Source organism: Manis pentadactyla, chromosome 14, assembly GCF_030020395.1.
Source record: "Manis pentadactyla isolate mManPen7 chromosome 14, mManPen7.hap1, whole genome shotgun sequence".
In the NCBI taxonomy this organism is placed as follows: domain Eukaryota; kingdom Metazoa; phylum Chordata; class Mammalia; order Pholidota; family Manidae; genus Manis; species Manis pentadactyla.
In genome coordinates this window covers 68516686-68588774 of record NC_080032.1, presented here as the reverse complement: position 1 = coordinate 68588774, position 72089 = coordinate 68516686, and the positions used below count along the sequence as shown (strand labels likewise).

Genomic DNA, 72089 nt, shown 5'->3' with positions numbered 1-72089 from the left:
CTTTTTATAGACCAACTACTGGATTACACCATCCTTTATTTTGAAATCATTTGCTTCACATGGATGTTTTTTCTTTTGTATCTTTAAACTGATTTGAGCCTTTTCTTAAATAAGGAACTAGTACTCCATTGAATTACATAAAATATTTTTACCTCAAATAAATTTTCATCTTTAAAGTATATGTGGTTAGTATTCTGCATGTATGTAGCTATCATTTTAATATATTTTCCATTAAATGTTTAAATAATAACTACTGTGATATTAAAATAATTTATTGGGAGACTTTGACTATGTTAATGTCATTAATCTCCTGATATGAATTATTATAGATTAGCAGGGACTTCTCTTCCACAACAGAACAGCATATGACATTCAACAAAGCATAATAGAAAAGTTGGAGAGAAATCTAACATTATACATGGATATGTATAAAAATATCTCAAGCAAGTGCATTACTTCCATAAATGTGTTAGGAAACACATTAAAAATGTTGAACAACTTTACCTCAAAATACTGCGAAGACTTAAAAAAGCAGGAGGAAAATGGTAAGTGAAATCATCTGTGTTTATATAGGCTCATCAGTTACTTAGGGTTCTGTGATTTTCCCTAGCCTTTCCACTGGGTTCAAAAATCTTAAGATATTTCTGAAATTTAAAACAAAACATGGAAAAATAGTAACCATTTATAAATTCTTCTATTTAAAAAAATCCTTTTTGTCTTTCCTGACTTAATTTCTTCATATATTTAATTATTGTTTTTATTGAACTAACCTCTCTCTCTCTTTTAAATCCTGTGTTAGAGTGAGTTTTCTTGAATCCCTTCTTTCTTCTTTCTTTCTTCCTTCTTTCTCTAACACTCACATTTTTAATGGGGTTTACGTAAAGTGGAAGCTAGCTGTGTATAGGAGATAAATGTTCTGTATCCTTGGAGATACAGGCCTTAAAAAGTCTTTATTTTGGCTTGGTAGAAATTTGAAGGTTAAAAATTAGTTTCTTAGAGAATGTTGAGAGAGTTGCTTCATTGTTTCTAGCAAACAAGGTTGTTAAGTCTGGGCTCCACTTCATCCCAGTTGTATGAACTTGGTTCAGTCATTCAGTTTCTTTTAGTGTCAGTTTTCTCATTAATATATTGGAGAAAATACTAATATTATTCCATGGACTTCACAATTATATTTTGATAAAGATATAATACATATAAAATACTATATAGATTAGAAAAAAAAGGCATCCTACAGTATGAGAGAATATATTCATAAATGACAGATCCGATAAAGGGTTGACATCCAAAATATATAAAGTGCTCACGCACCTCAACAAACAAAAAGCAAATAATCCAATTAAGAAATGGGCAGAGGAGCTGAACAGACAGTTCTCCAAAGAACAAATTCAGATGGCCCACAGACACATGAAAAGATGCTCTACATCGCTTGTTATCAGAGAAATGCAAATTAAAACCACAATGAGATATCACCTCACACCAGTAAGGATTGCCACCATCCAAAAGACAAAGAACAAATGTTGGCGAGGTTGTGGAGAAAGGAGAACCCTCCTACACTGTTAGTGGGAATGTAAATTAGTTCAATCATTGTGGAAAGCAATATGGAGGTTCCTCAAAAAGCTCAAAATAGAAATACCATTTAACCCAGGAATCCCACTTCTAGGAATTTACCCTAAGCATACAGCAGCTCAGTTTGAAAAAGAAAGATGCACCCCTATGTTTATCGCAGCACTATTTACAATAGGCAAGAAATGGAAGCAACCTAAGTGTCCATCAGTAGATGAATGGATAAAGAAGATATACACAATGGAATTATTATTCAACCATAAGAAGAAAACAAATCCTACCATTTGCAACAACATGGGTGGATCTAGAGGGTATTATGCTCAGTGAAATAAGCCAGGAGGAGAAAGACAAGTACTAAATGATTTCTCTCATATGTGGAGTATAAGAACAAAGAAAAACTGAAGGAACAAAACAACAGCGGAATCACAGAACCCAAGAATGGACTAACAGTTACCAAAGGGAAAGGGACTGGGGAGGATGGGTGGGAAGGGAGGGATAAGGGTGGGAAAAAGAAAATGGGCATTACGATTAGCATGTATAATGTGGGGGGCGGCATGGGGAGGGCTGTGCAACACAGAGAAGACAAGTAGTGATTCTACAGCATCTTACTATGCTGATGGATAGTGACTGTAATGACAGTGACTGTAATAGGGTTTGTGGGGGGACTTGGTGAAGGGGGGAGCCTAGTAATCATAATGTTCTTCATGTAATTGTAGACTAATGATACCAAAATAAAAAATTTAAAAATAAAAATAAAAATACTATATAGATATTGTTGATATTGATTCAACACTACTAATTATATAGGGAATTTCAGCTCCCTAGACATTTTTTTAATACTTAAAAAACAGAAACTATCTCTTGTCTATTTCTGTCTCACTTATCCTCCAGTTTTTCCCTTCAGTTATTTATACCCTTTAAAAGAAAAATTCCCTCCACCTCCTCTATTTTAGAAGCCTCCAATCAGTCACCTACAAGAATATTCCCCTGGCATCTCTTGCAAGGTATAAATATGAAGGACTACATTCATAAAAAGAAATCTGTTAGTCCCCAGATTCAATCTCTGGCATGCCCAATCAAACGTAACTAGAACACAGAGTCTCGCTGTAACACAGAGCTTCATGAAACACAGTGACAGTGTACAATTTGAGAAAGTCCTGAAAATCACCTATTTTTTCCTTCAATATTGGGAACACTCATTCTGCTGATGTATTCCACAACTTCGTCTCCATTTCGGAGGTTCCACTGCACAGGGTGGCTTTACAGTCGGTGTCAAAGCCAGCACCTCAGGCACTTAACACCTGTCCATTCCCCAAGGTCACATCTTGCTCTCTCTGAGCTCCTACCTCTTTCCCTTAGGTTACTTCCTTCTGGTTATTTCCTGCTCCAACAGGATCCTGAAATGCAAGTGTTGTGTCAGTCACTTCTTCAGACATTGTAGAAGAAAGCACTCTTATAAATTATCTAATTAATGTGTCAATATCTTCAGGCCCAGAACAGGATGTTCTTTTCAAGGCTGGGAGCTTTTATGCAGACTTTGAACTGACCCAAGACACACCCCACTGTCTCTCTGTGGGGACAGAATGACAATCAGGTTTTCTGCAAAGAAAGTGAGAGAAGTCAAATACTCTCCTTAGAAATTAGAATACTTTAGATTCAACTGTCTGCTCTTTCAGCATCGTTTCCTGCTGTGAAGCCAAGAAGGGGTACTTGGAACAGAGCCGGTATGGTGGTTTCATGAGGGAATTTCCATGACCCTCGGGGTAGAGGCTGCTCTGAATATTTCAGTAAAGGGTCAGGTTGTTGTTTTTACAGATGTCAAACGCCAGCCACTCCTGTCTGGAGACATTGGATCTGGTTTATATGCTCCCATATCAGATACCAAGGAAACATACACACCAAGACAGAAAGAGTTGCATAATTAAAGGGCACCTAAACCTGGCCGCTGTTTTAAGAAACTGGAATGTGTGTGTGTGTGTGTGTGTGTGTGTGTGTGTGTGTGTGTGTGAAGTTTCAGGAGAGTGAAAAAGGCAGGCAGATCCTGAGAAGGAGACCTGCACAGGATAACTGGGCTTGTGTTTTTGTTTTCAATCTGTCTGCTTGGTTGTTTTTAGCCAGAGGGCAGCCAACAGTCACTGTTGCAGGGCAGCTCAGACTCTCATAGAACACATGCAGCCTGTCAGGCCTGAAAACTCAGAAGACGGAGTTTGGAGCAAGCACAGGAACAGGAAGGCTGGATATTCATGTAGGATACTGGATGGGGGGATCTCTGGAGTATCTGTATGCCTGGAAGTCTTCGTTAGCTACAATTTCTTTACATTTCATTTACAAAATAATTTTATAAAATAACCACCTTCTGTCTTCTTTTTCTTAGACCTAAAAATGCCCTGAAAAAGATGTTTCCACTAGAACTGAGGTAAACTCCCTGCCCCAGAATTTACACTGTAATTGAAGGGCCCCCACCCATAAGATGGCGAACTTCCTGCTTCTCTTCCAGGTCCTCGGTTCCCGCCGGCGCCACCTGAACCCCAATCACCCCTCGCCCCCTCCCAATCCCAGCACCTAGCCAATAGCCACCAGCCCCGCAGAAGTGACACCTCAATCACCCCATGCCCCTTCCTATATAACCCAGCACCTTTCCCTAATAAAGCAGAATTCTCCGGTGAATTGCTGCTGTGTGTCGCTCCTTTCCTTTCAGTAATACTTTCAATTTCGACAACATCACCTAAGAAGTGAAGAGTGGGCAGTTTATATAGAAAATGTTCTGGCTATTTTTTGGAAGAACACAAGAAACAACAGCCGACTGCCGGTGCTGTTGGTCATGTAACCAGACTAGGCGTCCAGCTCAGAGGGCTCTAAAGGACTGCATTTACTCATATCTCACCATAACTTACAAAAATTTACGAATTTACTAAGAAAGCTATCTGTTTGTAAGAACCTGCGTAAGATGGAATTATAATACCCTCCAAAGATATCCAAGTCCTACTGCCCAGAACCTCTGAATACGGTAGTTTACATGGCAAAGGGGACATTGCAGTTGTGATTAAGATTACTTGAAATGAGGAGATTACCCCACATTACCTGGGTCGGCCCAATTTAATCACAGGAGTCTTAAGGGTGAAAACCCTTTCCTAGATATGGTCAGAGAGAAATATGACACAAAGACGGGTTAGAGAGATACTAGGTTGCTGGCTGAAGGAGGAGGACGGGGGCCAAGAGCCAAGGTGTGCGGGTGGGGGAGGCAAAGGTGGGGAGTGGACTCTCCCACTGAGCACTCGGAAAGGACTTCGGCCCCTCCCCAGCCTTGACCTCACCCAGTGTGATCCACGGCAAGACTTCTAACCCATGAGCAGTGAGACGATTAACTTGAGTTGTTTGGTAAAGCACCAATAGGTAACTGATACAGAACTCAAAAAAATATTTGAGGGTGTAACTCTGGGGGAAAAATATTTTCCCAGCCCAGGGCAAATACTTTTGAAACTAAAATCAGTCAAAAGGAGACCTAAAGTGGGCGAAACCCTTTTATTGCTTACAAGCAGTTGTCCACTTCAGCTCGTGCATGTCTCTTGCTGCCCTGCTGCGAAAAGGGGACTCCACCCAACCTCTCTGGTCCAGATATGCCCTGGCTCACCCTTGTAATCACCTATTGATATGGAGACGGACCACCTCTCTCCACCCCTTGGAAACACCTATTGATATAGAGATGCACTAAGGCCAGGCCAGAGATTCTGGAAATACTACAGTTTTACCCACACACCAATGCATAACTAATACAGAACTCAGAAAAATATTTGGGGGCTATACATGAGCAAGGGAACTGAGGAAACTTCCAGATGTTTCCTTTGGGGTAAGAAGATTAAATAACTATACTCAGGGGGAGGATTTGTTTTGGGGTTTTGTCTTCAGATGGCTGTGGCTTGACCCAAAACCTCTCAAGGTCCACCTCTGTGTGAAGATATTAATCAAAGGTTTCCAGTATGAATTGTGCCCAACCCAGAGGTGTAAATAAATAGCTGATGGGTTGCAGAAAAACAATGTTATAGTAATAATTCTTCAGTAACATTTGTGCATGATCTCTAAATACATAAATGTACATATATTTCTTGTTTATGTTCTTTTTTTTCAAACTAATGGAATGCTCAACCAAAACGATATATGTCTATATTTGGAGGCTCTGGGTCATAAGCAACTAAACTCCATTGCCCAAAATGTGAAAATGAGTAATAAATCTATGTTATGTTACTGTTCTAAATTAGGAAAAGCAGAGACCACTGATATGAAGAAAAGTTAAATCAAATAGGTGATTACAAAAACAAGAACTCAAGGATGTTTTTCTGTCTCTGTTCTGGTCTTTCACTTTCACCAAATTTTGCAAAGGCTGTTCTCATTTTCATTTCCCTGATCCTAAAGTTCCCTAAAAAGGTATCTAACCTCTTACTATCATGTATGAAATAATGCTTGGGTAAAACAATGATGAAGAATCTCACCTGGTTCCTAATTATTTCTACAAGGAAGAAGATTGATCATGCTTCCTACAACTTTTTACTATTAGGATCCTAAAAGATTATATTATCTATGATTGGTTTATAATTCTATTAATTTAGACATTACTGTCTATACTTTTCTGCCCTAAAAAACCTAGCATCTCTGTAACTCATTTTATCAGATTACACTATCAAATAACACACCTGTTCCAGTCATCTACCAAATTTTAGGGTGTTTCTCTTCATTTCTTAATCATTTTTTTAACTGTCTTAAATCTCCTATTCACTTCTACTCCTGTAATGATTATTAGAGATTTCAGTATCTTACAGGAGATAATTCCAATATGTTGGGCTCTTGGTTCCTGGATTTACATCCAATAACCTTGGCTACAACCACGTATCAGCTATCCCCTGTAGTGATCATACTTTAAAGTCCTAAATTGTAGGTACTAGCCACATATGACTATTTAAATTTAAATTAACTGAAATAAAAAAATTCATTTCTTTGGTCATATTACTTACATTTCAAGTGCTCAATAGCCATGTGTGGCTATTGACTATGGATCTGGACAGTGCAAATATTTAACATTTCCATTATCACAGAAAATTCTATCTAGTGCATTGCTCTAAAGGCCAGACAATATCATTACCAATATGAGCACTGCCCCTATTACCTCTGTTTTATTCTATTATAACCTTCAACTCTTACCTTTCCAGACCTCTTCCTAAGGTGATTCTACAGCCTACAGTACTTGGATGCTCACTGGGATATTCTGTGAATCTCCTAGAAGATTCTTCACAATTTATCTTCCTTTCTCAATTCTCAAATTTCTTCTTTCTTTCCTCAAACTCATTTGATAGTTTCTTACTGTCTTGAGAAAATAAAAACATCAGAAGAGCATTTCCTCTGTTCCAGTAACAAAATAGACAAAAAAAAACATTGTTACATTGCTATGTAAGGCAATATGACTTTCAACCATTTTCCATGTTTAAATTGTCCAAATTCTTATCTATGGTCAATCTCCATTTGTACTTGAAATCCACTCCATCTGTTTACTCAAAGGTTTTTAACTTGCCATTTTCTCTTTTTCTGTCTCTGAAATTATCAATTATTTTTCATCTCTACTGGTTCACTCATCTTACCCTACAAATACGATATAATACTCCCATCTCAAAGAAAGCAAAAAAAAAGAAATTTGTTCATACACCCCCACACACATACACTGTCAGCCCATTTCTCTAATTCTCCTGGCAGTAAGGGTCCAAGAAGCTGTCTGCTTGCTCTCTATCTACTTTGCCTGAACCCACTTTAATCAGGCTTTTTCCTTCACTATTTTTGTAAAAATGCTTCTGAGTCACCATAAACCTCCATGTGAACAATCCAATGGCCCTTTCTCAGGATTCATTTTCCTCAACCTGTAAGCAGCATTTGACATAACAGCATATTTCATTTACCTTAAAATTCTTCTCCAAAATACTTTGCTCTCCAAGACATCATTATCTTGTTTTTTCTTTCCACTTCACTGCCTAATCTTCCATCAGATTTACTGATTCTTCCTACCTGACTTCAAAATCCTATTGTGCACCAGAGTTCAGTCCTTGCCCTGAGTTTTCTGTTTATACTCATCCCTGGATGAGCTTTCCTAGATTCAGGGCTTCCATAATAGCCATACAGAGATGGCCACCAAATGTACATCTTCATGCCAGGCTTGATCACCAGGCCCACATATCTGACTGGAGACTTGGCATGCTTATTTATATATTACAAGATTTTCAAACTTAACACATCAAGGAAGTGAAAAGCTCCTTCCTCAACGGTTTCACTCTACACTTCTCCATCTCAGTAAATGAAAACTTCATACTTACAGTTCCTCAGTCAAAAACTTAGAATCACCCTTAACTTCTCTGCTGCTCTTACATGAATTAAATCTATCAGAAAATACTACTCATTGCAGAAAATAAGGGAATGCAGGTATTAAGGATGGGTGAGTTGTTGATTTGGAATACATTAAAAGAATACTGCATTTCCATGATAAGAAATTATATATTCTCACTCTGTTCTTCAATGACCATTTCATTCCCATATATTATGCCTATTTCAGAGAAAGCTTTTAAAGATGGGCCTATACTGGATAGTACCCACAGAATGGGCCAAATAAGAATTACTTCAAAATTATTTATGAAAAAGAATGAAGAAAGTGAAGATTAAGTCTGGAGGTCTCAAACACCTGAAGAAAAGATATAAGCAGAAAGAAAAAAATGACCACAAGGAGGAGCCAGAGGATGAATACAGGGTACTGAAATGTATAGTCATCCAATCAGGGTAATCAAATATCCTGATTAGATTAAAGGATTATGCAAATAGAATGATTGCATCAAATCCCAAATCAACACTTACTTGTCTGGGTGAATTTTGACAAATTACTTAATCTTTGGGATTTATTTTTCTTATTAGTAAAATTGGCATAAATATAATACCTACCACAAACTTAATTCATACGGCAAATAGAAATGATCCTAAATAGTAGCCAGCAACTATCATGACATCAGACACAAGCTTAAATAATTCTGGATGATCTTAAAAATGGAAGGAACCTAGGCAATTTCCCAAGCACTTCTAGAAAAGTTTAAGCAAACCAATCCCAGTGAACATAAACAGGGCCTGCTCCAAGCCTCAGCAGTAAGGATCTAATATATGATTTTTTTCATAGCACTTATCACGATCTGAAATTATCTTGCTCTTTTCTTTCATTGTTTCTTTGCTATCCATATTCACCACCCTCCACTGGAATTTAAGCTCAATAAGAGCACAACTCTTGTATGTTTTGTTCACCAGTTGATTCCCAGAAAATAGAATAGTGCTTGGGACACTCATAGTGATCTATATTTATATCATCTAGATATAGATATTTTAATTATATTATTAATTAATATTAATCATTAAATACTATAGTGTCAATTATATGTTAATTATTTGGACATATTAATTTAATTGTCCCTGCAATGTAAGTTTTTTTTTTTTTTGTAGATAATTATTTTTTATTGAAGGGTAGTTGACACACAGTATTACATTACATTAGTTTCAGGTGTACAACATAGTGATTCAACATTTATATACATGATAATTCTAGGTTCCAGCTATCACCATACCAAGCTGTTACAATATTTTGACTATATTCCTTATGCTATACATTACATCCCGGTTACTTATTTATTTTACAATTGGAAGTGTGTACTTTTTTTTTTTTTTTTTTTGTGAGGGCATCTCTCATATTTATTGATCAAATGGTTGTTAACAACAATAAAATTCTGTATAGGGGAGTCAATGCTCAATGCAATGTAAGTTTTTTAATGATTTTTATAGGACAGCTTATACCCTGATATACTCAGACATGCATCCTCAGTTCATTTTCCTTGATCAGACTATACTCATTCAAACTTCCGTAGCTTTGCTCAGATGTTTGCCCTGCCTGATAAACATTCCCCTTTCTTCTCTCTTCTTAGGCAATCTTTGCTTTTGCTTCAAATCTTAACTCGTATATTCCATTTGATCATTATTTGACCCTTTTACTTACAGATATTTTGCACACACGTGCACAATAAACTTCTCAGTCTATGGATGCAGTCTAACACGTTTTTTTCCCTTCATTTTCTCTACTATGTGTAACAAAATGCTCTGTCACAGTTATCACCCAATAGTTAGTCACTGGTTTGTTCATTAACTTTTAGTAAAATTCAATCCACTCTTCAGTCCACATGTTTAAGCTTTCTGAAAATGGAAGGGAAAAATATTAATTATGCTTTCTTTTTTCATGACAGGAAATCCTAGTCGTTCCCAAGACAAACAGTACTTGGTGTGTGTTTCAATAAAGCTGGTAAGTCAGAGGTGAACCAACAGTTTTCGTGGAGAGGACTGAGAGAGGAACCTGGTATCACCAGCGAATGCCCCTAGGCTTAGCTTAAGGTTATGCGCATTAAAGTCTCTAAAAAGATCACCAACTACAAAATGCCCACTTGCTTTACATTTTATTTTTAGTTTAGAGGTGTTATTATAGTGTTCACAGCAGACAACAACATTTTCTTTTTGTTTCTCTTTTACGCATCTATTAGCCATCATTGCATATGATCAGTCTTATCCACAATGTTACACGTTTCACTGATTTCCTTTCTTACGGCGTCCATACTGTAGCTCCGGAGGGAAGAGGGGGGTTCCCCGTCCAGGATAGGTTCCTGGTGAATCCAGTGAAACCGAAGTACGACAAGGGGGAGGAAGGGTTGGGTTAAAGAGGTTTATCTCTCACAGCTTGCCCGAGTTGGCTAGCCAGGCCCGGCTCCATCTGACCCCTCTGGCTGTAGGTGTGCTCTCTCCCTCCCCCACCCCTTCCAGGAGGAGCTATATGGGCGGGTCCCTGGTGACTGGCAGACAGCACACCAATTAGGCACTGGGAATGGAGTAGGGGAGAGAATGGCCATTTTTCTCTCCACCCCTTGCCCAGGTCACCAGAGGTTGGGCTGTGGTAAACATCCATTGGTATGTAAATTCACTAAGGGCAGATGAGAAATTCTGGAAATTCTGGGTAAAAACTCCCATTTATCTCACACATACCTTACCTTGTGATCCTATCTTTCCCTCATTCTTCAGCTATAAATACAGATAACGGAGTCTGGCAATACCTAATTAGAAAGACATCTTAATGTAGAGGAAAGAACTTGGAAACTAGGTAGATGGTACTTTTTACAAGAAATATGATCACAGAAAAATCCCCAAACTCTCTACATGTGTAATATTAGGATAAAAATGCCCATTGTACGTATATTCATTCCTTCATTCACCAAGTATTTAGTGGATGGTAACTGTATGTTAGTCACTACTTTAGAGCCATTGAATGCATTCTTGTGGGGATACCTGACAAAAATGTTTGTATATAAGAAGACTGCATGTCAGATAGTGACAAGTGAATGGAAAACAGTGAAGCAAGAGACAAGGACTTGTGGGCTGGAGTGTGGTAGGTGGGGGAAGTTCAAAATACTAAAAAATAAAGGTTAGATAGCTAAAATCAAAGAGTCTGTGCTCCGTAAGGACCAGGACTATGACTTTCTCCGTGAATACTTTCTGCCAACTTCAATGTCTGAAACATACTTAAATTAATGAAATATATACTTTATAATAAAAGAGATAATTTATGTAAAAGTGCCTCTTAATCTCTAAACTATGAAACAAAAGTTTTCTGCCAAATTCAAACTCACCAGGATATTTGGAATATTTTTCAGCTATACTTTCCTAAGCCGAAAAAAACTCCTAAGGGAACTGATACAATAAACAAGCAGAAATAAAATGTCAGCACAACGCCTTAGGGTGGTTAAGAAATATCTAGCAAAGCCTCCGGATTTGGGGAAAGGGAAAGGAGAAGTTTGTTATATCTAGCTCTTTTTCCTGCAGTTCTCGGCTTAATTTTTGCTGAGTAACTCTGCTTGTATTTATAGGCTATGTAGAGGGAAAAGCAGGATTAATGCTAATGTCATCAGCGCTTCCTTTGACCCAGAGAATCCTGTATTTGCCTGGCACATTTCTAACACCACAAAGCCATGCTTGGGAGATACAAACAAAGGCAAATATAGTTTTATGGAACGAAGATCTGGACATAAGACCCTCAGCCTGTGGCTAGAGTTATCAAAGATCCAAAACCAGTGGCCAATGGTGTATTACAATCATTAAGAGGAAAGAACCAAAGGAGAATTCAGAGGCTGGATATCGTCTGAGGCTCAGTGTTACCCATTTCAGCTTTACCTACTTCGGTGTTACATGTATGGTTTTAAGCATTCATGACATGAAGTAAGCCCAGTATGTTTCTGGTGGTTTGCAAGAATAAATGGGATAAATGTCATTGAAATTGTACCCTCCACACTCTCTCCTGTCACTTGGGCACAATCACTTGTCAGGGTTTCTGTGTGTTTTAGGAAAAGATCACTAAAGCAAGGCAGGGGGAGAGAGGAGCGGATGTGGGGGAGAAGCCTCCGGACTGCGTGTGTGAGTAAACGTGGGCAGAGGACGGGAGGGAGGGTGGAAATATTTCTCCGTCTGATCTAGAAGACTGGGGGCATCGCGCCCTGTTAGGAGGAGTGAAGAGCCTGCGTGGGCTGACAGAGGAGTTACCCAAAGGGAAGCAGTGGTAGAATGAATGACAGAGCAAAGCCTGAATTCACCCTGCTCATGACGGGGAACTCCTAATTATTTTACCTGAGATAAGAAACTCAGGGACAAAATGGGTTGGAGGATTTAAAAACTGTGATTATTTGATTTTTAGCACTGTTATTCGATTTGGAATTTATTTGAAGTAAGGGGATTTTAGATTAATAATTGGTTGCTGCTGAAGACACCATGCTCTGTTTGGTAAACCAGGCAATACCTTTTATGTCTGTTTTGTTTATTCTTTACACCTTACTTTCAAAATAATTTGAGGTGTGTAGGAAAAGGAGTTTTAAAATAAAAGACTATTTTAAGAGATTTGGCAAAGAATTCAGAGTGAAGGGGATTAACAGGAAGTAAAAATAAATATATAAGATGGTCCAAAGGGTAAGTTAACAATGAAAATGCCTGCCGTGAGATTCTCTATAATTACTATATTGAAAAGATCAGGCTAACATTTTACTAACTAAAAAGAGAAAAAGAAAGAAAGAAATACATTTATGAGATAAATGCCTAATAGTTTTCAGGAGAAGGGAAGCTTTTCTGACCATGTAGTTTTAAAAAAATATCTGATGTAAAACTACCCTCATGACAAATAGATATCATTCCTCCTACAATTAGCACATCAGCCAGCTTTCTCTGGCTGTTTTTATAACTATTTTCATTGTAAGTTACACTAACAATGTGAAAACCCATCTCATAGAGTTAAATGCGTGGAATATATGTTACGTTGTGATGTTAAGGGCATGAAACCATCCTTTCCCCAAATAGCTCTTCATCTAAGCATCTAAGTCCTCAACTTTTTGAAACATTTGGTTTGCAAAAGAGGCAAGAATTTAGATGAATTCCAGGACATAATTAGAAGTGGGCCCTTTAACACAAGACCATGAAACATGTAATATACCGCATATTAGATCAAATTATATTAGACTTGCTCCTCACAATGGGATAGACTGCCTGCTGGTGTTCTACCCATGAATTTTCATGAGAAATTAGTTTACGTAAGCAATATGATTTAGACTCTGCTAAGGTTAAGATGGAGCATGAACTTCTGTTCTTTGAAAGGATGCATGTGATGCAATATTCCTTCATTCAGAGTTAAAGATAAGGAAACAGGAAACAAATGCCATATCTACTCCTTTACTGCAAGTTATTATTACTTTTGTATTTTTATGTTCAAGGTCCATGTATCTCTGACCAGCTATGAAAGAGCTTCCTGGAAAAAAACACAAAAACAAAAACCAAACAAAAAAATGTGCTGCAGTTCATATGGCTCCACCTTAGCGGAGACTGGAGGACCACAGCTTGGGAGACGTTGAAATCCTGAGTGGACACTACATTTTGCAAAGTCACTGAACCCTGAGCTCATTTGCAGTCTAAGGTAAGCCATGCAGGATGAAGATGGATACATCACCTTAAATATTAAAAAACCTCGAAAACCATCTCTCACCTCAGGTAAGAATGCCCACAGCCAGCAATTTGGAGATTAATTATTGAAATGGGTCAACCCTACTTTCCCTTTTCTACTAGTGATAGCATGTACCGTTCTATTTCATTTCCTGCATGACCTTCATTTTCTATAGCATTTGATTAGTATCTACATAGGCTCTGAGAGACTTATTTAGAATATAAACAGCAAAAGACACAAGCAGAGAACATGATAGTAAGGCTTATAAAGTTTAAGCTAGAGGGATGAGAGACCAGAGAGACAAGTACAGAAATGTTTTGCAACCCAATTTTATAAGATGTCAGCAAATGGGTGTGATTCTCCAGTTGTTGCTTATAAAAGCAATTATTTATGGGGTGGGCATACAACAAAGACACACACAAAATCTTAACAATTAGGTCTGTTTTGACTCAGAGAGAAGTCCTTTGGGGATGGGGAAGGATACGAGGAATGGGAGAGGGTTGTGCTTACTGCTAATGATCAACAAGGGAACACTGGCAAGTGCTGCTAATGAAGCTGTTTGTACCACTTGAAAAGTCTTGAGAGGCAGGGGCAAGGATGACGCTGCCCCACGGCTATGCCGCACTGCCTGCCCCCTGACATCTTTATTGTGTGCCCGCAGTTCACCCAGCTTCCTCATCTCTGTGGCGTGTGACCACTTTGATTCTGCTGATCTTGTGCATGGGGATGGTTGTTGGGCTGGTAGCCCTGGGAATTATGTGTAAGTACTGACTCCTTGCCAAAGAGTTAATCTGAGAAGGTACCACCTTAGGGTCCTGGTGTATGTCACAAAGACTAGTTGTCACTATCTGTCTGTCACTGCTCCAATCATTCTATACATAGCTGCCAAAATATTCTCAATAAAGGAGAACTCTGGTCTTCATCTTCTGATTAAAATAATCTTTTTAGGCATTTTTATTAATTAAAAATTATTTTCAAGAATTTTTCCCAGGTCTTTAAGATCTTCCTCTGTATAGATCCACACTACCTCTTGGAACTATGTTTTTCTATCTGTTTTTTCTCCCTGTCTTTTCTTTTTCTCCCTATCTTAATATCCAGTTTCCTCAGGTTCACAAATGAACCCCCTCCCTGAAAATTTGCTCATTTATTCCCTCTTCCTAAAATGACCACCTTCCCATTTTGCTTAATGGATGTATTTACTTCCACTAAGAGATAATTCATATAAACCTAATTTATAAATATCTTTTCTTCCTATAAACCTAAAAGCCACCCAAAGTCACATTATCTTCTATGAGTTTGTATACTCATTAATTTTTTCATAAGATATTTTAGAGTCTTTCATTTGCTATCTATTAGTTACCTGAGTATCACAGTACTTTGAGCCTAACAAGGAATCCGTAGGTATCTTCTAAGTGAATGGGTAGTTGGGTATTATATTAAAAACAAAATAACAGAGAACATTCACCTCTGTGAAACCTGCTTAGAAATCTGAATTTGAGGAAATGTCAAAACCATGGCTTCGGGCATATGGTTTGATCGTGGCATTTGCTCTATTTGTGATTGTGTCTTCATATGCTCACTTATCCTTTTGTCTGACCTCCAAGTGTCAGTTTTGCACGGTTAATTTATTCTTTCTACTCCCCCCACTTCCCTTCACCTCTTTTCAGCACTCATTTGCTCCTGAGTATCTAGTAAATGCTTCATAGATCGACAACTCCACTGAAGTTAAAGTTCATTGCAAAGCCTTTGCACCACTTTATTATCTCAATTGAGAATCACTGTCTAATTTTTACATCCAGCTGTCACACAGCAAAACTACCTACAAGCTGAGAAAGAAAGTCTATCGGGAACTCTGCAACAGTTAGCAAAGAAGTTCTGCCAAGATTTAATCAAACAATCAGAAAAACAGGGCAGCTTCAGTAAGTATGGTTTGGTCACCTCTTCACCACCCCTGTCCCAGGAGTATTTCTGTGCTGCTATCTGTAAGGGATCTTGAGATCTGCGAGAAACATTGACTATGGCAAAAAGCAAGCCTGATTTAGAATGAAAGGGGTCCTATCCTTGGTTTCCCTTAAGACCATAAATGCAGCCCATGTGACACAAACTGGAGATATTATGGAGACAGTTGCTATGGATTCTTCAGGCACAACGTGACATGGGAAGAGAGTAAGCAGTACTGTGCCCACATGAATGCTACTCTGCTGAAGATCGCCAGCCAGAACATTCTGGTAAGGGGATTCCCATGTCAAATATTTTGGAGTCATAAGGAGAAAAATCTCAATGAAATGATTAAAACCAAAACAAAACACTCTTCTCATATCTTCCAGTTTTCACTAATCTGAAAACCTTATCAACCTCAGTAACAAATGACAACATTTGAGAGTAGGAAGTGGTGAAATAGGATGAATGAGACTGAGTTCTGGTGTTGTCTCTGCACCAAGTCATTTAGCCTTTCGCAGCATCCTCGAATCTCTACTAATTCATGAAAGAAACTGAAATTTTTAAGAAACTCAATATGATTGTACAATATAAAAAACAGTGTTATCCTAATATTAAATGCCTTCCTGGCTTCTGTTAAATTGTTGGCAATCTGAATAAACTATAATGCAAATTCTATCTTTTCATAAACTGTCCCAGACAAGTTTTGGTACAATGTTATTTGTAAAATATACAACTTTTCGGTTGAAAATTTTCTGCTAGACATGTCTCCTCTTCTACCTTCCTCTCTTTGACAACTTCTAACAAAGGCTCTGTTTTCTTTTTTTAGTGCATTTTTTTTTCTTTTTAAATTGAAATGTAGTTATATGTACCATTACATTGGTTTCAGGTGCATAACATAGTGATTCAAAAATTTCACACATTACTAAATGCTCAGCACAATAAGTGCAGTTACCATCTGTCAACAAAGATATTATATATATGGACTATATTCCCCATGCTGTACTTCCATCCCCATGACTAATTTATTTTACAATTGGCGTTTTGTACCTCTCTCTCCCCTTCACCTAATTCACCTGCCTGCTCAGTCTCTGCCCCTATGGCAGCCACCAGTCTGTTCTCTCTGTTTAAGTCTTTACAAAAGTTCTATTTTCAAACCAAATACATCCACATCCATTCATGTGCTCTTCCTTTACTGTTTAATGCAGCTTTGCCTTCTTCATGAATCCTGGGAGCAAGCCAGAGACCAAACCTTGGAATCTGCCTTCTACCCAATAAGAGTTTAAGCAAAATATATATGTATTTTAAAAGGCAGACATTCTTTATGGTATTTATCCTACAGTTTCTAATACAGTGGTTATTCACTTATTTGCATATTAAAAATGAAAACAAATGTAGATTGGAATAGAAGATTAGGATTTGAGCTATGTGCTGAGATTCCACAGAACTCAGATATTCAAACCAGTCATATTCTACAGAATTGCTGTAGTTATCAGCAAAATTGGCCTACACCATCCAGAGAGCTGAAGACTTGAGGAGCTCAGCCCATGTTCTAACCTGCTCTACTATATGTTTACTTTTTTATGTGGGCTCAGACTTATAGACAAGATATTCAGATAAATAAGTAAAATTTTCTTTCCAGCCAGGCAAAATAAAAGGGTGCTCTAAAATTTCAATTCCACTACAAAGAGGTTAATTGGAGACATAATCTTATTATCTGGATGAATCTTATTACTTTAAGCTGATGCCAGGTTGGAGATTTCTAACTGAAAGAGGAAATAATGTACATTTTAAGAAATTTAAAAAAATGAATTTCAGGAAGACTGAGATAGAATATACTTCTTATAGCAAAGAATATAATGTGGAAATATTTCAAAGAAAATACAGGGATTAACAGAGAGATGACAGGTGGCTCAAGCTTTAAGAAATAAGCAGTCAAAAGTCGCTTTCACACAATATTTCTCCTAGAATGCCATTCTGCGCCTCATATGTTTGTTAACAGGCTCAGGTAATTTTTTATTTGTCCTGTTTTCCTGGTAGGTATAAAAGTAAATGAACATTTGACCTCCTTTTAATTTTGTTACCCATAGATTGATAGATGGACTGATCGACTCACCCATTAATACAACAAATACATGGTGGAACTCTTCCAGGACCTGAAACTATACAGTTAATAAACATACCTAACCTAAAAGACCCTAAGGTCATGGAGTTTATATTCTAATCAGAGCAAGAAGTAATGAACAAAACAAATAGGTGTAGTGTAGTAGATAGTGATAACTCATAAGCAGAAGTAGGTTTAAGTCAGGAAAAGTACTGCATGTTATTTGTAAATCCCTTTGAGAAAGACATCGTATAATTCTTTTACCCAAATAACTAAAACAGATTATTAGTACTGTATGTAAGTTTGGTGGGCAAGCTTAAATAATGCAGGCAAAGAAAGCAGAGGTTAAATCTAGGGAATGTAAAGTTTGGCAACAATGTATTTCTTTTTATTTTCTTTCTCTAGTTGTTTACTATTTATCTCATTTAAGGGTCATATGTGGTATTTTATTTGGGACTCTGATCTTCAACTAATAGAAGAAAAACACAGAAATATTAGAATGTCAACTATCTTGTATATGTTTTTCCCCTGCCCTACAAGTATTTTTTTATTCTGAAAAAGTGAACTTGACTCAATTCTAAATATCAGATATTATTAATTAATATTAATATAGACATATAATCTACCTTTTTTTCTGGTCCATGGTCTTGTGATGCTCTGTCTTTATGTCATTACAAGAATGATGGAAGCATTTTGACCACTGTATTTATTCGGTTTGCAATAGGAATACATCAAAAACAGGACTGCATTAATTCGTTGGGTTGGATTATCCTGCCAGAATCCTAACAAGGTCTGGATGTGGGAAGATGGCTCAGTTCCCTCCAAAAATATGTAAGTCACTGGACACTCAGAATATAAGACAGAACTAGGATTTCACTCCTGAGATCCTCTATCCTCTTGAGTGCAAGTTACTTGAAAGTTGGAAGGTGGCTCTGTACCCTACTGAGGGTTATATAAGCAGGAGCTGAGTCATTCATATCTAATGCTAACAAGAGAATGTTAGTACTGAAACAGTTCTACTCTCCCTACCCTCTCATTCCTCATTTCCACATTATATACTTTACCTAATCACAATCCACTTCTATTCCTGGTAGTTTTTTCTGGTTCATTTCTACCCTCAACTGTACCATTGGAACATTTTGTGTTTTGTTTTGTTTTGATTTGTGTTTAGCTTGATCTGTTTCTCTTCACATCTTTTTAGAACAAAGTTATCATCCTTATTATTTTATGGTTGAAAGTTATTGCTTTGAGGATTCTTTTGACTTTTTAGTATCACATTATCCACTTTTCCACTCCAGGGGTCTCCGAGAATCAGACGCAGCATCTCAAGGTGGTCGTAATGTTCATGTCATCTCCATCCTTCCATAGACAATCCAGGCAAAGGGCCAACTACATTAAGCATTACTTAATATGGTTTTTAACACCTTTCGTTCATCCTGTACATCAAAACTACAATGTCTCTCCAGTTAAAATTTAAACTGATAACCAAAACTTATACAATCCGATCATTGCTTAAAATGCCAATTAATTTATTCAACAGATATTAGGGATTTACTATGGGTAGGAACGAAGCTTGCTACAAGGACAAGCCAGCTTCTTCACAGACCTTGGGCTTTTTCTCCTATCGCTTCATTCACAATATTGCAGGCTAACCAGTATTCGCTCCCTTCTTTCAACAGTTCAACTTGTTTTGTTGTCTAGGGTTTTTGTACTTGTTCTTTGACCGCTCTCTGAAATTGTCTTTATTTGTTGGCTTCTTACCAATATCCTCTCCCTCTAAGTTCCCAAGAAGAAGGGACCTTGCCTTTGTTTTCCACTCTAGTATCAGCACATAAAACAACTTCGGGACAGAGTAGTTATCCCACAAATATTTGGTAAATGAATCAATACATTATCAATATATTCTTGGTTCTCTTGTCATAAGCAGTGTAACAGAATACAGGTAAGTTAACAGGCAATTACAATCCAGTGTGCTGTCTACTGTCTCCTATCCTCATTTTAAAAATACTTCCCAACTTTTCCTTGAGCTCAATCCCATGCTGTGCACCTCCTGTTTATCTTATAGAGCTCTCCCACCTCCTCTGTTTATCTAAATCCTCTCCTTCCTTCAAGACAGAAATAAGGTATGATCTTCTATGAAAAGATTAAAAGATAAAGCCTTTCCCAACCTTCCAGATCTCCTTCCGTCTACAAGTTCCTCTGGACTTCTTTCGTACCTCCTAATCACTGGCTGCTTAATCTTCTGCTATCTTAAATGGCTCTTGAGTGATTCACATGTATATATTTTATACTTCCAAGCCGACTGGAAGTTTCTCAATGATCTAAAAGTTTTTACCTTTTCCCCCCATGCTTTTTGTTTCCGCTTTGTGCAACAAAAGACTACACCAGAGTTTGATTGTTGATGGCTGATGAATTTTCAAAGGAACTCATTCTCTTCTCCATTTACAGGTTTCAGCTTTCTGAAAATGGAAGAGAAAATACGTGTTGTGCCTATTTTCATAATGGGAGAATCCGCCCTACCTCCTGTGAGAACAAGCATTACTTCGTCTGTGAGAGGAGGGCAGGCATGGCGAGGATGGACAAGCTGCTGTGACTGAGAAAGACGCGTGAAATGTCACAGACCAGGGCTTGACTGCACAATAAAAGATCTGGATGAAGGAATCACTTCTAGAAAATTGCTTATTTTTCCCTTATTTTCCTTAGGGTCATGTTTGCCTTATCTTTTATTGTCTTTTCTTTATGTACCCCTTATACAAAGGGGTATCTTAGTCGCTCCTTTGTACATCCAGAAGCCAACCTGTGAGTTAGTCATTTGTTTCCCAATTGTTCTGTTCCCACTAATATTCTTTTTCCTCATCTTCCATTGCTAATTATCTAAATAGAGTACGATTCACTGCATCTTCCTCTGTAAACGTGTACATTTTAATTGGAATAAGAAAGGTTAGTACTTAATTGACCTGAGCTATGCAAAATATCTAAGTTTGAAAACTCCACAAAATATCTGTTTGAAAGACAGCCTAAGGTAGTGGAAAGAAAACTAAGCTTGGGATTGTAAAATAATTTAGATGGTTTACTTAACTATAGTACAACCACGGGCTGAACAGTCCTGTAGCCTCTTTAACTTCTATTTTCTCCTATTTAAAATGGGCTAATACCCATCTTACATACCTCAGAGTTTTGCAACATAAAATGAAACTTCAGCATATTAACCAGATCAGAAAGTCCATGAAAGCAAACAGCGTGGCTTCTATATGCCATCCTATGCCCAGTGCCATGCATAGTTCCTGGCTCACAGGAAATAGAAAAATATTTGCTGCTTGCTGTGGGAGGCAGTTCATTAGAAAGCACCACAATCAGTAAAGCGCTGCACAAATGCAGTTGCTATTCCAAGTCCACCTCTGGTCTGACTCAGCAGCAGTAATTTCCTATGCAAAAGAAGGAAAATAAAGTTTGCAAGAAAACTGATGGGGTTTGAAAATGAATTCTTAACAAGGTTCAAAGGTTAATAGGACAGCAAGTAAAAATGCTTTATCTAGTTCTTTTCCTGTCAGTTCTATGCTTGGTTTTTGCTGAATAACTCATGAAGTATTTATAGATACATTGGGGAGGCGCCCTTGAGCAGGATAACAGGCAAAAACTGCATTTCTTTCCTATAGCTTTCCTGAAGGTACTCTTTCTTCTTAAATTAGTGGGAGTAAAACTTACGAACGTGATTCTCAAACATCTCAACTGACAAACACGAATATTTAGGGTGCTCAGTTTGAAGGCTGAGGAGACACAGGGTCCTGTTTTTAATAAACACATAATTTTAATACAAATAGTCTTTGATACATTCCAAGAAACATTACTTTAGAACTTACCCCCCATGTGGCTTTTGGTAAGATAGTCTCTGGAAATTCAGTCTCTTCATCTGTGAAACAGGTTTAAGACTATTACATTACTCATAAGGTAATTGTGAGGGTTATTTAATATAATTATATAACTAATATAATTATATAAAGTACTGAGCAGAGTACCAAATGCAACAAATACTCAATAAATATGTATTACTTGTATAGCTTTGTGCACTAACACCCAAAGATACCTGAGTCCTTATCTTGTTTTAGACTATCAATACGCAAGCAGATTTGGGGGAGCTGAGGAAAAACAATACCTCTGATAATGAAATCTTGGCTTTTGAGGGATAATATCATCTTCTAATTCTTACTTGTTTATTCAAAGAAACCAAATAGAAAATAATAATTCAGAAAGCTATCCAAAAATCATCTGTATCTCTGAATTTCAGTGTTTTATCTCCCTCAAATGGAAAAGCATATATTTATACACCACTATGGCACAACTGACTTCCAAAGACTAATATGTTAGTGCATGGTAAAAATACAATTAAAAAAATATGAATCAATCAGACTGTGCCTACAAAGACTCTCTTTTCTGGAACTCATATCAAAAACATCTTGTGCATAAACTCAGAAGAGCACAGATTTTTTAATAGCACAAGTTCTGTGATCAGCCCACCTTGTTCCAAATACTAACTCTTCTACTTACTACATGAGTGAACTTCGGTAAATAATTTGGCTTTTTAGTATCTTGATTTAATTTACAATAAAGTAAATTACAATACTCTAATAGTAGTACCTATTTCATAAGTTCTTGTGAGAATCACAACAATTCATGTAAAAGCCATTTGAAACAGCACTTGGGATGTAATGACTAATAAATAACACATAGCACGATTAAAAACATCAACAGTAATATTAATATAATATAATCAAAGCATCAAAAGATTAATATAATACAAGTAATATATTTTTTATTGGGAGAGCCCAATGAGTCCCCCAAAAGAAATATTTTAGAGAGCATACTGTATTTGGGAAAACTAGACCTTTCTGAGCCTGATATTTAGGGCTGACAGAATTTGACCTGGAAATCAATAACAACTCATGAAACTTCAGTTCCTGTGTCCCTGACATTTGTCTTAATGCACATGTGATATACTTATGGTATCTTTCTCTCTTTTGCCTCAAGACTGTCCTTAGATTACCCCTTGATTTGCACCCTCAAGACAGAAATCATCCCATTGTAAATGTTACGAATTAAGTCCCGTAATTTCTCAGATCAAGATCTCAGGTCACATAGAAATCAGATAAAATGCTTGGAGAATTTACTGGACATTCTCCACTTGCCTCTCGAGATCCTCTCAGCCCCACCCTGTGCCTTGGGAGGCAGAGCTCAATGAACAGCAGTACCTGGGCACATGGCCTCTAGCTTCCAGTTAGTTAATTTAGCTACTGGAGGTACTGGCAGTGATCAGAGGGTGAAAGGAGAGTGGTTAGTGTAAGATAAATTTTAGCCCAAATAAGCAGGCAAAGAGGGGCAACAAAGGGCCAGGTAGTTTATTTGAATGCCACTCCCGGGTGATGTTCCGCGGTCTGGGTATTACAGGCCGGGGAAGTCACACCCGGTCAGGGAGGTGGGGGCTTATAAGGGGTTAGGAGGGGGAGGAGTGGGCAGGCTATCCTAGGGGGCGTGGAGAGGTATGATTGGCTAAAGGTGACATAATAGACAACTAGAAACTTTTTTCCTTCCAAGAGGGAGGAGACTGACATCCGAATCTTAGTTGGCGCATCAGAAGGATGAAATTCAGGAAGAGCTGTCCCCTTCCCATATAAGGCATCGACCTTGGGGTCTGGTCTGTTCTCCCCCTACGGCATCTCTCAGTTCTGTTTGCATGTCCTTGTTTTTCCTTCCTTCAGCCTAACAGTTAGGACATTTATTCCCCTGGATCTCTCCCTGTTATGCCATGGTTTGGCAAAGGCTGCATGTTTCATAGCTTAAGCCATGATCCCTGTCAGACACATTACACAGTTCCAATAAACACCCTCCCATGAAGCCTTCAGGCCTGGGAGTGGTAACAGCATCCCAGTGCATATTCCACCACCCATTTTTGATTCCTTTAATCCCTTCCAAAATGTCACACACAGAGTCTTTGTTAACTGTCCTTAGATTACCCCTTGAGGGTGAAATTGTTTTCTTCTCTAACAGAGGCCAATGACTGAGCCAGTAAGATACTAAAACAAAAGAGAACATTGCAATTTTGCACGTTGTTAGGATTTGCAGATCTGGTAAATTAGAAGGACATGACCTTTGGCCAAGAGGACAAATGGTCAATAGATGAATGAGAATTAAAGTATCAAATTTCTCAATACCAGTGAGGCAGTCACAGGATGTGGCAGAAATAGCCATCTATCCACTAAATAATTCATGCTTCCCTTCTAGAATAAAGTAGCCATTGAAAATTTGCTAGCCAGGCAAAAATTACATTTATCAGGCCCAACCTTTAGATCTAAAAGTGGGCTTTCCATTAGGGCACATGGATGTGACAAATGTAACCTCTCAATTATGGCTTTTGGGAAGCAGGTGTGGATTTGCCACTGGATTCTCCTCTTTTCCTTTTCAATGACTGGAAGTAGACCATGTCAATGTCTCACGAGGTATAATGCAACCACGTGCCATTTAGGAGAAAATGACCCACTAGCTAGCATTACTGGAGCTAAAATGTTGTATGCTATGTTCAAAATCACAGCAACTGCATTCCCCTAAGTAATACCGTGTGTAAATGTATTTCAGGGATGGAGTCCCATCCTAGCTTGCATGTTGAAGGATACACAGTGATCTACAGCTCCTTACCGTGCTTTGCCCAATGGGACTCTCCTCGTAGTGTTGGTATGTAGGCCATTCCCATGCTTCATGTCCTACATCAAATACAAGTGCATTCCCTGCACTTCTGTCCTTTCCTTGTTGACCCTAACCCAGTGCTATCACCTTCAATATCTGCTACATTTTAGAAATCAGAGCATTAAACTACTCAGTTGTTGCTGGGCAGCTGTGTCTGGGGAGGTCTCTCTCTGTGCACAAGGTGAAGCACTGCAAGAAACTTCAACGTGGATGGTGGGTGTGGGAGGTGGGGGTGGGTGTGTGCTTGACTCGGAACGAGAAATAATTTCTTGAGTAGGTCAGAGGAGTGTAGGTAAGGAAGGAATTCATTAAAGCAAGAGTAGCAGGGAATGGCAGATGCCTTGCAGACAGCAGAGAGCAAGGAACAGCAGAGGGAGGACAGGGAAGCCTACTGAACTCCTGCTCAGCATGGGACAAATCCCTTGCCAACTCTTGAAGCCAGAGTCACGTGGCGTCCCACATCCACTTGCATCTGCACAGCATGGGAACTAAGCCCCCACCACCCCAGCGTTTGGGGGAGCCACAGAGCACTGGATGGAGTGAGGTTATGTTCTGAGAACTTCCCAAAGGCAAAGAAAGGAGACTTCTGGAAGGCTACTAAGGAGCCTGGTTGTGTAGCTACAGTTCTGTCTGGGTCACCCATGCAAGGAGAACTTGCAAGCTCAGTTCAGAGCTCTCAGGAGCTCTTCTGTACATGTCTGAAGTAGGACAGAGAGAGTGAAGATTTGTGCTTCAGTCTAAAAACTGGAATGAAACAGCAAAGTAACAAAGATGCTTGCCACTGGAAGAGCTCAGAGACAAAAAGCAGTAAGTTGAGCAGTGAAAAGTTTTTATTTAAAGCAAAAATTACACATTAGAAGAAAGAGTGAGGAAAAACTCAGACAGGAGGAACACTTAAGGGTTTGGGGTTTTATAGGGTCTTTAGGGTAGAGATCAGCATAAGGCATGATATTTACAGGTGATTCAGAATTCCTTTGAAATTTTATCTTAAGAACAGGTTATTTAGGCGACTGTCTTCACCCAGATCTTGGCATTCTTTATCCATATGGGTCCTTTTACACTTGGAGGTCTATGTCCTGACCTGGTTACAAAGTTACTTAATTGATTAAGCTGCTGGAAGAGGAGGAAGAACAGTTCATAGATTAAGTTAAAGAACAGATGGGCCTTTTTCTCGGGCTAAGTAGATGTTACAATGGCATGGCCCTTGTCCCATTTCCCTGCCCTGCCTCGCCATCACTGGCCATTTGAGTTCTGCCTCTTTCTCATTTCCTTCTTTGATAAATTGTGCTTTGGCTTCAACTTCTACTTTCTGGATGAAGGTGCTAGTTCTATTCCTTAAATATAAACATAGTTTCCCAGTGGTGTGAAAAAGTTGTCAATTTCAGTTCTTCCATCAACCTGCTCCTGATGACAAAGGAAGTTATTTGTCTCAGCTCCTCAGGTGGACGGCCTCACCTCTCCAAGCAACTCAGGCATGCAGGAGGAAGATGCATACTCCTCTCTTCAGTGGGATAATCCAACCCCAAACCCTTTCCAGAAACATCTGTCTTCCACCAAGTATTCAGGTAACCCATTCTGATTATTAAGTCCAAGATTTTGCAGTTTATGTTTTGGTACCTGTTTGGGGATGAGCCCAAGGCGATTATTCTAATCTGAGATAACCCACTTAAAGGGCATGGTGCTGTGCATGATATGCTAACATTAACCAATGAAATGAGATACAGGAGAAATAAGTAAAGATGCAAAGGAGAAAGAGTGATGGGCTTACAAATGTGCAATGCTTTTCTCCTCTCTTTCTCTCTTGCTGGAAAGACAAAGATTCCTGGATTTGGAAAATAAGGAAAGAAATTATATGGTTCTTATTATTTTAGTTCCTGCATAAAATGCCCCCAAAAGTATTCTGTTTAATACTAAGAAATAAAGAGGAAACACAGGTTGAAAAACTAGCAAAATTTCATCAACCTGGAGCTGCTTCAGTGATCTGGCCTGTGGTTATTAATTAATTACCACAGACTTAGGGGTTTAATACAACACGAATTTGTAATCTTACTAGAGTTCAGAAACCTAAAATGGGTTTCCCTGGGCTAAGACTAGGGATTCCTTCCAGACGCTCTAGGGGAGAAGCCATTCCCTTGTGATTCCCAGTTTCTAGCACTGCCCTTCTCACTTCACCTGGTTCAGGGCCCCTCTTCCATTCTCGAAGCCAGCAGCCAAACACCTACAGCACTCTGCCCCTCTCTTCGGAACACCTCCGACTTGTAAGGGCTCAAGAAAAGATGAATGTCCTCCTCCCAAGATCCTTAACTTCATTACAAATGTTAAGTCTCTTTTGCTGCCTAAGCAATCATGTACAGGTTCCAGGCATTAGGACCCGGGCATCCTGGGCAGGGGCATTACACAGCCTACCACACTATCCAAAAATCAGTATTATCCATTTTTCCCTGATTAGTGATAAGAATATCACAAATCACACATTCTTCATTTCTCCTTACTGAAGAGATGCAAAAATCACCTGGAAGAATGTTCTTTGTCCAAAATAGTAGGTTAAAAGGAAATATTGCTGAACCAGTCATGTTCAATTGAAAGGAGATGAGAAGATGTCAACATGGCATATTTGCTTTCCCAAACCAAGGCATGCTCCCTGATTTGCTATGCTCTCCAGAGGCTTGTGGGAAAAAGAATGCATGTAACTATCTAGTTAGGTGGTGGTAGCATCATGCATGAATACAAGAAGCGTTCAATTGGGCATTTTTCCAAATCAGATGTATTCCAGCTCATAACTTGCATTGCAAAGAGCGTGAGTTCTCTTTTTCCTGGCCTATAGAGCCACAAGGCTTCAGTGACTAGTAGGAATGCCTAGTGTTAATTCCTTCTCATACTCAGTCGACTCTTACCCTGGCCCATCTCTCTCCTCTACTTTCTCTAACTCAATTTCATTGTCTCTATTCCTTGCTTAGGAACATGGTGTCTTGCGATGATGGTTTTATGTATTTTCTGCGTTGGCTCACTAGCAACCTCCATTTTTTTTGGCATTAAGTGTAAGTAACATGGATATCTTTAAAATAACATATGCATATATGTTATATACTGCAAGAGATTTATATGTGATTATACATATATATCATATAAATAAAACTTCTAAATTATAAATGGATCAATAAGCCAATTAGACACATCCAAATACATATAAACGATATAAGTAGTGGCTTCCTGATTTAACTTATGGGTCGTTTATTTCACATAACTCTCCAAGCACTCGGATGCCACTGATAACTAGACATTACAAGTTGACTAACTCAAATTTAATGCCATAGGTCTCTTTGGGGAAAATGCAAGTAATGATTCATATTATGATTTGGTTTGAATCATATTAGCATACAAAAGTATACAATTTGAAAAATTTCAGTATATGTTCTTCCTTTTCTAAATATACATTTGTTCTACACTTGATTTATGTAGATTATTTTAATAAGGATTTTTCACTTTACATTAGGCAAGGTACAATTTAATATGTTTAATGCAAACCTGAAAAGTTCATTTGAGCCATATTTACCCCCATTTCTTTACTCCCTTTTGTCCAAATTTGACATGTTTCCAAATCTAGCAAGTGAAATTTTCATAAAATTTAACAGTTAACAGAGCTCCAGATCCAAAAAAGGTATTAAGAACTTTTATTATCACTCATGCCAGCACTAAGAAATATGCTTAGAAGGAGAGAGATGAAGGTCTGTCCAGATAGTTATTTTTGGATGTCTTGGCAAATCATTCTCTAAGTAGGAGACCTTGGCTGGCGATGGAGAATTTCAAGTTCTGAGAAGGAAGAAGAGACAGGTTCAGATTTGCTTGGCAAAGTATTTGATCTTGTTCATGTTAGCTAGAGCTTTTGTTCCTTATAGTTATTAGAGGAAAGTTTTAAGGAATACCAGGAATTCAATAAGTAATTGTTACCTTGTCAATATCCTCAAATAAAATTTCACAGCCCACAACAAATGTTAGAACTTCCAGAAAGGTTTTCCGATCTCACCCTATCCTCCCTCTGTCCTTTAGCAAAAAGCAATTACTTAAATCAAATACCAGTCCAGTTTCTTAAGAAACTCACATTTAAATATCTATTTATCAAACAGATACACTGGAAGTATTGTAGAGTTGAAAGAGAACTGATAGATAAGTCAATTAACACCTTAAAATCCAGTTTCTTCTGTAAAACATGGGACTTTTAATGGACTATTGCCAAGCTCCCTTCTACCCAAAGTACAAGAATCCATGTTCAACTGACATTACAAATATCAAAATATATGGTTTAAATATCACTTCTATAAAGTAAATTTCAATGTTGTTTTATAAGAATTAAATACTTGGAATAAGAAGATAAACTTGAAGTATAAAGATCACTTTCAGTTAAAAGCAAGATCAACTAAAAATGCAACATCGTTAAGCAATATTACCAAGTGGATGAGATGTAGAATTTGTTTTTTATATAAAAATAAACCTATAGTCTCCAGTCACCAATTAATACATAGCCAGAAAGCATATGGTACATACCGCAGATGTTTATAAATGCATACTGTACATTTTCCATACCTTCAACAAACTTGCTGTCCAATGGATACTTAATTCTGTTTTCCTTTGTGTGTAGTACATGAAATCTGTTTTAAGAAACTATGACAATCATGTTCCTAACAAATCTGGGTTATCTGAAACTGTACTTATTAATTTTGACCCCACAATCCCTCTTCTGGAAAATTTTCCTGTAGATAATCCTGCATGCATGGCCATGGGAGAAAAGAAGGATTGGAAAAATGCCAATGCCTATCATTACGGGCCCATTTAAATCCACAATGGCACATCCACACTAAGGAAGGTCCTGAAACAAGGAAGAGAGGAGGGGGAGGGGAAGACCAAGAACGGAACCGGAAGGAGCGGAGAGGAGGGAGAGAAGAAGGGGGCGGGAGGGGGGCAGGAGGGAGGAGGTGCCAGCGCAGCTGCTCTGTGGGCTGATAGGTAAATGTCTCCATGACATACTGTTAAGTGAAAAAAGAAACATGTGAAAGAATGTCCTTATTATGCCACAGCTTGATTAAGAAAGGATATTTTCTCCAAGGTACATCAACCCTGGAAGGATGAATAGGAAATAACAAAAAATGGGGCAAAAGAACTGAGATGGATTGAATGATGCTTGATATTTCAGTGTTTATTTTTTGTGGGTTTTTAAATGTTTTAATCCCATGGATGTTGTATGTATTCAAAAAAATATTTTTAACTCCCAAAACAAAAATTACATGAAGAAAATGTTACTTTGATGAGGGTAAAGTTAAACTAGGTAGAAAACAAAGCATTTCAAAAGTTCAGTAATTTCCAGAAAATGCTTAGAAGAAATGTTTTGGATTTCTTTTGTTTTAAAAACTACAATTATCAATTTTGCAAAGCTATGTATCACAATGTAAAGTATATTTACCTTTAGCTCTTGTACAAGTATCATGACATATTTTTTGCTACTAACATTATCATTTTCCAAGGTTGTCATACATTCTCAGCACTTAGGTTTTTCAAACTAAAACCAGTTACAGGAAAAAAAGCAGTTGTGTTAAATAAGAAGCAGTTTGTTCACTTCAGACTTTCTTAATTGTTTGTCCCTGCTAGTTATTATGTTACAGCCAGGAGGTTTTGAGTTATAAAAATGATTTTTAATTTTTAATCATTATTCCATCTTAATCATGTTACATTTTCATAAACAATGTGATAAATGTTCTCCATGAAAATGTTCATAGTAAGAGAAAGGTCAATACTAATATTGAAACTATATGTATATAAATTATATTTAATAAGTATATGCAATTATATCTATAAGTACATATATAGAGAGAGAAATTATATAATATATATGTTTATTAGAAACAGGGACATGTTTCTGACAAAGATAGTGATTGAAATCTATGTCCTTCTATTTAAAATATGTTATAAAGTTACAAATGAGCTAATTGCAAATTATGGTTACATATTATTAAAAGTGCCTTGGTACATATCTGACAAAATGACTGGCAAAATGAATCATGTTACACTGATATAGAAGAATAAAATGCAATAATTTAAAAAAATCTTCTAGAACTATCATCATTAACACAGAAATAAGGTTATGAAATATTTTTCCATGAAAAAGATTAAAATGTCATTTATAGAAAAATTAATTTTATACAAATTATATGTAAAAGTTGTTTCTTAACACGGATATATGGATAAAAGTTTCAACAGATATAAAGTAAATGTCAACTTTATTTGAGAGGTAAGTTTAAAGGTAGGAAAAAGTAATTTCTTACTTTCTTCTTACTATCTTGTATTTTGTTTAATTGTGTAATACTGTACATGCTAAATGTTTTTAAAAGCCTATAATGCAAAATATTTTCTAAGAAATTAGACTTTTTCATTTGTTTTTACTGTCCTATTTCACATTCCTTATTCATCAACTAGGTATACATATATCATTATGTAACACTTCTATTTTATTGGGCTTTACAAATATTTTCTTATATTTGCCCAGGTAATTACCTTGTTTAATCTTTGTTTCTCACTTGCCAATGGGTTACACCCAACACCAGTAAAAGTGTAGTGGTTGTTTCCCATTTAGGGGGAAAAATAAAGAGAAGTCTCATTTCCCTTTCTCCAGTTTTATTACAGTTTTATGTAACATAAGGTTTTCATACAGCAAACAAAGCAACAATAACCTCAAAAATATAATTAATCTAGAAAAAGTTCATCAAAATAAAAAATTTTAGAATAATACCACAAATTCCCAACCAGAAGATTATTTTTCAGTATCTAAATATGGCTGGTTATTAATAGAATGAAATAAATATCATCATGTCCTGTTCCCCACTCTGCTTGGATCCAACCTTCTGAAAACAAGAAGCAAACAATCCAAACTGTTGGCAGCCTGGTTCCTTTACCTACAGATGGACGGGGAATAAACAGCTGCTTTTTGCAGTCTACGGCTCCTGATTTCTAGCCTTCCCTTCTCAGTACCAGTGTTGGTAACTAGAACAGATCATAAAATGTAGATATGTGGTTAAATAATTTGCTATGAATAGTAATTTGGCCAGTTAATGAGGAGAGCATTAACATGCAGGTGCAAATTGCCTTTTTATACACAAACTGTATTCTTCCCCTTCATAGCAATATTCTCTCATAGGATCACAGCCAAAGGGGATCCAAGCCTCCTTGGAGGAAGAGCTAAGTAGATTTTGTGTGGACCAACCTTAATTAATATTTATTTAATTTGCATTTTTCTAAGAATCCATTCTCCTAAAACGGCAGCCTGACAGGAGCGTGCGGCCAGTGCGGCCGTTACAGGCCAGCTCAGTCCCTCTGGATCAGGGTCCTTTTGGATCTTGGTTAACTGTCTTTTGCAGTTAAAAAATGGAAATCGTTTTACAGTTCTGCCTCTTTCTTTCTTTTTTCAGTTTCTCTTTTAAAGATCTTATTTTCACGTCTCAAGATCTGTCTGCCTGTATAGATGTTTCTTTTTAATTCAGTAATTGATTTCCTTGATGCTCTTCTCTCCTACAAAACATGTCTACATAACTGCCATTTAATAATTATTAATATGTCATAAGCTATTTTAAACAAGTTTAATAATTATGCTAAATCACTTCTTCATGTAAAGGCAGCTGGTATAGCCCTTAACCCAGAACTAATGAATATGGTCAGCAAGGTCACAGAATACAAGGTAAACGTACAAAAATCAATTGTATTTTTATATACTAAGTAATGAATACAAGGACCCCAAAATTAAAAATGCAATACTGCTTACAATCACTCAAAAAAACAAAGTACTTAGTTTTAAATCTAACAAAACATGGACAGAACCTTTATTCTGAAAACTACCAAACACTGATAAGGGAATCAATTGAGAGACATGCCACGTTCTTGGATTGCAAGACTCAACATAGCAGATATGTTAATTCTCCTCCAGTTAATATATAGTTTTAAGGCAATTTCTATCATGATCTCAGCAAGATTTCTTGTAGATAGAGACAAGATTATCTAAAACTTACGTGGAAAAACAAAAGACCTGGAATAGTTGTAACAGTTTTCAAAACAAAAATAAAGTGGGTAGAATCAATCTATGGTATTTCAAAACTTATCATATTGCTACATACACATACACATACATTCATAATATACAGTAGAAAATCCAGAAATAGACCCATCCAAACATGCCAAACTGATTTTTGACACAGGTGCAGAATCAATTCAATGGAGGAGGATAACCTTTTCAACAAATAGAGTGGAGAAATTGGACATGCACAGCTAGGAAAAACAAAGACAAAAAAACAAAAAACCTCAACCTAAGTCTCATGGCTTATAAAAAAATAATTAACTCAAAATGGACCATAGACTTATAAATAGAAATCATAAAACTTAAAGAAATTTTAGTCTAAAAATTCAGTAGAAAATGTTTAGGATCTAAGGCGAGGCAAAGAGTTCTTAAATTTGACAACCAAAGAATGATTAATAAGCTGAAAAATCGACAAACTGGCTGGACCTCATCAAAATTGAAAATGACACTATGAAGAGGATCAAAAATTAAATTACCAGTTGGGAACAAATGTTTGCAAACCACGTATCAATAACAGACTAGAATATAGAATATAGAAAGAACTCTCAAAACTCAACAATAAAATACCAAAACATCCTATTAGAAAATGCACAAAAGACATGAAAAGAGATTTCACCAAAGAGGATAGATATCAAATAAGCACAAGGAAACACGCTCAACCTAACTAGCTATTATGGAAATGAAAATTAAAACCACAGAGAGATATCATTTCACACCCAGAGGATGGCTGAAATAAGAGCCAGTGACAGCATCAGATGCTTGTGATACTGCAGAGCGTATCACTCATACACTCCCGGTGGGAATGTAAAATGGTGCAGCGATTTTGATCTTCAAAAACTTAACTTGACACATGCTTACAACATAGCAATCGCACTCCTGGACATTTACCTAGAGAAATGAACACTTGTATTCACACAAAGACCCGCACGTAAATGTTCATGACAGTCTTTTTTGCAATGACCCAAACCTGCAATCTATCCAGATGTCTTTCGGTAAGTGAACAGTTAAATAAACTACAGGACATCCGTATCATGGAATTCAACTCAACCATCAAAAAGGAATGAGCTGTTTATCTGCACAACAATCTGGATGAAACTACAGAGAATTATGTTGAGTGAGAAAAGCTAATCACAGAAGGTTACATGATGTATGTTCACATTTCTATAACATCAGTGAAATACAAAATTATCAAAACAGAACACAAATGAACGATTATCAGGGATTAAAGAGGGGGAAGGGCAGGAAGAAACTTTGCATAATTTACCTTAAAAATATACTTGCACATTTGTGAAATTATGTATGACTAAGTTTCTTTACAACAGTATTGATTTCTGTAGTACCAAAAGATTACACATAGCCCAAAAGTCAATGAAAATGACTAAAATAAATCATGATACATCCATATAATGGAATCCTATACAGTTCTGATGACAGAAGGAGAAGGTTTTGTGTATGCATACAGAATGATGTCCAAAATATATTTTAAATGATAAAATAAAAGGTGCAAAGGCATGTAAACAGATTGCTACTGTTTGTGTAAAGGGAAGAGAGTGCATTTCACATTCATTTGCTCACAAAATTCAAAATATCTCTGGAAGAATAAAAAAGGTATTGGTAAGCCCGATTGCTTTGGGGATTGGAATTGGGCAAAGAAGGAAACGGGGTGGCAAAGAGACTTTTTGCTGTGCATCCTCTGTGGTTTTTCATTCTTGAACAATGTAAATTTTTTTAAAAACTTAAAGTAATGAATATTAAAGTCACAAAAATAATCAGTAATTAGTAGTTGTCTTTAGTCTGTGTTGAAGGATTACTTTGTTATAATTTGTCCACATTTATGAGGAATGATTGATGTTTTTGAAGTGTTCCAGGTGTCTGCTATCGTAATGAAGCAGCAAGAAAAACTTACCCAACAGGACAGAGCACTGCTGAACCTCACACAGTGGCAAAGAAACCACAGCCTCCAGATGAAATATTGCCAAACCTTCATTGAAAACTCTTTCTGTTCAGGTAGTTGGTATAAAATCAGTTTCCACTGTGCAAATACAATGTATGCATCAATTCCTCAAAAGAAATAGTGATGCACATTTCATTTTATTATAAAATCCTGTCTTTATTATAAAAATTCTTAATGATAAAATTATAGTCTGGATTTTATAATAGGACTCTGAAGTTTAATCTTATTTGTATATCTCAATATATGTGGAAAATACTGAGGTTCCAGGAAACACAGATAAAGAAAACACGTAGTCAAATTTCAAAGTGAAATGTGTGAGAATAGTAGATTGGATTAAAAAAATAAAAAGCCAGCATTCTATGTTTTGTCCAATCACTAAAATTTATAAGTTTGTATAGAGAGATCCAAATTCCTCAATATATTTAGCTTAGATATTGCTTTATATTCAAATTTAGCTAATTATCTCTTTGAGCAGAAGATTCATTTTGAAAATTACTATAAAATTATAACAATGCAGGCTTCAGCTCTTTTTAAAAATTCTATGAAGTTATTTCAATTTTATCTTTTACAATTCTTACAAGCATTTTAAAACAGTCTGTTTCTACCTGTTCTATAGTTTTCAAACATTCAGTGATTATTTAATTAGCATTTAATAATACTACACATAATTTGGAGAATTAACTTCCCTGTAATGGATACCATTTAAGTAATCACCAATGAGCAAGGTCAGAATCCTACTACTTAGCTCCTTCTGGTTGAAATGTAGTTAAGCAAATGTATGAAGAATCACTTTGTGCCCAACAATGTTTTAACTATAACAGGTCATTGCAAGCATGAGTTAGGCCCATCTCTGAGCCACCAACCTTGAATGAGAGGCAATATCCATTTTGGAGACCTACATATCCAATATGCATTCCAAACCTTCAACTGCCAATGTCAACACTATTTATGCTGTAACTTTAACCATTTGCACTATTCTCTTTAGCATGGATTCCAGATAAGGAGTATTGAAGAGACTTAAATAACTCAACATCTGGGCTATGGAAACTGATAATGAACTATTTGTGACCTATTGAAGATCTCTCTCCAGAAACTATAGAGTTCTGGAAGTTTCAGTGTCTTTCCAGAAACCCTGTCTAATTCTGTTCTTTGATTCCCCTTTTACACATTTGATCATCCTTTTGAGAGTACGTTCTTTCTTGCAACAGATTCCATAGAAATTATTAAACATTATGGCTTTCTTCTCAGCTACATCAGAGTCCTAAGATAAGCACCAGTCACCTGTGTTTTTCTTCAGTTTTCCTCATCCACATATTTTTAAGTCACTCCATAAGGTACACTGTTTCTTCTCTCCGTTTTATGTGAAATATTCTTATGCTTAACTCTCAGAGTTTAAACATCCACTTGAGTCTTGTTACTCAACTTGCCTAATGCTCCAGGACATTCCGAACTAAACTGGGCCAGTAAGATGAACAGACACAAAACAATAAGCAAACAAATGAAGGCTGCAAAGGATGTAAATTTAAAGAAAGGAAAGATTTATAAAATCAGAATTACCAGATCAATTATTTAAAAAGAGGAACATGGGAAAAGTATTTCCAAATTAATTTTTGTCTCAAACTAATTCTTAGAGACCTATTGCAGTTGGAAAAAATTATATAGATTTTACTCTAGTCTCAGGGAACCTGAGATTGGCAAGTATCATCCTAAGAACTATTTCATTAGAGTGTTGAACTTTACGGGGGGTACTGAAAGGGATTCTTTTGAGATGTGCTACTAATATTTTTACAAGAACACTAATAAAGTAAAATGTTTATATTCAAAGACTATAACTGCAGCCCTTGTCCAGACAATTGGATACAGAATGGAGAAAGTTGTTACTATGTCTTTGAAAATTGGAAAATTTGGCACAGCAGTAAAGAGGATTGTTTGAAAGAAGGCTCTAATCTCCTACAAATAGACAGCAAAGAAGAAATGGTAAATAATGTTTTATGGTTATATATCATTCTGAAGATACCATATTAACCACTAAAAGAAAAACGTAATTCCAGTAAGACAGATTCCTTAATTATTCTATAACAGTAGTGTATTTGTTTTAATAAAGGATTAAAAAGAGACAAAATAAGAATTAGTATGGTTGGCTCTCCTTTTAATTGGACAAACAAAAAAACAAAATGGTTATCCAGAAATCAAAGAGAGTATGTTATTTCTATGTCCTTTGTTAATCAAAATTGGGGGAAAGTTGGGGAAGACAGTGTAGCACAGAGAAGACAACTAGTGACCCTGTGGCATCTTACTATGCTGATGGACAGTGACTTCAATGCAGTATGGGGGGGACTCGATAATATGGGTGAATGTAGTAGCCACTTTGTTTTTCATGTGAAACCTTCATAAGAGTGTATATCAATGATACCTTAATAGAAATAAAAAATAAAAATAAAAAAATAAAAAATGGGGGGAGGTTAAAGGTACCATTTTGACATGTAACCGAACTCCCAGATATACATACATTACAACTGTGAAGTGATCTCATGAAATGGACAGGTCTATGAAAATAAGCAATTATTAAGTGAGATGTTTAATTGACATTAAACCTAGTTTACTAACATCTTAACAAGTGAACAATAAGATATCTCCCTGAAATCATTATATTCATAAATTTGTGTGAAGTAGAATGTATAGTTATGTAATTCTGACCTTATTAAAAATGTATGCCTGTTATATTCAGTGATTAGTCAAAGTTAATTTTTCAAGAATGATGGGAGAACAAGTTAAGGATGTTCGGTCAACCAAGGCAGCTTGAACTGACTTGTTACTGTTATAGGCTTACACTATTATTCCTGTGCAAATCTGGTGACAAAAGTAAGTTATGTTTCTTCTAACAAAATATGCTTGCATTAAGTTGCTTCTAGAATTTTCTAAATGATCTCTCTTATTGAAGTATACTGGAAAAGAATGATAAATGTCAAGGATATTTTTACTTCTCTTAATAAGGGTTCAGTAGGACACACCCCCTTTTTTTTTTGACATACTGTCTGCCAGACTGAATCTGTTAAACAGTTTGAATCCCGGATGCCTACTTTTCCCATAATCCTTAACACTGCATTGAACATATGACTAGAGAAAAAAAGTGTATAAAATATATCCCCTCTCTCTTTCTCCTGCTCTTAGATCCCGGTTCACTTCTGCCTAAGGCAAAACTCTGCCCTTCACGTTTATGATCATTTGTTGTGGGCTTTTTTTTCTTTTTTTTAACCTCTCGGTTCCCTGTTCAAATCTTGTTTCTTGCAGGACTTTATCACTGGCAGCCTGGGGAAGATCCAAAGTGGCCATGGTTACTGGGTGGAATTGTCCCAGCACGGACTCAGTCAGCCGTGGCTTTGGCAAGACGGCTCCACCCCTTCCCCTGACCTGTAAGTGCCTGACGGACGTGTCCCAAGAAAAATTAGAAACCTGAGAGAATTCGAAAGCTCATTTTATTTTACACCTCCGAGTTCCTCCAGGAGACATACCCAGCCATGATCATTTCTCAGGCTTCTGACTGAACCAAAGCCGAGGTAGTTTTAAGTGGCTTTGCTGCCGTTACCCGCGAGCCCATTCACTTCAAAATTTGAGAGTCTGAATGAAAAATATTATATAATTATCAAGAACCTTTCCTTTGTCTCAGTTAACGACTAGAGACTATAGGTGTTATTAAGCAATTTCCATATTAAGCTTTTCAGAAACAACCAGAGAGATTGGTGAACAGGGCTGCCCTTCACGTTTATGATCATTTGTTGTGGGCTTTTTTTCTTTTTTTTAACCTCTCGGTTCCCTGTTCAAATCTTGTTTGGGGGGAGGTTAAAGGTACCATTTTGACATGTAACCGAACTCCCAGATATACATACATTACAACTGTGAAGTGATCTCATGAAATGGACAGGTCTATGAAAATAAGCAATTATTAAGTGAGAACAGGGCTGCCTTATTATTTTGAGAATTAAGAGTTAGGAAAGACATTCTAATGTAGAGCCTACTTTCTGTATCTATTTTTTAATATGCATTTTGTTGAAATACATTAACATGCTTTTATTGAGAGAAAACAGCCCCGTTATTAATGGAGGACAAATACTGCAGAAGGTGCCATATTAAAACAAAATAAACTAAAATGAAAAGCTACACACCCCTCACCGTAAGCCCCAGACCTAACCTCAGATACACTGACTTGCCTCTCCAGGTCGCCTGTACAGACACCCCAGTCGACTAACCAGCTGTGTGGGTATCTCAAGGACAAGTTCCTCTCTCGCGCTAACTGCAGCGTTTCGAAGTATTTTATTTGTGAGAAGTATGCGTTAAGATCCTCTGTCTGAAAGAAATTGTGCTCGAAGGGATCTCTTACAAAGCATTTGGAACAGGGCACGGGGAAACCTACCCCTAAAGGACACAGAGCAAGTGCAGAAGTAAACCAGTGCGTGAGCGATGAAGCTGCCTACCTGGGACTCAAGACTTACTGTGGCATTTATACTAGGTAATGTTCGTCAATACTTTCCAGAGTATTGTCAATACACTCATTTGACATTGTTCAGATTGCTAAGAATAAAACTAATTTAGAGCTACAGAGGACAAAACCCTACAGGTTTTTGAACAAACTGAAGAAAAATAATTTCCATTCTTTTTTTTCCTCTTCCTTTTCTTTAGTCTACAGTAACGGTGAAATCCATACAGAAATCTATAAATCATTGCCAAGGTGATGTAGTTCTAGCTGACTGATTTCTCAAAAAATAAATACATCAATGTGGCCTTTTAAACGGGCTGTCTTGCCAGATAATTCTATGCATGTTTTAGGCTTGTAGGCATTATATTATTGGGCTGGGAAGGTGGGAGGTTGGAGATACGGGTTTTCAAACTGGATGACAGGCTGCCATCTGGTTCCTGTAAGATAATAAATACCCTTTTCATGGCTGTCGGATTCTCATGGAGAGGTGAGCCACTAGCACTTCAGGTAAGCGGAAGGAATAGTCAGGCTGGCAGCACCAGGGTGTCTCCGTCAAGGACAGCTGCCCGTCCCACCGCTCACCAGTCAAAGGGCTCACGGCCCGGACTCAAAGTTAACACTGCAGAACCTTTAAATGCATCTCTCTGGGCCTCAATTTCTTCACTGTAAAATAATAACAGACTTATTTCAAAATATTGTTTGAGGATTAAATCATTAATATACGTATCATCAACCTTATTTGTGTGTTCCAGGTAGAAAATGACCCCTTTTCCTGCTCATTTTACAGGAATATTGCAAAGATAAGCTTTATATGTAAAACGTCAGCAACTTTCTAGAGAATCTGTTTTAAAGTTAATGAATCTTCTCAAATAAATGTATAGACAATCTGTGTCCTAAGTTTGCAACCTCCTTGAACATGAATTAGCTTGTTCCCAAGAGACAGTTGATAAGAAAGTTTCTTGTGATTTAGAGAAAGGCAAATTCCTTCCTAATTATTATTATTGTGATATTACTTTTCTACCACTTATTATCCCTTGTTATCCCCAGAACAGCTTACTACAAAGTAGATTCTCATCAAATACTTGCTAAAGTCAATATAATTTCATTTAACTTTTCATTTTTCACAAGGAGTAGCTGAGCTACATTAGAGTCTCATCTTTCTGTCTTTACAACAAAAAGCCCACTTCAATCAATGAAGTAAAATAAACCCTAGTTCGCCAAGGCTGTGTCGGTCATTTAAATGAACCCAGCAGTCTTTTGTAACAGGTCACGTCTGAATGATAAGGTCCTTCAAGAATGGGAAGGGCATGTTTTGGGGTTTCTTTTCCTTTGTTTACCCTTGGTCTGGAGTTTAAATGGTTTGAATTTCAACAAAAAGGATTTTCTCCAGTTTTCTGCTGAACCTAGAAAAGGAGAAAAGCAAAGTAAACCCAGCCTAAATTGTCTCCTGTGTTGGGTTTGCACAGCTGTCCGCTGGCAGCTGAATATAATTAACCTGGAATAAAGGAGAAACAATAGCACTTATTAGTCGTAAAGACTGTTTGTCTTCAAGATTCTTCAAAGTATTGTCATGGAGCTATGTTTAGAGAAACGATAGGAAGCATTTAATAACTCTTTTAAGAAAAAGTACAATGAAGCAGAAGGCAAACATCCTCCGGCTGACGTCACCCTGCCAGTGTTTGGTGCAGTATTTACAAGTCAGAATCTTCTCTTCAGGGCAGCTGGCATGAGCTCCTACACATTTCCTCGGGGGCCATGCTGCTTTCCACACAGATATTATGGGGGGAAGATTTTTTTCCTCCGGTTGCTTTTGACCCATAATACCTAGGCCTTTTCCAAGGCAGAGGTAAGAGATCAGGCCCTAGCCCTGAGATAACCAGTTCAGTATCATAGTCTCACCAATAATGAACTGAGTATCTTTGGTTCACCCCATTGAGTTCCAAGTTAGCTTTAAGAAAAGGGAACATGAAAGTTTGTTCTACGAATGTAAAGAGGCTTTGTTATATGGAATGGCTAAAACACATTAAGTGTGTAAAAAGAAAAACACTGAAATAGTAATATTGATAGACTAAGAATACATATTATTATTAGATTCCAAGAATCTATTCATACAATGAAGCTTGTAAAAAAAAAAAAGGTATGTACACCTTAAGTCAGGTTATCCTGCTTTTATGTACTCTTCAAAAATGACAAGAATCCCTTTACAAGGTATTTGACTCCCAAATATTAAGGCCAACCCTGACTTAACCTACTAGACTCATCTACTTATTCCATAATCTGCGTTTATCCCGAAAGGAAACGCTCCCATTACACTGCTCACACTTCCTGCTGTTACAGGGCTCATGAAATGTTTCCTGTTGATAAGTTTTAAGAGCTGGTTCAATATCCTCAGGAAAAGAAATAGCTCACTGTGTACTCTGGGGAACTCAAATCTACCAGGAAAACGATGTTCCTTGTTTGGCTTTTCCTGCAATTTCTTCAGAATTACCTAAACACACAAGAGCTGAGAGGGAAAAAGTCCTTTACTGAAAAGATAATTCATAGGGTGCTGCTCTCTCCAGTTCTCAACGACAAAAATTGTTTTCAGCAAATCATATTTTCAAATGCATGTTATGATTGTTTCCTATTCTTAAAATGTAAGTGAAAGTTTGTGGAGAGATGTGTCATACTCTTTTTCTGTTCTTTTGAAATAATTTGCTCATGTTGAGATCAGTGTTGGTTGTATACTGAGGTCAGATGAGGGGATTGAAGGAAAAGATGGGCAGGAATAAGCTCAACAATACCAAAGTGTCAAATAAATGCTATTTTTTCCCTTCCTTATTCTCTAAAGTGACACTTTCCCTTAGGTTGCACATGTGGAGAGAGAATAATATTTGACAACCAGTGTCCAGGCAGCTAGACTCCTTGAAGCAATGACATGTAAGGAGACATATGTCATCTAACCCTGAACTAGATCAGTTAGGTAGGATCCCAGGGGTCAAAATTTAATGTGTGCCATGTCCCTATTTTGCAACTTAGTCCAGGCATTTGACTTTCTCATATACTAATCATATTTATTTTCTACAGTAGTAGTAAGGCTTAAATAACACTTAACTGCTTAACTGAAGGACTAATCCACATTTCTTGTTATGCACTTATTATAATAACCACATCTGTTAAATACCTGTACTTACCATAAAAAATATTTTGTAATATCTACAGCCTCCAATGTGGGTGTCCTTCTACAATCTGCTTATGAACACAGGTCTCCAAAGAAGGTTGTTTATGCTTGTTTGTTTGTTGGTGCTCCCCTTTAAAAAAAAGTAAATCACTAAATCCTTCTCTCCCTTTTCACATATTTTTAATCTGTTATATTTTATATTGTGATTTAGGTTATGAAACAAATTCCACATTTACCTAATTTCAGGTAACAGTAATACTATGAGGAAATTATACGTATTTCCACTTTATGCTTAATGAAACAAGGTTCTTGAAAAAAAGTGATTTGCCTAATAATGAATTAGAATAAGGGATGTAAAACTCTCATTTTATGACCACAAATGCAGTTGTTTATTTTGGACAGCACAGATCATCAATACTAAGTGTATTAAACACTGAAGAAACTTCCTAGCTAATCAATAGAACAGGAAAATAAAATTCTTAGGGAGGATATATGCAAGTAGTAATTGATAAGTGAAACAGTCCTATGAAAATGAACACACAAGTGGTCTCCTCATCATTTATTTCCTAACTTATTGTCATCTTACCATGAGATAGACAATGTTGAAATATCTCATAGATCATGAGATAGTTTGTTGAAAATAAAACGGAAGGACTCCAGGTTCTACTATTGAAAAATAAGGATTTATAATTTATAATAGATTACCCTTTCTGGTGTTAAACCCCTAAAACTGATTTACCTATAAGCCAGCAAAATCAGTGGCTGAGATGGTGTTAATGCAATGGCCCTGTCATGACTGGCCTACTGCCATCCAGAGGAAGGGCGCCTATGCAAGAAGCCGGCTGCGTAGGCAGCTCTCCCAGACTCTCTCTCACTTTCCATGACCTGATTGGATGACTCACCCTGTTGCAACTCAGTTTACTCATCGTTGGCCCTGTGCTGATGACATGAACTTGCCTCAAAGGATTCCATTTTAAGGAAGTGTTAAAACCATCCTCCTGAATACAGCATGCATCTCAAAGACTGCTTGCTTTCCTCAACTCAAATAATCAGTACTCTTGTGGAATCCCTACACACTCTCAGGAAGGCACAACCACCCAAAACACTGATTGCTATCATGTTTTGAAGAGCATCTCCACGCTGAATTTTTCCCCAAATCACAAATCCATTCCAAAACCACACACACCTCACATTATTTACATTTATTATTATTAAATCATCAGTACCTAATGGATCAAATGGAAGAAAATAGGAACTGAAGCCAAACTATTACAGATGCACGTAAAGCTATTGACCTATTTCTCTGAAGGGAGCATCAGGGACCTTAATTCTGATATGGAACCGAGTTAAGAATATTTCTTTCCTGGAAGACATTCCTAGGGAAAGAAGACAATTATTGGAGTCTTAAATGGGCATGGGGGAGGGGGGCGGGGAGCAGGGTATATGTTTCTAAGAAGTTAAATCCTAATAAAGGGAATTATCCCAGGGGGAAGCAGGCCAGATGGGTCTTCTTGAGAGTTTGGGGAGAGAAAAGTATGACCTGAAGGAAACAAAAAGAAGGATCTGTGTATTTGGTAGCACACTATAGGGAGTGATGGCTGACTTCTCATGGACTGCTTAGCTGTTGGAGCAAAGGATGCTACATTCATCGATTTCTTCTACTTCCGTAAGTTTCTCATTTCTCCCAATATTAAGGGGGACATGGAAACAGGAAGATGCTGAGGAGGAGGAACACTAGGAAGTTACCTCTAAGTCAAGGAGGCAGATTGCATCTTTATGGGCTTTGGGGATGGTTGGTCCATAAATAGGACTTCTCTCTGAGTGGTCAGCATAGGCATGAAGCCGAGCTCAGAAGCGCTGGTGATCCTGAACAGGAAACGTGAAAATCCTTCTTGTACCAGAGGGATCGCCATTCTTCTGTTTTCCCCACTCCCCAATGTCTTAAATACCCCTTGCGCTGACTTCACTTGGCTCGGACATTTTGTTGGATCGTTGCAGAGACACGGATCAGTTGGAAGACAATAGGAAACCAAACTATTCCAGGTACACATAAGGTGACCGACTTTGGTTCTGATCTTCGGTTTCTCCGAAGGGCGCCTGGGGGGCAGCTGAGGCGGGAGAGTCCGTCGGCCCCGTGATGGGGCAGAGAAGCTACCGGAGCTCCCCCAGCCTCGCCGCCCCCGCCGCCGTCTCACACGCGCACCGCCTCAGCTCCCTGCAGTCCTTGGAGAAAGCCTTTCCGTGGAGGATGGTCACACAGTCCCTGCTTCTTAGGCTGCTGAAATCGATTACGATTTCAAACCTTAAAAAAGAAAAAAAAAGTTAATCTAATCACGTTATTTCTTAAATGAAATATTAAGTACCCAGGAAGTACATAGGAAGTATTCCCAGCTTGGTAAAATTATAGAAGAGACACCCAGAATGAGTTTCCTGGAAGGATGGGGTCACCAAGCTCTTTTTTTTCCAGTCTCTTCAATTTCTGTACTCATTCTTAGAAGGTCAAGTCACCTAAAACAACCAAAACTGTTTCCAACTAAAATTAAGATCCATGCTATAATCCAAATGTATCATATGATTTTACTGTCAGATGAAAAATTATCTACCTTCTCTGGAACTCAGTTATTTAACCATAAAATAAAAGTAATTACAGTGGATATGTCCTATCTTCTTGGAGAATAAATCCTACATGGTTATATAGAGAAGAAAGGTGTTGGTGCAAACATGGCTGTAACTATAATATATTTTGACCAATATTACATTTACCTCTTTCAAAGGATACCATGCACACTTCTATCTAAATGCTCACATTAGTAAACTAATTCTTTATTATGTTACTGTTTATGTTGTTAGTACATCTATTCTCAGAGGATGTATTTTTAAAGATGTACTCCCCATTTCACTGCACAGAAAACCAAGAAATCTAAGTCTTATACCATCTCTGGGTATTGACAAATTGTGAGGTTGTGTGACCTTGGGAAAGTCACCATTACAACACGGGCTTCAGTTTATTCATGCATAAAAGATCTCTCTCTCCCTTCCTCTTTCTCTCTCTGTCTCAGTGAATCCCAGATACTTAATAATGCCCCAGGGAACTTCAGGCCCTGAAATAAAATTTTCTGAAAGCAACCAGAGAAGTGTCCTTACTATTTTAGTAGCACTTGGTATCTGTCTCCCTCACTGATTCATAAGCCTCAGGAGCAAGTGCTGTGCTGCATACAGCCTTCTACAAACATCGTTTCCAATACAGCGCTGATGTTTGATGAGTGCTTGTTGAACCCAAGTGCTGAACTCTGTCACTCAGATGAAATCTCCTTATTAGTTTTTCCCACCCAGTGTTCTGAAGGCTTACAGTTCCGAGGAGTAAGGGGCTCCATCAACCCACAGCCAGGCCTTGGCACTGCCGTTGCGGGACAGCCCTGTCCAGTAAGAGTAGAAAAACTCAGAGTAGCTCTGAGGCAAGGCAAACTCCTGCAAAAGGCACACAAGGAAACCTTTAGCTTTAGAGAGGTTACGATAGATACATGCAGACATGTGCAGGGCTGGCCAGCACTTTTAACATGAGAACATCATGAGTCCTGCCTCCCACCTCACAGAGATAACAGTACACCGAGGGGAAAGAAAGGCATCTGGGCTAATGCCAGTTTGTCCAAGTTAAAGAATGTGTTTTCTCTTAATAAGCACGGAATATATACTGATATTCTGAAACCAAGAATCACATCGACCAACTTTATTTAGGAAAAAAAGAAAAGAAACACATTGTTTTCAAGTCGCAGGGTCCATGCTAAGATTTATGTAGAAAGTATGGGAGGCAGATTCACAAAGAGATGTGGAGAGATTCTGGGAAATGGAAGGATAGGGAAGGAACAGTGCGGGACGGGGAAGTAAACTTTACAAATACAAGCGAAAGGGACTGACAGGAAAAAGAAAAGAATAACGAATATACTGCAGTGCAAAAAGAGGTAAAGAAGAACTTGGAAGGATGCTTTGTCTCAGACTAAGATGGGGAGAAATGCATTTTTCATATGTTTATATATGTGTGTATTCTTTGTAAATTTAATATATCCATATATAGTCATACACATGACAATTCCTTTTCTAATATTCATATGGAAATTTTTATATACAGTATATAGTGCAATTATATACCTGAGTCCTCAGTATGCTCTGGAGGTGGAGGAACCAAACAGCATAGGAAAACTTGGGAGGGCTTATAGGCTACACTGTCTTAGTCAAATCAGTTGCCTCCTTTGCTGCCTAAATTAAGCCATCGAGAGAGGATGAAAAATATCATTTTAGTCATGATAGAGATTGCAGAGTTTCAGTGACTGCAGATTTCAGGAAGTGGGTAGAAATAAAGATGGAACTAGAAGGAGGTGAAGAGTTTCCACAGAGAGCCGGGCACTTATTTCAATTAAATATCCCATTGGTGATAAACCACTGTATGCCAAGACCTTGGCTAAAACAACAATAAATAAATAATGGTCACAAGGTTTGAGAAATTAAATCCAAGGGCAATAAATAATGTTCAAAAAAAGGGAACAATCGTATCATTTTAATAGTGTACTTTAAGTATTTACTCAAAATATGTGAATTTATAGTTCTATTTTCATTTTTGCTTTGACCAGTCAACATTAGGTTGTAAACTGCTGGGGAGGCAAGATATTCATAATGGAGATTACAGTAATCTCTTAATTAAACATTTTTCAATTAAAAGCAGTGTCACTTTTATAGTGGAAGAGCAGGAAGTGCTATTTTCATCTTCCTGACATTGCATCAATACAGTTCCCTTCCTCACCAAACCGAAAGAGGTAGGCAATTAAGATACTCTTCGATGCCTGGCTGATGGAGAGTGTGAAGAGCTTTCTCTCCTGTTTCTAAGGGGTGGGTACTTGTGGAGAACAGGACTCCTTGTATTTATCTCAGGGGATCATTCCAAGCTCCAGGATAAGACCTGGGCGATGACTGCAGTAAGTGGAACAGTCTGTGGACCTTGACTCCCTAGAATCTTTTGAATAACTCTTTCAAAGACCTCTTTGTGAGAATACTTCCAACACCAGCCAAGCCTCAGGACCTTACCAGCACCTCTTGCGTGTTTATCTTCAGCATGGTGGCGTTTACCGCACTGCAGAAGTACTCACAGCCCTGCCAGCTCTTGCTCTCTTTATGGAACTGGTAGCACTTATCCCCATGCCACTTCCACTTTTCTGGGCAAGGGCTGCAACTGTGTTCTTGGAAAGAAACCAATTTAATGTTATTTTTTGCTCAAGTCTGCCATCTTTCCTCTCTTGAAGTTATAGTGTATGTGATGGCCCCAGAAAGAATTATTCCTTTTCTGTTAGTCAAGTAATTGATGAGGCAACGATAACCACAAATGTTTACGGAGCACCCATGATATGCCCTGAATTGTAATTGATACTGAGTACACGGTGGAAATTAAAACACACACTACCTGCTTTCATGGAGTATAGAATCTATCAATGAATGATTGGCATTTCCTTGCTTGTTACCCTATGTAACTGAGCATGTGGACAGGATATTCAACTTCATAAAGAAATCTTCAGATGTTCAGAAACTCAGTATGCATTGTATTTAAGAAACAATTGAAGTTTCTATAATTTTCTCCCTCAAAATCCCTTATATAATAGTGAAAGGATTTGTTTAGGTGCAATATATACCAGTAGAATATGGACTCTTTTCTCACTGTAAACACAAGTAAATAAAATTTCAGAAAAATTACATAAATACAAACATGAATTAGAATGCTAAATCTCTATATGTCAGAAATTAAGATGGGCATCAGAGACAGAAAAGTAAGTACACAGGTCAAAGTTGAGATGGACCACATGGGTAGTGGTTGTAAATTTGGGAAGTAGGCCCTAGAGCTATAGTCTCAACACCTGCGATGGTACATGGCCTAGGACCTTTGAGAGTTGGGAACCTGTAACCAAGTCCCTTGTGGGTATATGGTGGGATGGGAACTCAATCAGTCCATAAAAATGTCTTTATTTTAAAAGCAATCCTGGGTCAAAATGTTAACCTGTTAAAATTGGAATGGTCAATACACAAATGAATATCATGTTACTGTGTGTCTTCTCCTGTATATTTGAAATATTTCATACTATAAAATGGTTTTAAATAAATACATAATTTAGATTTCTTTGTAAGTCAGTTCATATCTCTGGCCCAGACTTTATTTCTTATATTTCAGACTGCCTACTCATATTCCCACTTGGATCTCCAAATCATACTTCAAATTCGACTTGCCCAGTAGCAGTCCTGGTTCCTAGCCTTCCCTCTCTTAACCACAGAATCCTGTGCCACTTCACTTCATCATATCTCTATGCTTCTAACTGCTTTGCCCAAAAATTGGAGATATTTTTGACTCCTTTATTTCTCTTTTGACACCCCACTTTATTCCAACATGCACTCGTTTCCACAGATAATATCCTAGTTGAGGCACCATCATGTCCCCTGAATCACTGCAGAGTAACAGCCATCTCCTGCGTGATTCCTCTTTCTATCCTTCCCTCTTCTGAGCTCTTTTCAACATTTTTGCAGAGTGGGCCTTTAACGCTTGTGCCAGACATGCATTTCCTCTGCTCATAAATAATAAACGCCTGTAATAATTCCTCATTCTTCTCAGTTCAGAAGCCAAATCCCTTACAATGCTTCCTTAGGCCATAAAGCAGCTCTACCTCGCCTCCTGTTAGTCTTCTGCTCCCTCGTTCTGCTCCAGGCACACAGACGCCTTAGGATCCCTTGAATATGCAAATACACTCACATTTCAGGGCTCTGCACTTTCCATGGCCCCTACCTGGCTTTTTCTTCCTCCATATGCCCACGTGGCTAAATCACTCAACTCTTTAAATCTTTGCTCCTGTATAATCATCTTAATGAGGGATTTACGGTCTCCCTATTTAAATCAGCAACACACTATCCCTGGATCCCTGACCCCCTTTACCTGTCTTCCTTGTTTCCCACAGAATTGATTACCCTCTCATGTGTTATATTTAGGCTGACCAATCATTCTTGTATGCCTGGAACCTAGGGTTTCCTAGAATGTGAGACTTTCAGTACTAAAACTAGACAAACTGAGACAAGCTGGTCTTCTTATGTTATGGCTTTAAATCTACTTATTACCACCACCATAGAACAAGAGGTCCACCAGGGTAGAAATCCTTTGTATGTTTTGTATGATATGCATCAGTTGCTCAGCAAATACTAGCTGAATGGATGGATAGATGGATAGAAGGAAAATGGGAAAGAAGAAAGTAAGAAATGGAGAACAGAGGAGCAAAACTGAGAACTAACACCAAACCAAAAACATATGGACATTTTCCTGAGAATAAGGAACATCACTAATACATTTGAATGTACACTTTGTATTTAAACTATACATAGCTTATTTGTACAGCTTTCTTTTTATTTGTTTTTATACAGCTAGATGCAAATTCCAGAGACCATTGGTTTCCTAGAAATTTAGATTACCTTTTGATGATATGGTACCCAACAAAGAAAATGTACACAGGGTTGTCAGAAACATAAGAAAAAAATTGTGTGAGGTGGTACATGTGTTAATTATCTTGATCTTGACAATCTGCCTAATGAGGGTGTATAGCAAATCACCACATTGCAAACTTTAAATATATACAATTGTATTTGTCAAGTTTTCCTCAATCAAGTTAAAAAGGAAGAAAGAAAGAAAATAGTGACCAGTGAGATCATCAGTCATGTGGGAAAGAATTACTTTGAGGAAGTGTGTCAATTGATACTCTTTGCTGGGTATTTACTGGGTAACCACCCAATCAGGGTGTGTGGTCAGCGGGGGAGGTGGCACAGGTATGGGAGACGAAGGGAACTCATCCTACTTTAAAGTCCCTTGGACACTTGGAAATGTATGTTGCTTCCTATGCATGCAGGAGGAAGCTAACAGAAGGGAAGGCTGACTTGAATGGATCTGGATGTTATGAAACCCCAAAAGGATTGGGAGAGAAAACACAGAACTGTAGGGATGCTTCTAGTCCCATTCAGTCCTCTTTATCAGATCTGAGTTCATCCACTGGTTCTTACTCAATTGCAGATTTAAGGCACCTACACAAGTCCTACTGACTTAAAATAACTGTAATTTGATTCCATTTATCTGCATTTTTAACCAGACCCCAGTATGATTCTTAAAATTTGAGAACTATAGTTATGAGTTCATTAACTTCTTCATAGGGAAGGACTCGTAAGCGTATTATGAAATGTATACTACCATTTGTTTTCTGTGTGCCAAGGTCAATTGAGAAATACCCCTGTATTTTATTTACTTGTAGTGCTATTTTGGCTGTTCAAAGTTAGTTGTTTTTATTGTTTAAAATGTCTGAATTTGAAGAGTCCCATCATGTATTGTAAAGTAGAGATATTGGAACCAAATGACCCCAATAACTGAGAATGACCTTGATGCACAAACTCTTTATTAACTTGGCTGGGCAACTGGGTGACTAATGTGTGGTTCCCAGGTACACTGATGGGAAAGTCAGGCCTATACTAACAGATACCCTGAGGGCAGAGGGGAGCTCAGTGACCAGGACTCACTCACCTCCAGTTTTGTTATAAAGCTCACGACAGAGTTTTTCAGCTACACGCAGCAGAGTGTCTGCAAGCTTCCCGTTCTGGGCTTGGAGGGACTGCAGCTGTCGGGAGAGATTCCCCAGTCTCTCTTCCTTTTCAGAAATGCTGTCTTGCTGAGTATGGGAGAGCTGGTAGAACTGGAAAACTAACCCAAGTTATCAAGTCAGACTGAACAGCTGATTTCCTCATTTTTCTATTTCTGTTTTCTATGCACAGGGAAAACAAAACAGCATATTGTTTATGATCTCAAGCTCTGAGATCCCATATTGCCTATATTTGGGTTTGGACTATAGCATATAATAACTTGTTTTGCCTTTAGAAAATTAATTTCTCTAAGTCTGTTTCCTTATCTGAAAATGTGGAGTCCTACTGACAGTTTCCAACTACAGGAGTAAATTCCTTAACCATTATATTTTTTGTATACGCTCAACCCACTACTCAACCTAAAAACACAAATCCATTTACCTGTTGATCACTCACATTAATAACAGTCCCACATACTGTTACCTCATTCAGTCATTAAAATATTCATATGATCATTTTTGTATTTTTATTGTTTTGCAACCAGGTTCAGTGAGAACGTAACTTTCTTACTACCATTTGGCTAGAAAATTCCAGCATCTAGGTTTAAAGTTCGTTTCTACATCTAAGTAGAGAAATCCTTCACGAATCATGAAAGTTGCTTTTTATTCCCCAAAAGAGTGGTGGTTGCTAAACAATAATCGGTTATATCAAAATGAGGTAAAAATGTTGGGGTCAGGATAGAAACACTAAAAATATATTTTTAATGTTAAAATTTAAGATGACAAACAAAAGTTCTAAAATTTCCTATAATAAAAAACTTTTGTCATTAAAACCTGCCCTTTGGTATAACCTTTTAACTTGGACCACCTTCTTTAACTGCTCAAGAAAACATTGCTTGAGGGGTCAGTCTGATGAAGCAAATACCCACTTCCTTTTCTAAGATTTGAGCTTGCCATTACTAGTTTGAAATTTAAAGACTTTTACACACATATTTCCTTGTTTGATTTTCACAAATTTTTGCAAAATGATTCCATAACTTCCTGGACTTTTTGAAAAATATGGTGATTAAGGACCTGGGTCGTTTCTCCTTAGACTGAAGGGGCTGCGATGTAAATGAAATCTCTTCCCTTTGCATTAACTCACTGAACCAGGCATACTTAGTAAGAGCAAAAACACGATCTCTATTTTTTTGTGGAATAGAAGGGGTCTCAAGTGTGCATTCGTTAAAAATTGTTGATTTCCAATATTGACATATAAACAGACAAAAACATTATCTCAAGCAGAATATTAAGAGTCTAGCTGGCAAGTGATTGCTGTATTTTAATGCTTCTTCCACACTCATCATTTAAGTAGGTGCTTTAGAATAATAAATAATGAATTATCCACAGGCTTCAGAATTAAAATAAAGAAAAAAATCCACAATAAAGTACTTCTCATCCTAGACAGACCTTGGAAGCAGGGTCCTCCCCCAAGTCAGAGCGCAGACTTACACACAAGCCCCAGGGCTGCCAGGCCCGTCAGCAGCACCAGGCACAAAGCCAGCAGGGTCAGGGCCACTGGACGCCAGGCTGCAGAGGGAGGCCGCTGCTCTGCATGGAACAAAAGAAAAGGCAGGGTTTCCCTTTTAATTCCACTTGGATCTTTGTCAGCAGCTTGCAAACGAGTGGAGCTGATTCTGGGAACAAATTTTGCAGAACAACAGTAATCAGTGCAAGATAACATTCCCTCTGTCCTCAGAAACATTGTCAAAAGGTTCAATGTCAAGCCTCACTTTTTCACATCATCAGAGATGAGATGAAATTAATTTGTTGTTCTTTTGGAAAACACTCTCCTCCCCAGTTTCCGTATATGCTGCTTCTGCCAAGCAAATTGCATGTCAGTAATGAGAAATAATCATTTTACTGCTTCTTTTTGGGATTTACTTGTTGAAAGTCCATCTTCTATAAGGATTTTGTGCATTCGTTTAATTTATGCTCCCCCAAAAATAGATTATAATGAAACAAGATCATTAATTTCTTAAGGATAATCTAAGCTGTCTCAATTTTGAACCAGTTAGGTAATTTAAAAAGCTGTAGCCAACATCCTTCCCCCGCCCCACACCCCCGCAGGTTTGCCTTGTGGTAATTGCAGAGGCCCCACTGAGTCAATAGGAAATCCGCCACGTAGTGAGGTCAGCTGTCAGTCTGAACCACCTTGGAGATGGACAAGGAAGACTCCCCACAACCCCAGTCAAGTGTAGGGAACATCTAGCATTGTGCTTAAGATGAAACAAAGGGAGAGCAAAACCCACAAATATACTCTCATCTCATCATGACCTGTGAATTTCATTTCATTGAGATTCAAGTCAGGATCTCAAACAGAAAGATAAAAAACACATGGATTCGTTTCCTCTTCAGCAAAGTCCTCTACACAGTACATTCCAGGTACATAGATTTGCACTAATCAATACTTCCAAATGGGAATGATAAGTGGTGAAGAGAGTATCGAAGTAGAAAATATGATCATCACCCTCTGGAACCTACACTGTAGTAGGGAAATCAGTAAAAATCATGGGGCATTGACACATTTTAAAACTTATTTTTTGCTAATAATCATCTCCTTCATAAAAACTTTCAATGGCTTGCATTACAATCAGAATAAAATCCAAATCACTTTTCACTAAGATCCAAGTTGCTCTTTGTAAAAAATGTAATTTGATGATGGTACTTTCTGACCTCAACACCTTCCAATAGCTTTTTGCCCTTACACTAAAATTCTACAAGAGTTTTTCATCTGGACCCCACCTAGTTCCTTCATCCCTTCTGAACGGCTCTCCTGTCTCTCAAGTGCTCTCCTTGCAGCGGCCTCTTGTTTATCCCGGAAACAGGTTTGTTCCTGTACAGAACTTTCTGCATTAGCTCACCTCGGCCCTGCACTAACCAATCCTTAGGTTGGGCTACTTCCTGTTACTGAGCTTTCTGTTTAAACCGCACATCCTTGGGAGAGGTCCATGAATCCATGCCTAGCACATCACCCCACTATGTATGTTTTCAAAAATAAGATTGTTAAGTAGTATTTTCAAGGCTTTTGTTTGTTTCAGTCTATCTCTTCCCAGTTCTGTGCTCATTCCATTAAAACAGTGATCCCCGTCTTGCTTTGCACCAGTGTGTTTCCGGTACTAAAAACAGTGCCTGGTACAGGAAGGCTGAATATATATTTGAATGAGTAGGTGAGTGAAAAATGCAATTACGAAAAATAATTATTACCTCGACTAATTTTTACAGAGGCACAGAGGATTGTCTAGTTAAACTTTACAGACTGATTTTTTTTTTACTTTCCAGCAATATTTCTGTCAGCAGAGGGCAGAGTCGGCTAGATTCATCTCCTCGCCGTACTTGTGTGAATCTGAATGACCAACAGATACAGAGGAATTTGCTGACACCCCTAGTTCCTTCCATTAGCTGGCCTAAGTGATTGGGCCTAAATTTTCCTAGAAGTTGCTGGTTTCTACAGGCTTTGGCCTTACGGGCATCTCAAATCACCAAAAGATAAAAGAGAACGATCAGAGGGCAGAATATAGCTTAAGCTAAACGTCCTCTCCAAAACCCTAAGTCTTCTTAAAGTTCTATGTAGCCCAAGAAAATTAACCAGGTGGATGTTTCTAGATTCCAGAGGTACAAGGGCACATGTGGACTCACCACAACAGCGGCTTTATTTTTCTCCATATCTCTTACTGCCATCAAATATGTATTTTACTCTTTTCTTTTGTTCTCTATCTGTCTTAGCCCAGTAAAACGTAAGCTCCTTCTTAGAAAAGAAGGTCTGTTTAGTCACTGGAACATCAATTCTAGCACCTAGAACATCAGTTGAAATCAGCTCAATTAATGTTGAAAGAATGAATGTGTCTACTATATATAAATATCTGTTTTATGCCTGTCTATCCCTGCCCAAATCTATTTATATAAACCTGAAAGATATAAACATTTTAAGGGCTGTCCTTATTTATCATTAATATTTCCCTTGTCAAAATTAGAAAAAATAACATAAAAAAAGAAGAACTATGGAAACTTACCAAATTATTAATCCCTAAAGAAACCTGCTTTCCCTTGCATAATATTGGGAGCAAGGGAGGTATTGATTTTCTGCCAAAAGGATCAAAAGGAGTGAACTTAAGTTTTTACTGTGAAGTGAGGGCCTGGACTTCAGGGATTAGAAGATCATTTAATAATAATTGTGCCCATCTAAGGAATAAAGACATGATCCTTCCTAAGATTGCCTCTAGGACAGAACAGGAAAGACGTGTAGCCTCTCTTTTGCTAAGGAAACAAAGTTTTAAAAATTCCCTTCAAAGAAATCATCTTTCCCTGATCATTTGCACATTTTTCTGCTCGGACTCCGCTCTCCCTCCTCCCTCGTTCCCTCCCTCCCTCAGGGTCCGCAGCCCCTCCCATTGCCTAAAGACCCTGGAAACCCAACCTTAGGGAGCTTCTGCAGCAAGTATATGGTCATTTCCTAGGAAACCAGGCTTGCAGGAGGGAAAGACTATGGACTTGAAAGTTTCATTTTTATTTTTCTTTGATGCTAGTTTTCCCCCTCTAGGTATTTTTTTTTCTAACTGTGGGTTTAATGTTTCTGAGTTTTATTCCAAGTACCCTGATCATAATGAGGTCTCTCTCTAGGGGCCACCACCACCCAAAAATAAGAAAAATAAACTGCCTAGGAGGTGCCTCAGTTTGGCTTGGCTATATTGTGGTTTCCCTTTTTTGGATGAGAATTCCTGTACTGACTTCTGAGGCATGTTAAGAAAAAGGTGTGGACAGGCCAAGGAATGATATAAACATCCCTAGGAATAATAAGATATATATAGAAAAAACCCATTCCTGTATTCTCTTACTGTAACTATCCTACAAAAGGCTACAGTGCTAAGGTCCAGTTTTGAATACAAATTCCTTTGTAGTTATAAGAACGGTGTAGATGATGAGGGCTGTCACACTTGACCAGTTACTCTTCATCAGGCATCAGAGAGGGAAACCGTGCACACCTCCATTCCCAGGGCCTGTAAGAAGTGAACCAGACATCACCAAATGTAGTCTCTTAGTACGCCTCTCAAGTGGGAAGATCATAAAAGCTGGAAAAGTCACAGAGAGTTTCAATAATCTGCATAAAGCCAGCTGGGGGCAGAGCCAAGATTCAGTTGTTCATGCTTAACACCACGTTTTGTATGCTTTTCCCTGTGAACCAGGACTCACAGAGAAATGGAGGCTGACCTGGGGGCAAGGTACGAAACAATCCAGAAGTTACTTACCCTTTAGATCACTGTGCTTTTAATGGCTTGAGTGGGAAAGTCATGAGACATTGGCAATTATGTATCTGACTTTGGGATATATTTTAAAAATTTTAATGTTGTCTTTTTACAAACTTCTCTTTTTTCCTTCATCCTCTCATATGGTACATAGCAAACCTTAAGCCTTCTCATCTCTGTGGGTTGAGATTATTTTACAGTGTTCATAAAAATGCAGGTTCACTTTCTCTTATGAGTCTGTTTCATATCTTTGCTATTTTCATTCTCCCTAAAAGTAAGTGGTCTTATTCTTCCTATAATTTCAGAATATATATGTAAAAACATACAAGCTATTTCTAGACTATCATCGAGTTTCCAAATCACAGCAATTAGAAACTTGATGGTATTTTCCCTTCTGAAAAATTTAGGTGAGTCCATTTTATATCTCAATTAAGGAGCTTCATTTTTGAAATATAATGCAAAAAAAAAGCATTGCCATTAATGATAATTGCAAACATTCCTTGAGTTAATTAAATAAATGCCTTATATGAATTATGTTATCTATCCTCACAAATACCCTATAAGGTAGGTACTATTATATTCCCATTCTATAGGTAGATAACTGAGTCCTAGGGGGTTAGTTACTTTGCCCAAGGATACACAGCTTTTGATAATATTTACTGTGTTATGCACAATGTGGTATTTCATTTGAAACTCCCCAAAAATCATTCAAGAGGGCGCTATTTTAACCTTTCTTTGGCTGAGAAGCTGCGGTGCTGAGGAGTCCCTTAATGTGCTTTAGGGCCGGACGGCTAGTGAGCGAGGGAGCCAGAGGGCTGTCCCAGCGCTCTCATTCGGAGCTGAGTATTTTAAATCATTTTCCTATCCTCTCAACAAACCCCACATTAATAGTTTCCTTTATGTGGCAGTACCATACTGAATTATAGAAAGACTTTAGTGTTTTACCATTTGCACCTTTTCACCTCTATATTGTGAACTATCTTATCAATAGCCACCTTAAATAATGCATTCTCCACTCTACCACCAAAGTGAACTTTCTGAAATATAGATCTGATTTCTTCCTTAAGGGAAAAACAGAAGGCTTTTCCCGTGCTCGGTAAGGCCCTGTGTAGTGGGATCCCATCCTACTTGTTAGCTTCATCTGCCAAGTGCCCTCATACGAACCTCCCTTGAGGACTAACCACTCCTCAGCCCACCAGCCCACCTTGCTGTTGTGTTTGACTCTGCTGCTGATTCCCCAAATTAACCTTACCCTGATCTAAATTCTAATCAAAATTAATGCCTCATCTTTTCCCCTTTGAACTCTTGACTTTCTTTATTTTACCCATCAATACACTGCACACGTGGCCTCACCATGGAAACGTCACCTTGGTGCCCCATCCTGCTCTGTCTGGAAAACTTAGACTCGGTCTCACAGACAAGATCAAATGTCACCTCATGCAAAAATACTCACACGAGTCAATGTAGTAAGTTATGCATTCCTATTTGCTTCTGTGGCCTCCTATATAAATTCAGTAGCACTGCATAATATTTCCTTATAATTATTGATTCAGATTATTCCTTCCACTTCTCCAAGCACCTAAAAATAGTTTCTCCCCATTGCTTACCATACGCTTGATATTTAGAAGGTATACATTAACGATTTGCTGAATCAATTAGATTTATGCCATGACTCTTCAATGAAAGGTTTATGCTGTAATTAAGGAAATAAAGCTAAAAATACAAGGAAAATTCAAGAATATTGTAATTAATATGACTAGAGGGAAAATGGAACTTGAATTTATCATGAAGTGTTTGTGTTTTTTTTTTCTTAAACCCAAATAGGTTTTTATATTCTTTTGATAGGGTTGCATTTTATCTTCAGCAGGAATTTGGCCTCTCACAGTTCATTGTCTCTCTCCCTTGCGTATTCCTGCTGTGAGGTGCTCCAGCTACACTTCTTTCCAAGTTCCAATTGAGTTGGAATCTCTCACACCTTAAAAAATAACTTTAAAAAGACTCTTGCAACCCTATAATATCTCAGCTCTACCATTTGATCTTTTATCTTTGCATCCAGGTTTCTCAAAAAGAGAGAGAAAGAAAAAAAACACAGAATATTACTTCAATGATTTATTTTCCTACTTAATTATTAGTGCCTTTCAAACCCCTGAAATTAAAAATTACCAGTGATCTATTGTCCTCCTCATTGCTAAAACAATAAATTGTTTTTAGCCTTCCTCTTACTTGATCTCTCTGGAGTAGTTATTGCTTATTATTTTAAAACTTTACTATTCATGACCCTTACTTTTCTATTTCTTGTTAAGTTACTGCCTCTTGGTTTTCTAGAAGCCTGTCTTTCCTGGTCCATTTCTGTCAGTCTCTACCATTCATTCTTAGTAGCTCTTAATGGGATCTCTTACACATTCTGCCCTTCAACTGCATTCCCTAAGATTCTCTTCTTGGCATTTTTCTCCTCTGGTCTTCGCGTGTGCGCGCATGTGTGTGTGTGTGTGTGTGTGTGTGTGTGTGTGTGTGTGCGCGCGCTTGTGTTTTCATTTTACATCCTCTTCCTCAGGGATCTCACTTATCTCAGAGAGTTTAATTCCTACCTAAATGCCAACAATTCTCATATACATACCCAGCTCAGAATCATTACCTCCAATCCACCTGCTCACCAGCTACACACAAATGTTTTGGGGCCACTCCAACTGCATGTCCCTTCTCTACAGGCTTCTCAAACTCAAACTGAATTCATCCTCTAATTTCTATCTCAGCTAATGGCAGCACCATCTGTATAACACCAGCTGGAACCCAGTCAACGTATGCCCTCCCTTCCCTTGTCTTCGCACTGTAACCAGTCAACAATTCTTTGAACCCCACCTCCTCAACATCTTTCAAATATGATTCCCCCTCCTCACTCCCATCCTCCTTCAGTTCAAGTTCTTCTAATCTCATGCTAAGCATGAAATCTGGGTACTGCTCTTCCAGTTTCAAATTCCTTCAATCCACCCTCCTCTGTGCAGCCTACAGGGTCTTCTAGAAACACAAAATTGATTATGCTACTCCTCATTTAAATACTTCAGTGACCTCGTTTTACCTACTGAACAGAATCAAAATACGTCAGTATGACATAACGGCCCTCCCTAACTTCCCAACCTTCCCTCTTGTCAGGCTGTCCCCCTAACCCTACATTTCAGCCATAATATACTCCTTGTAGTTCTCTGAAAACACAGAGTTAAGTAAGATCCCCAGGGCTTTCCTCCCATGTGTCTGTCTGCCTGGTGCCTCTTACCCCTTAAGCCCTCGCATTTTTGATTCCACACCATATGGAACATCTTGAAGTCGAGTCAATCAGTGGTCATTCCTCTCTCCAACTTTTCCTCCCCTCCTCTGCCCCTACCGGACAGAAGTGACCAAGCTCGCCACTGTACCATGGCCTGCTTCCCTCATGGCACCTTATCACACTTATTGCTTAGTTGAGAATTGTATTAAACTTTTAGGTTTCCTCATAGACATGGATCATACTGTATTTATCATTGTATCCTCAATACTTCGCAACATGCCTGGCCTAATAACATGAACCCAAGTAGAAAGGTGTAAGGCTCTTGTCTTTCATTTTTCCTTTCTATCTTCTGGATTGTTTAGCATTCTTTTAAAACACAAACATAACTTTTATATTGAAGAAATTAAAATCTAAAAAATAAATGAATGTATATAATTTATTTCTACTAATTTTAAAGAGAAAATTTAATATTTCCAGTCATAATTGAGGTATAATATTATATTGAACCTGAATCTCCTGCATTGCCAAAAAATTCCCAGAGTGATTTTTGCTGGTATTTTTAACAGCTGAATTATATCAGGTCTATTTTCTTAAGAAATAATTAGACTTCTGTAGTGACATTCCTCTAAATATTTCCACTACCTCAAGATGAAAACAAGTAATACATGTAGAGTAAGACAGCTATTTTCAGATGCTTGCCTCTAAAGAACTTGTTTATAACCTTTCCTCCTACTGTTTCAAGTTCCACTTCTTACAAGAAGTTTGCCAGATGTTTCAGTTAGTGTTTTATTCTGTTCCACCTCCCTCTCCACCCTCTAAAATCAGCAGAATTTACTTGTACACCCTGTTCCTGATTATGCTGATCACTAATCCTTGTGAGAGTTCCCGCTCTAATCACAGGTAAAAAATGAAAAATGAAGTTATACACAAGCCACTTAAAACCAGAGCCCCAAGAGCCAACTCTTCACAGGATTTGTTGGGGAAAACATCAAATCCTATTAACACATATCTGGTGGCTTCTGACGCTGACACCCCAAAGTTGTCACTGTGCTTCATATCCAAGAGGCTGGAAATCCCCAGTAACCACTCATAGATTACTACATAACTAGATAGCTTAGAAAACAAACACAAAAACCATATCGGTGAGTTCAATTAGTCCCAGGTGGGGTAATCATTCAATGAGTAGAAAGTGAATGCACAGATTCAGTGGGGAAAGGAAGAATGCGTCAAGTTCCTTGATGAAGGAGAAATGGCAAAGAAGAGTGGAAAGGTGTGTGTCTGGATTTACAGAGATGAAGAAAAGTTGGATATGTTCAAAAGGGAAAGGACATATTAAGATACAGGTATTAAAAGAGAATTTCTCTGATACAGACTGACACAAAAAATGTGAAACAGAACACACTGGGAATGCTCAAGGAATAGAACATTGAAAAAGACTTGGTAGATGTGTCTGCTGTCTACCAAGTAGTCTACAGACTCTTAGGACTGATAACCACCTTATAAGAGAGGTTTTTTTACTTCTATTTAAGATTGGTTCAAGTTAATATGAATTAATATATAAAAAGTGCTTAAAACAAGCCAGGCACATAATAATCACTATGTATATGATTGCTATTATTAACATTTTGCAAATGAAGAAACTGAAGCCTAGAATATCTAAGTGACTTGCCCAATATCACACAGTAAATTAGAACCTAGTCTTGCCTATATTACAGTGTAAGGTCTTTTCACTAGAACTAAAATCATATTGGCTAAGTTACCCAGGAAATAGGATCCTTCTCATTTATGTGACTTCTTTATCTATGGACTGAAAAACAGATATTTTGTTACTGTATCAGAGGGTGAATTATTAAAAATAAAAGCATAAGATGGAAGCTACATGTAACTAAAATGAAATATTTTCATAATTTAATTCATCTCAATAATATTCTGGGAGTCAATAGAACAAAAAGGAATAGGATGAGACATAATTGCATCCAAGGCCACTATTTATAGTGAATCACAGAATTTCAGTGCTCATGGGACTGTTGAAAGCAATTGTTTTACGTTCCCCCTCATTTCATGGATGTACAACAAAACACCTGATGTTGGCATGACTCCCTCAAAGCTTCACAACTTCAAGATGTGGGATTATTACAACAAAATAACAGGGTTGATAGGTCTGCTTGGAGACCTCCTGCTAAAGCCATGAGTTCAAAACCAGCAAAAAGATAGCCTTTATAAGCCTAAATTTCCCGGTCAGATCACAGATGGTATATAAATCGGCACTGGACTTGGCCTTCCTGGGCAGGCGGGAGGAGGAAGGGACGTCGCTGTAATTGATGCTATACCTACTTGGTAAAAACAACACATCCCAATTTCAACCGACTCTGCCAGCAATAGAATCTTAGAAAAACAATCATCTGTGTATATACCTAGTTTAACTTTTCAGATGTTCATATTGTGGCATGCAAGTCATGGAAAGTGCACAGTTACACATTACTGCAGATCATGAAAACATTTTCTCTTTCCTCTATTTTGTAAATTCCTAGGAGAGAGAGCTCATCGCACACCTTTCTGGCCAATCTGGACTCCAGGAGACAGAGTACCTGTGCGCTCAGGCTCTGGTCGCTGGGTTGTGGTAGAGGCTCGAGAATGCAGGCTCACGGTAGTGTCCCCGTCAGCATCCAGCATGTCCCTCGTGCTGCTGTACTTGGCCTGCATCTGGATTCCTGCAGGGGTGAGGCTGATCTGCGGTTAGAGTGCCCCAAGCCTCCTGGCTGCTGCTGAGACAGTTCCGGAACCGAGGCACTGAAAGGCATCTCTAATGTTCTTCTCTCCCAGCGAGCAGCAGGGGAAGCCTCTGACTCCAGTTCCTGCCTGGAGAAGCCCAGCCCTTCTCCCGTCAACTTGTACTCTGAACGCCAAATTGGTCAGGCAGAGGGGAAATAGCATGTGTTTTCTATTTGGGCGGTTCTCTGTCTGAACAATTATTGAAGGGATTGTCCTTCTCAGATCTCTTTTGCTCATTTGTTTGTACTTCCTGTGTAACTACAGCGTAAAGGAGGCAAACCCTGACAATACCTCGGAGGTTCCCTCAGACTCTGCAGAGACAGAATTGGTCTAAGGAACTCAAATCACCCAGTCTCTTACCCATCACGCGCTCAGTGAGTCATTCAGATTAAGTATAACCTGTCTATGCCTTTGTGAAAGAAGAACAAATTACAGGATCAGCTTCTTCCTTTCCCCAACAGCATAGTAGAAAGCATCATGGACACAGGAAGTCAGGACTTTAAAAGGGAAGACTCCTTTTAAAGGATGTCTAATTGATTCTACTCTTTCATTTTACAAAAAGGGAGGTTGAAGCCCAGCTGGATGAAGTGGTTGCTCTAAAGTCACGACTGGTTAGTGACAGAAATAACTGAGTAGAATTGTTCTCCTGTTGTCAGTTCAATGATGTTTCTTCTCACAGTACATAGGCTCAGTTTAATAGTTTATAGCTCACTTGGTACATGATGATCATGAACACTTACAAATTTTACTGGAAATCAAGACTTTTAGAATTATTACTAATTACATGTGACTTTAGGAAACCAAGTAACAATTTTTGCTTAAATTTCCGAAGCTGAGAAATAAACGAGAAGATTGTTTTAGATCTTGTCCAAAAATTCTTCCTAAATCAGTACAACAGAATTATTTTAGTCTACCAATACTTTTCCATACTAAATATAAAGGAGGGTGGAATACATTTGGGATAAAGGAGGGTGGAATGTATTTGGGTTGGGACAGCCAGGCTTTATAAGGGATGAATCAGGAAGTCCATGTGGATTTGTTATGTGTCTCAAGGTATGTAAAGTTCATCAGGTTATTCTACATAAAACAAACCTAAAAAGACCTTTCTCTAGCATAATACTTTGTGAAAAGTAGGAAATAAAAAATTATTTAGTCATTCACATTGAATTAATATATTAGAAAATGTTATAGGAGGAAAGACAGCAAAAAATTTGAAGGGAAAGGTAAGTGAAATGCATGTGAGATTGAAGCAGGGAGATAGAATATTAGAAATTGCGACTGGTGGGTTACAAAAATATACTTAGGAGACGCTGATAATTATAATTCTAATGAAATAGCAATTAGAACTATCTTCCAAACTCAGGTCCTTGGATATATCAGTGTATAAAGAAAGTCTCTGACCTTTTAGAACCTACATTCTATGGCAGAAGGTAGATGATCCACAAGAAAGATAAGTAAGCAAATATTAGATTATATTAGATTATGATAAGAGTTATGAGCATATACAGAGGGTAAGGGAGCTTAAGAATGTAAAGAAGGAGGGTTGGTCATTCTAAATAAGGTAGTCAGAGTCAGTCTCATTAAGAAAGTGATATTTGTATACAATGGAATATTACTCAGCCATAAAAAAGAATGACATCTTGCCATTCATGACAACATGGATGGACCTAGAGCGTATCATGCCAAGTGAAATAAGTCAAACAGAGAAAGACAAGTATTGTGTGATTCCACCTACATATGGAACCTGAGAAATAAAACAAATAGAATAGAAATAGACTCATTAATAGGAGAACAAACTGGTGGTTGCCGTAGGGAAGGGGTGGGAGGAGGGGTGAAATAGGTGAAGGGGATTAAAAGATATAAACCTCCGATTATAATATAAATTATTCAAGGGATGAAAGTACAGCATAGGGAATATAGTCAATAATATTATAATAACTTTGAACTAATTGTAGTGAGTATTTGGATATAATTGTAGAATCAATGTGTTGTACACATGAAACTAATATAATATTGCATGTCGACTCTACTTCAATAAAAGAAGAGAATCTGGAAAAAACCCCACAAAATGATATTCATGCAGAGACTTGACGAGGTGAAAGAGTAGGCCCTGTAGGTGTTCGGGAGCAGGAAGCTTGCAGGCCCTGAGGAGGAAGCAGCTGCGGTTGGGGACAGTGGACACACCAGTGTCCTAAGTGGGATGAGTGAAGAGGAGAAAAGAAGACGAGCCCAAAGGAGTAAAGTTAGGCCCCAGGAATCATTTTATTCATCTTACAATTGTATGTATCTTACTCTTTTGTTTTTCATTTTGATTTACTTTTTTACTCAGCTGTATGGGAAGTCAAGGAGAGTTTTAGTAGAGGGCTGACATGATTTGCTTTAAATTTAATGGAGTCATTCTGCTACATTTGAAAATGGACTATAGAAGGAGGGGGGTAGATGCAGAGAGACTGCTTTGAAAATAATTGCATAGCTCCGGCAAGGGAAGACGGTGGTCCCGGAATAGGTAAGTGTTCGCTCTAGTGTGACCGTTACTCATCCTGAGTTTACTGTTTAGACTTAAGTTCAGCTAGCAGCCATTTTCCCTTTTCTGACTTTTGGAAAAGTATGGATGTTTTCTGCTCATCCGCACATGCATTGCTATGCAGCTGTGATAAAAACCACACATACTAACAAGTGAGGAACAGTATGACCAGACAACCTAGAACAATCTACGTTACCCCATCACCCTTGTCACATCTGTGATTGCCTAGCCCGTCTATTCTAGATAAGAACAGCTGGACATTCCATAACCAGAATTATTTTCTTTGATTATCATGAATTCTTCAACTCATCTGTTCCATCCTGGGGACCCAGGAGAAACCTATCAAACCAAAACCAAAATTAAAATATGTGACATCTCTTCAAATCCCCACCTTACTCCTTAATTTAACTCTTGGCTTGAATTATCTTTGCCCTTTCCACCTATCTTTTCAGATAGTGATGACGCAGGTTTGTATATTAAAAGACCACAGTAAAGGTCACCAAAAATCTTTGTCTTCTTCTCTTAGATATTCAAGATCCCATATTTGTCAACAGAAAACTATCTACACACTACCTCTTCTCCAGTGCCAAATTCATCATCATTTTTAAGGAGAGGCGAATTATAATAGTGATACGATAGACTTTATTATGCAGCACATAATTTGGAGGGCAAAGTTTCTTCAATTAACATTTTTTATTAAAGCAAAACTCATGTAGCATAAAACTAACCATATTAAAGTGAAAAATTCAGTGACCTTGACACAATTTCTATTCACGTATTAATAAACATGAGAAAGCCATAAATGTTTCTCCAACAATATGGAAATCCCCTCTGGAAATAAAAATAGCACCAATGGGAAAGTTTAAAAGAAAATAAGAAAGAGACAAATCATCATATGAGAAAACATAGTTGTGTTCCAATAACACTTTTTTTACGGAAATTACTGAGGAATTGCTGAAAACTGCCAATGAGTAATCATAACAAAGAAGAAAACTTGTTTTGACTTCCAAAGTGTTAATACCTCTGCCAATAGGATTGGTTACTTTTTTATATTCATTAACAATTTTTTTAAATTATTCCAATTATAAAAGGAGAGGGCTTTCTTAGAAGAGCGATTTTCCTGCAATTTCACATTGTACGAGACCCTGTCAGTCAGAGATGGAGCAGACATATTCTCTTGGCTATTGAGAAAAAAAAAAAGAGATGGGGTTGCTGCTCTTTCATGATGGTTTGATCATAATAATGATTATATTGATGAATAAAATTAGATAGCTCTGATTGAAATGAAGATATCTAAAAATTTATTTCTTTATTTAGAAATACTCAGAAATACATTTTGCCTTCCAGTTGTGTCTGATACACTGCTACAAGTAGACGAATGAATCATGGCAACACATTATGTGGACTCCAGTGGCACTTTTCAAGAACAAGAAGTAACTCTAGTAGAGCCAGAAATTAAGATCTCCTTGAAAAACCAAGGGTCTGTGGCTAATTCCAGATAAGCACCTAGTCAAAGGTAAAATGAAAATTCAAGTTCAGCTGTCCTGACTCTAGTTCTAGGACTCCGTTAACAAGGACAAAATAATGGCCTACCAATAGAGTTGATAAGGGCAGAAATTACAGCTTCTTTATCCTGTTTTTCAACCAAGAATAAAGTTGGTTCAGCTTTCTTGATATTTTCTGTATTTGTTTTGACCTCAAAAATGTCTCTTTTCTGTTATATTTTCTGCCCTATTTTCTATCTTAATGATTTTCTCTGCTCTTCCTCGCCCTCATCATTATACTGACAACTTTATCTCACAAATACTGTTTGAGGGTACATTACAAGGTTGGTCATAAATTATTGAGAGGTGAATCCATGCACAGTTGTGAGGTGAGTTTTCTGAGGTAATTGTGCTTCTGATTTCAAACCTGTTAAAATAAAGTAGAATGAGGTAAGTAGAACAAACATAAGGAATATGGTCTCCTGTCTGTACAATGCTAAAATAAATTGGTAAGAATATTGGTGACAAAAGTTTATGGAGGATCTATTATCAAACAAGGGAACTTGACTTTAGATTGTATTCATTCTGAAATGGTAACAGAATAGCCTTCATTATTAAGGCATAAAAATGACTCCGTTTTTTTAAAGAAATGCTGCTCATTACATAAAAGTAAGTAAAGCCTCTGACAAAAAAGAAACACCATTTAGTATTCTACAGACAGTTGTTTACTTTGCTTTCAATCTTTTACCTAGAAGCATATTTATCAAATAAAGCAATAGTTCACTGAAGCTATTATTGGGTATACTTATGATTAGACCAAGTGGGAAGAGTTCTTGCTGAAAGGGATCAGGAACTAAATGAAGAACTGTAGGTATCAAAGCCATTTAAAGGCAAGTTAAACAATCCTATATATTTTAAAGCATCCTGGAGGCAGAATTATATGACAATACAATCATAGGTGATTATGATAACAACCCCGGGTAAGTGGGAGCATGGTCCTGTCCTATTAGCTTTCCAGCCTCCTGAAGAAGTGGAGTGTTATTAGTCAAGCTCAAAGGACATCACTGGCCCTCGGTGTGAAAGCTGTGGTCTCGTACTCTTCACCTTGCACATCTCTCTCTTCTTGGCTCTGACTGGAGGATTGAGAGAGTTCTTCTATAGAATTGATTAGGCTAAAAGCATGAAATAAATTTTATCTAGGCCTCTAAGAGAACTCTGACCAGTGTTCTCCAAACATTTTCTTGACATCCACACAGATGTCTAGAGCTTGGGCAGAGCTACATAAAGTTACTGCTACCTAGGACACCAAGGCATAGTAATGTATCAAAGCATTAATTTGGTCGCATGTTTGTGATATTAGAGAGTCCACTGATCATATGAGCAAAATAGCAAAACTCAAGACAAGTGCTATAGAAGCGTAGGATTTAAATGTTATCAAGGTTGTTAATAAATTCACTGTGCTTGGGCTAGTGGAAGTGGAGTACTTCAGTGGTGTAAAATTAAAATGTTGTCATACGAAGCAGTTGGAACTCTTCACAAATGGTGCCTGCCAGAGACAAATGAAAACCTACTCTGTAGACTTTAAGTGAATTCTACAAACATTTACTAATCAGGCACATATGGAAACAAATCAACATGAATGAAAAACTGAAGAAAAATGGAATCAAAACAAACACACATGACACCGGATATTGTAAGACACTGGAATTATCAAACTCAAATGTCGAAACAACTATACTCCGTGTATTCAAGGAGTTTTAAAAGACAATATTGAGCATGTTGGGAGAAGGCTACGAATCATAAAGAGTAAAAGGGTAGATCTGAGAGAGAATCAAGTTGAAATTATACAACTGGAAAATTCACTTAACAAAATTAAAATTCACTAAAAAAGGCTTATAACAGCAGATTAGCCACAGATGAGAAAAAAAAATTAAAGAACTGGGAGATGTATGAGAAATAAATATATAGATCAAAGAGAAAAAAAGGATGAAAAATACAGAAAGAAGCAAACATGACATATATGGTATTACGAAGGGGTCTGTGATGCATATAACCGGAATCCCAGACGGAAGAAAGACAGGAGGAAGCACACTGGAAGCACACACGGCTGAAAATTTTCCAAAGCTGAAGGAAGACATCAGATTTAAAATGTACATTACCTTCAAACACCTGACCTTGCAAAACCAGCAATAAAGACAGAAAACATTGTAAGAGTATCTTTGAATGGCTGAGAGAAAAAGAGCTCCAAATTTTTAATTTTATACTCAAAGAAAAGATTTTTTAGGAAAGTTGAGCTAAAACAGCTTTAGAAAGAGAGTTCTACCTAAAACTTGCACTCTAAGGGAAATTTTAGGAAACATAAGTATGTGGGAAAATCTAGAACTGACTGCATAAATCTACACATCTATTGTTTTCTAGGTCTGTATTATTAAGGAATCCAAGATGCCATCATATGTTGTTGTACCATTTACTTATACTGTGAAATAAATTCATCCAAGTTTGGAATTTTAGAGAAAACCCTGCAGAAGCTTATATGACAATACAATCAAACTATTTTGTTGCAGGAGTAAATGAAAAATAAAACTGCCAAACAAAAATAAAACTGCCAGACATGCATGCATGTCCTAATCTTGCCACCAGGTGGAAGAGGGGAGAAAAAAAATCATAAGCCCTGAGAAGTTGGACAGCAAGCTGGTACTCAGTTCTTTTGCCTGAACCCATGACACCAGTGCATTAAATAACAAAAACAAAAAAAAGTCAAGTGTTTAAATGGCCTCTGATTTGTATTGCCTCTCTTTTATCATCAGAAACAAACACTAATCCTCCTTGACAGAGCAAAGCCTACAGAGATTATAAAGGACCTGCAGTTGTAAGGCATATGCCAATTTAAAAAATACTAAAATGTGGAGAAATATGTATAATAGAATGTAAACTGGGGAGGGAGTACACAGAATAAAGGAATAGTCTAAGACATTTTATATTGCCCAGGAAAAGCATGTGAGGCCAATTAATATTAGACTTTGATGAGTGAAGAATACATATTATAATCCCTACAGTAACTACTAAAAAACTAGTAAAAAGAGTCAATTCTAAATTAATACAAGAAAAGAAGGAATAATAAAGAGTATTGAATCAGTTCACAAAGAGAAAAGAAAAAAAGATAAAGTACATTGAATGGACCATACACTTATAACAATTCTAAATCTGTATGTGCTCAATAATATGGCTTAATAACAGATTAAGTGTTTGCAGAATTGTAAGTAGAATCACAGTGGAGTATTTTAATATAATTCTCACAGTATGGGAAGGAGAAGCAGACACAAATCAGAGAATTGCATTCACACTGAGTATAATCTCTGACCACAATGAAATTAAGCTGAAACCTAAAACAAAGGGTTAACTATAAACACAGAGACATTTATAAATTAAGAAATACATTTCTAAGTTAATCTTGGGTCAAACAACAACTCACAATGGAAATTAGAAAGTATTTTTAACTGAATAACAATAAAAATGCATTTAAATTATAGCCTTAAATGCACATACTTCAGAAAAAAAGAGGGTGAATTTCATGAGTCAAATATCCATACATGAAGTTAGAGAAAGAATAGCAAATTCAACATCAATTGGATGGAAGTAATAAAGATGAGAACTGAAACTAAGACAGAAAAAGGAGAGAAAAGATGCTGAAGGCTGAGATAATCAGCAAAGCCAAAGTTCTTTCTTTGAAAAGACTAATTAAATTGGAAAGCACACCACCAAGAGTGATGAGAAAAAAAAAAGGAACAGGTGCTAATACACACACACACACACACACACACACACACAATAACACAAACTTAAATGGGGTATATAATTTCATATTCTGCAGATAATAAAAAGAAAATTAATGGCAGTTACAATGAGGAAGATTTCAACACTTAGCATTGGTTAATTCTATTTTGACATGCCTGGCCACACCCAAATTAAATAATATTTCTGAGTATATCTGTGAGAGTATTTCTGGGTAAAACTAGCATTTGAACCAGTGGACTCAGGAAAATAGACTGCTCTCCGCAATGTGGGTGGGCATCATCCAATCCATTGAGAGCCTAAATAGCATTAAAAGGTAGAGGAAGGAAAAACATACTCCTTTTTTCTTGCTTCACTGCATGCACTGAGATATCTCAGCTTAGTTCTCCTGCTCTACCACTGGGTTTTATATCATCGGGTCTCTTGCTTCTCAGCTATTCCTACTTGGGCTGAATTATGCTCCTGGCTTTCCTGGGTCCCCAGCTTGCAGATGGCAGATCGTGCGACTTCTCAGTCTCCAAAATCATGTGAGCCAATTCCTCATAACAAATCTCTCTAAATTCTTCTTCATTGAATGTGTATTAGTCAGGGTTCCTCACAGGGAACAGAACTAGTGGATCTCCTCTGGAGAACTCTAATACACACACAATGAGGAAGAACTTACAGTCGTGCAAATGTGAAATCGTGCAAATGTTTTAAGAACTTTATAAAATGTGAAATGTGGTTGCTTTTAAAGAGAATAATTGTACCACGTATCATACATTTACTATGTGCAAGATGCTATGTTAAGTGATTTTACTTTTATCTTTTTTATGTCAAAATCCTGAGAAGCAGGTACTACTTTTATTCTCATTTACAGAGGAGGAAAGAAGGGTCAGACAGGTTATGCAACTTACTGAATTTCGCAGTGAGTGGGCCAGTCTTTGGCTTTAGCTAAGAACTGACTCCAAAGCTCATGCTCTTAACCAGTGTTACACTGACTAACAGTGATTGCTCCTTACTGAACAACTAACTTCAAACAGGTGCCAGATGTCCTACTGGCAGGAAAGCTCAAGAAATCCTTGTGTTGATAGCACCATGTGGCCACTCAGCCCTTTTTTGACTGTAAAGTCCTCCTCCATTCTCTTGTCTATTTTCACTAGTTCACTCTTTCTCTCCCCCATCACTATTTCTCTTTCTCTCGCTCTGTCTCATGCATAGCAACAAATCGGATTCTTAACTGCTGTCACGTTTCTGAGAAAGGGTATGAAGCTTCATCTCCCCAGATACTTACAAGTTAGAAAAGAACATTGAGCCATCCTCCCACAGCCATGGTCCTTCAGGCTGGCGAGAAAGTCCTATCCAAAAGGAATAATCAGGCAGAGTAGACACTTGCTTTACCATAAAATCCTGTAGAGAAACATAAACACAAATACATGTCAAGGAGAGAGAGACAGAGATAGGCAGAGAGATGATAGAGATGGACAGAGACAGAGAGTAACTCTTAATCCACGTTGAGAAAGACCTTGGCGAAGGAGGCATGCATACACTGACATCAACCTACTGAGAAATGCTGATTTTTGAATGCTACTGAGTGTCTCAAAAAGGCATATTTCATACCTTCTAAGTCATTACTGTTTAATTTTCCAATAAGGAATGGATCCATAAGGCCAAAATTGTACTGCCTCCATTCAACCTACCTGACAAAACCTAAGGATGATGAGACCCCCTAAGCAATTTTCATGGATGGTGACAGGTCACTATCTTCTCAAATTGAAAATTTAAATTCACACAGCCTTTGTCAGGAAATGCTTCTCAGAGTTGCATAAGAACTTAAAAATAATTTATGTATGTTTTATGAAGAAGTTGTCTGGGGTTTAATGATGATATTTGGATTGTTGACAAATGTAGCATAATTTGTGCCATTTACATATAGCAGAAATAATGCCAATGACAGGAAGGTCTAAAAGCCAGATAGACACCCAGTTCTATTCTTTTTTGCCATACATCCACTTCCATTAATTTTCATGTGAATTACAGCAGAGACTAAGACAGGACAAAAGCAAAAACATGGAGAATAGTAGAAGTAAAAGTAGAAATTATAGGTTGCTTAGATTTATAGTATAGAATGTTTCTTAATGATTAGCTCCTTCTCATAGCCCATGAATTTTATCCTTTTTTCATGATGCATTTTAAGTCTCATGTTTTCCATAAAAAATGGCCACAGGGATCTCTCTG

At 37.6% G+C, this 72089-nt stretch overlaps 4 protein-coding genes across 12 annotated transcripts in view; 2 read left to right on the top strand and 2 right to left on the bottom strand.

Annotated features, from left to right (window-relative positions):
• Nucleotides 1-13265: 13265 nt before the first annotated feature.
• On the top strand, nt 13266-20345 carry CLEC1B (C-type lectin domain family 1 member B). Of its 2 annotated transcripts, XM_036910178.2 has the most exons (6): nt 13266-13689; nt 14304-14402; nt 15442-15561; nt 15719-15870; nt 18409-18515; nt 20133-20345. In XM_036910178.2, the coding sequence occupies exons 1-6, from the start codon at nt 13623-13625 to the stop codon at nt 20275-20277; spliced, it is 690 nt and encodes a 229-aa protein (XP_036766073.2). In that variant the 5' UTR covers nt 13266-13622; the 3' UTR covers nt 20278-20345. The 2 variants fall into 2 exon arrangements, with proteins under 2 accessions (XP_036766073.2, XP_036766088.2); XM_036910193.2 differs by lacking the exon at nt 14304-14402.
• Nucleotides 20346-25158: 4813 nt separating this feature from the next.
• On the top strand, nt 25159-39390 carry CLEC9A (C-type lectin domain containing 9A). Its single transcript, XM_057491543.1, has 7 exons — nt 25159-25226; nt 25861-25984; nt 27377-27457; nt 34393-34539; nt 36312-36463; nt 37778-37899; nt 38703-39390. Exons 1-7 carry the CDS (start codon nt 25191-25193, stop codon nt 38833-38835), a joined length of 795 nt encoding a protein of 264 aa, XP_057347526.1. The 5' UTR covers nt 25159-25190; the 3' UTR covers nt 38836-39390.
• Nucleotides 39391-39475: 85 nt separating this feature from the next.
• CLEC1A (C-type lectin domain family 1 member A) lies at nt 39476-62274 on the bottom strand. 6 transcript variants are annotated; one of them, XR_008993654.1, is made up of 10 exons: nt 61853-62274; nt 55778-55864; nt 52248-52346; nt 50702-50878; nt 47197-47348; nt 45470-45588; nt 43347-44422; nt 42134-42250; nt 40232-40363; nt 39476-39623 (listed from the first exon to the last, which is right to left on the bottom strand). XR_008993654.1 is itself a non-coding variant. In XM_057491537.1 (7 exons), the coding sequence occupies exons 1-7, from the start codon at nt 62001-62003 to the stop codon at nt 44272-44274; spliced, it is 936 nt and encodes a 311-aa protein (XP_057347520.1). In that variant the 5' UTR covers nt 62004-62274; the 3' UTR covers nt 43308-44271. The 6 variants fall into 6 exon arrangements, 1 of the variants encoding a protein (XP_057347520.1); XR_005029806.2 differs by having other exon boundaries at nt 61889-62273; XR_008993656.1 differs by lacking the exon at nt 55778-55864 and having other exon boundaries at nt 61853-62268.
• A 3083-nt stretch (nt 62275-65357) lies between these two features.
• The window catches only part of CLEC7A (C-type lectin domain containing 7A), an 11613-nt gene continuing 4881 nt past the window's right edge, over nt 65358-72089 (bottom strand). For 2 of the 3 annotated variants that reach the window (XM_036910264.2, XM_036910283.2), the window contains 2 exons: nt 71146-71261; nt 65358-66507 (listed from right to left, as the gene is read on the bottom strand). In XM_036910264.2, coding sequence (XP_036766159.2) covers nt 66375-66507; nt 71146-71261 — 249 coding nt within the window. In that variant the 3' untranslated portion in view covers nt 65358-66374. The other variant, XM_057491539.1, reaches the window with a different exon arrangement.

Excerpts from the sequence above, each read along its gene's own strand:
- CLEC1B (XM_036910178.2), top strand. The coding sequence starts at position 13,623 with ATGCAGGATGAAGATGGATACATCACCTTAAATATTAAAAAACCTCGA. Across the intron at positions 15,562-15,718 it reads AGAAAAACAGGGCAGCTTCA|ACCATAAATGCAGCCCATGT; the intron begins GTAAGTATGGTT and ends GTTTCCCTTAAG. Across the intron at positions 15,871-18,408 it reads TCGCCAGCCAGAACATTCTG|GAATACATCAAAAACAGGAC; the intron begins GTAAGGGGATTC and ends GGTTTGCAATAG.
- CLEC9A (XM_057491543.1), top strand. The coding sequence starts at position 25,191 with ATGCTTGCCACTGGAAGAGCTCAGAGACAAAAAGCA. Across the intron at positions 27,458-34,392 it reads CATTTTTTTTGGCATTAAGT|TGTTCCAGGTGTCTGCTATC; the intron begins GTAAGTAACATG and ends ATGTTTTTGAAG. Across the intron at positions 36,464-37,777 it reads TAGACAGCAAAGAAGAAATG|GACTTTATCACTGGCAGCCT; the intron begins GTAAATAATGTT and ends TGTTTCTTGCAG.
- CLEC1A (XM_057491537.1), bottom strand. The coding sequence starts at position 62,003 with ATGCAGGCCAAGTACAGCAGCACGAGGGACATGCTGGATGCTGACGGG. Across the intron at positions 47,349-50,701 it reads GCTTTATAACAAAACTGGAG|AACACAGTTGCAGCCCTTGC; the intron begins GTGAGTGAGTCC and ends TTTCTTTCCAAG. Across the intron at positions 45,589-47,196 it reads TAAACACGCAAGAGGTGCTG|GAGTTTGCCTTGCCTCAGAG; the intron begins GTAAGGTCCTGA and ends TGCCTTTTGCAG.